Below are 72,089 nucleotides of genomic sequence, written 5' to 3'. Positions count from 1 at the left end.
TCTTATTGGATATATGATTTGTAAATATTTTTGCATTCTTTAGGTGTGTTCTTACTTTCTTGATAGTGTCCTTTGATCACAAAAGATTGTAATTTTGATGAAATCAAATAATTAATTTTTTTCTTTTGTTGTTTGTGTGTTTGGTGTCTTATTTAAAAAACCATTGCTTTTAAAAAAAGTTCTGAATTCCTTCTTTATTATGTGAATATCAATTGAAGACTAGTTTTATTTTTATACCTGAAGCCTTGCTTTTTGTCTGAGTAGGCTACATAATATCATTATTAATTCATGTATTTCATTTATTTTATTTTTTATTGTTTTTCAGTTACAGTTGTCTCCATTTTCCCCTCATTACTGTCCCCTGCCATACCCACCCGCCACCTCCTACATTGGGTTTAGGATACTAAGAAAACATTGCAAATTTTTGGGTTTTGAAAAATATATTAGAATAAAGTGAATGTTAAAACTATGAATTAGAAAAGCATCTTAAAATGTCTATTTTTTTCTATGTTCCACATTTTACTTTTTTTCCTCTTTGCATTAAGAATTCTATTGGACAAAAAGAACAATGTTTTGTTCTACATACTTTATCTTAGCCAAGACAAATAACTTAGAATGCTATTTATCTCATTAATCTAAATAGCATTACAGAAGTGAGAGAAATGAATGGAAGTACAATTCTGATTTCTGAGACTGCAAATGGAAATACTTATCAAAGAACATAGTCTAAACATGTAATTCTCTGAATAAAAATAAAGGAAAAATGTACATGATTTGTTAATGAAGTTTTTCATATGTAATGCAGTGACGTAATTATCTGCTACATCAGAAAAATAGAAGTATGCTGATTCATTCACTTAGTTACATCTGTGTAATGTTCTAATTCTCATTTTTATATTTTGTTTTATTTTGATGATGGCAGTTCATAGTCCAAAGTAAGAAAAGTAAAAGAAGTTAATTTTTTGCAAATGATTTAAAAATTACATTTTGAACTTTAAAAATGTGTTATAAGTTAGTTCCAATAAGAACTATAAAAAAAAACATTGCTTAATTCACAATTACAAAGGTTTATTCCAAAAGTTTATTCTAAAACATATATCTATAGCATTAGCACATATATTAAGGTTTTTAATTTCCTTTGAATTGATTTTTGTATATGTTGTGGGATAGAGATAGAAGTTTCTTTTGCATATAGCTATGTAATTATCCCAGAATGATTTGTTGAAAAGATTATTACTTCCCCATTGAATAATCTTGGCACCATCGTTTAAAAAAAATCAATTGACTACAAATGTAAGGTTCTATTACAGGATTCTCAGTTCTATTTCATTGATTTGCATGTTTATTATTATGCCACAATCACACTGTTTTGATTTGTACTTTAATAGAACATTTTGAAATTGCAAAGTATGACTCTTGTTCGTTTGTTTCTCTTTTACAGTATTGTTTTGGCTTTTCAGTGTCCCTTGCAATTTAAGATACATTTTAGGATTAGCTTGCTTATTTATACAAAAAGAACAGTTGGAGTTTATAAGAATTACATTGAACCTGTAAATCAGCCTGGGAGTTGTCACTATCTTAGCAATGTAAGTCCACTATCCATGAATAGAGATGTCTTTTCATTTATTTAGTTCTTCTTTGATGTCTCTTTAGAAAAGTTTTGTTATTTTCTTTGTACAAGTATTGCACTTTCTTGGTCAAATTTATATAAAATGAATCTTCCTAGTGACTAATAAACAGACCAAAAACTCAACAAAAAATAGGCAAATAGATTAAATAGATGAGGCAGTATGGTACATTTGTTAAGAGAACTATCTGTGGAGTCATTCTGACTTTTCCACTTAAAAGCCCTGGTAATTCTGGAACAATTCTTAAGTTATCTGTGCCTCTTTTTCTTCATTTCTGTAATGGGAATGAATGCTAAAATTATCTAGTTCATGGGTTTTGTTCATATAACTCAGAATACTGTCTAGCACATGTAAATATGAAAAACTATATAGGATATAAATGTAGTTATCACAATGCTCTTGGCTCATTGTGAGTGGTTACTACATGGGAGAAATTTATGTTGTAATTTATCTCTTTCAGAATTGATGTAGCTCTTAAATTTTTCTTTCTCATGAAGAAAATAGCAGTTCAAAAATAATTTTTGTAGGACTATTTTCAATTTCTACTTCATGATGCAATCATTCCCTAAAATAATTGTATGTATAAGAACACTAAGTGTTGGGTTTTCTCTTGAAAATAGCACTCGAAAGAGGTTTTTTTTCCTGGAATATAGTTTACTATGGTTTCACTCTGGTAGATTCTTATTATTGTTTTAAGGCTGCAGCTATATCCTCAGAGAAGGAATAAATTCTTTCTGTGGAGTCCAGTGAATTCATGTCTATATATAAAAGTGACATTCCAATTATTTATTTATGTTATTATAAAACTAAGTGACCTATTAAATTATTCAGGTTATGGATTGTACCTTCTTTCTTGCATTAACCCAGTGTACTCTCTGGCACCCAGCAGAGTATATCTACTCCTTATAATGACAATTAAGTGCAATTTATTATCAGATTAATAAAGTAATACATATTTGGTATAACATCATATGAGTATCAAACCCAGCACTGTCAACACGACTCATGAACATTATCTAAAACCCAGTTCACATTAAAATGTCCTGGCTGTATCTATTATGTACATGTTTACCTGTGTATTATAAGTGTGTAGACTGGCTATTTGTCTTTGATAATATCCCACATTCTGAATTTGATTTATTGCTTTCTCTCTATGTAAATCCTATTGCATCACATCTTAAGGCACACATTACTGATGCCCTAATTATAATTGGCTTTATGCAGTAGTTTCTGCTCATTTTCCCTCTATAAATAGTTAACATTTTTTATGAATGTTGTCATTTGTTTTTTTCCTTAACTGTTTTGTTATTTCATTAGGTGTTGAAAAATGTTTATTTTTCTAATTTAATTTTTTATTCTATATATTAGCCAGAATTATTTTATTCAAGAAACTTATTTAATTTATTTAAATTATCTAAAGCTATTTGTGTAAGAAAGAAAAAATATACATGCCTTTCTTTGTTTTTGTGTGGTACCTTAGTAACCACAAATATTTACAATATGTTTTCTTTTTTCATGAATTTATAGATTTCCATATATTTCAGTTGTGCATCTGGGACTGAAGTCTAATTTATGGCTTGTAAATATCTGATTGTTTTGGAACCATTTGCTGAGTACTGTTCTGGGTCCACTAACTCACAAGAGCAGAGCTTTTGATATGGCAAACAATAAAAAACAATGAAGACAAAAACCAAATATTTGAGAAGATAAATATAATTAATATCTCTAGTTAGAATCATCAGAGAAGAAAATGACAGGGCACAAATTACTGATTTTAAAGTTTAGAAATGTGATATTGAGGAGGAAATTTTTATCCTCTCCTTTTCTATGTTCTTTTGGCTGGTCTAAGAATTACATTGACATAAGACAGATCAACAGGATAAAATAAAATTTAATTTTATATGTACCCACAGGGGTCCATAAGAATGGTAGCCTGTCCTGTCTGGGTGGCTAAGTTGATTGGAACCTCATCCCGTATACCAAAAGACTGTGGGTTCCATCCCCACCTGGAGTGCATTTGGAAGGCAACTGATCTGTTTCTCTCTCACATCCATGTTTCTCTGTCTCTATTCTTCTCTCTCTAAAATCAATAAGAAGACATATCTCTGGGTGAAGATTTAAAAGAAAAAGAATATGAGACCTATATGCAGTCAGGCAATTGACGTTTATATGTTATTCTGAGATAAGGAGGAAGGGATTGGAGTCTTGGACTTCAAAGAGGAGGAAGATAATTCACAAGGAGATGAGACGCACAAAACTTTGGTAAACAAATGTTTGTTCTGCCATGTGGAGAAGTTGTGTAAAAAAAAATTATCTTTGGTCATAGCTGCTTTCCTGGTGCAGGATTTCTATTTAAATTATTTTAGGTAGTTAAAGAGAAGGAAAAAAGCTCTTCTTGAGTCTGTTGGGCCTTGATCATCTTCAGCTCAAAATAATTCACAGCCCAAATTGGCACATTCTGAGGTGAACTGCTCGGAACCCCATCAATACTATGAACACTTTTATGCCAGAAAAATGAGCAATTTATTTGAAATGAACAAAATCCTTATAAGATATAAACTGCCAAAGCTCTCAATAAAAAAATAAAAATTGTATAGCCCTATATTTAACGTAACTGATTTGTAATTAAAAAGTCCCTACAAAAAAAAATGAAGAATAAAAGAGGGAAATCTAGGCTTAGCTGGCTTCACTGGTGATTTCTACCAAAATTTTTCATACCTAATTTTTAATTTGGAATGTATAGCTCTTTTAAATTAAAACACAGTTGACATACAATGTTATATTAGTTTCAGGTGTATAACATAATGAGATTTCACATTTATATACCTTAAAAAGTGATCACCACAAAATGTTCACTATCCATCTGTCACTGTACAAAATTATTGTATTATTATTGATGTTCCCAATGCTGTACTTTATATCCCTGTGACTTATTTATATTATAAGTTTGTACCCGTTGATCCCCTTCACTCTTTTACCCCTATCCTCACCACTTACCCCTCTGGCAATTATCAGTTTTTCTGTATCTATGAGTCTGTTTTGTTTGTTCATTTCTTTAGTTTTTTTTTAGGTTCTATACATAAATGGAATGATGCAGCGTTTGTCTTTCTCTGACTTATTTCACTGAGCATATTACCCTTTAGATCTATTCATGTTGTCACAAATGGCAAGATTTTATTCTTTTTCATGGCTGAGTAATATTTCAGTGTATATGTGTGTGTGCATGTATCCAATTGTTTATCCATTCATCTATTGATGAACACCTAAGTTGCTTCAATAACTTGAATATTGTAAATAATGCTGCAATGAACATAGAACCCAGCAATTTTAATTTGGGGGGCTTATCTGAAGAAAATGAAACATTAATTCCACCAAAAAGTTTAAAAATAATAATTATATACACAGGCTCTTCAAAAATGGAATAGGATGGAACTCTTTCAAGTTAATGTTTATCCAGCAGTACCATGATACCCAAAACAAAGACATTAAAATAAAATACAACTACAGAAGATATTCCTGATGAATATCCTAGCATAAAAACAGACACCTAAATAGGAGAGAGCCCAGAAATAAACTTACACATATATGGTCAATTAATTTTTGAGAAAAGAGGCAAGAAAATTCCCTTTAATAGATAGTGTTGGGATAATGGGGAAAGGACAATATCTTCAATAAATAGTGTTAGGAAAACAGCCACATGCAAAAATTAACTCAAGATGGCTTAATTAACACTTAATCAGCACAAAAATTAACACAACTGTAAGACCTAGAATGTATAAACTCATACAAGAAAACATAGGGAAAAGCTGCCTGATATTGGCCTTGTCAATGCTATTTTGCATATGACACCAAAAGCACAAGCAAAAAAGCAAAACCCAGCAATTCGAACTAATCAAAATAAAAATATTCTGCACAAAAAAAGAAACAATCAATAAAATGGAAAGATGGCCTACAAAATAAGAGATAATATTTGAAAACTACACATCTGATAAAGGGTTAATATCCCCCATAATATAAGGAACTCATATAATTCAATAGCAAACAAAAAACAAAAACAAAAACACAAAAAAATAAAACTAAATAATCTGACTAATAAGTAGGAAAATTACCTAACTAGACATTTGCTAAAGAATATATTAAAAATGGCAATCAGGAATGGAAGTGTGTTTAATATCATTAACCTTTAAAGCAATGCAAAACAAAATGACAATGAGATGTTGCTTCATGCCTGTAAGAATGGCTGTTATCAAAAAGACAAGGGATCAGTTCTGGTGAGGATGTGGAGAAAAAGAAACCCTTGAATATTGTTGGTAGATATGTATGTTGGTGCAGACAACTATGGAAAACAGTCTGGAGGTTCTTTGAAAAATTAAAAATTGAACTAGCATATGATTCACCATTTCTACTTCTGGGTAAAAGGTCTATCCAGAAAGTATCCAGCCACATAATATAATAAATAGAGACATTTATTGAAGAAGATACAAGATACAATAAATATTGTACACAAGACAATGATGCCTCAGTCCCCTTCAAAGTAGGCACCTGGGGACCTCCCAAGGTTCTCCCAAATGCCATAAACTGTCCCATCGTATTTTCCTGAATCTTATCAATAGTCAGAAGTCTTCCCTTTCAGAGGTGGGGTTTTTTGTTGTTTTTTTTGTTGTTTTTTTGGGTTTTTTTTTTAGTTTTGGGAAAAGCCGGAAGTCACAGGGTGCCAAATCTGGGCTGTAGGGGGGCTGAGCCACCTGGGTGATTTGATGTTTTGCCAAAAAACTCGGCACGAGACATGATGCATGAATATGCGTGTTGTTATGATCAAGTGGCCAGTCCGCAGTTGCCCATAGCTGCAGACTTCTGAATCATCCAAGTATTTCTATGGAGGAATGTTCAAGCTTAATGCAAAATTTGATGCTGATCTGTTGTTTTACTCATTCAGTCATTTTGAATGCAATGACCACACAGTTTGCATGTTTGCTCAATAGCATCTACTCCTTGCAGGCAGAGCACTCCTCTCTGAATAGAATCAGCTGAAGAGGAAGCAATTGACCCACCCACAGGAATTACTCTGCCCCACCCTGTGGTGCTTAAACCTGAGATCTGATCACAGATTGAGTAGGTGAACAACTGACCAGATTAATGGTTGATTATTTTAACATCTAAGGCAGAAAATACAAAGAAGCAGTCAAAATGGGAAGATAAAGAAATAGATCCTGTAGGGTACAATGGAGGAAGTCTGGCTTCCTCACCCAGATGTCTGTAGGACTAAGATAAGTAGTGTTCTCATAGCCTCGGGACTAGGCCCTATAAGTATTCCCATAGCCTTGAGTCTGGGCCCAATAAACTGTATTCCCATAACACTGAGCTCACTCGCATGTCCAGAATCATGCTAAGCATACAATTTTCTGGCTTCCTGCCAGTTTTTCTATCTTCAGTATATAAGGGGCTATGGACTTCCCTGCTAGGACATGCAGCTTGCAGCATGCATGTATCACCCACCTCTGAATAAAGGCATGAAGTATCCCTATGGCTCCATGGCTTTTCTTCTGTCTGCCCAAATTTCAAGTAAACTTGCCTGGCCTTGACAGACCCCAAATGAAAGAACAACAAAGTGTTCTAGAAGAACGAGATGAAATGGAGGTAAGGAATTTATCAGACAGAGATGTTAAAGTAATGTTACTCAACAGCATGAAAAAGAACATAGAAATGATAAAAAAGGATTAGTCAGAAATAAAAAATGTGATATCTGAGATAAATAATACACTGGAAAGAATAAACAGTAGGTTAGATGAAGCAGAGGATCAAATTAGTATTTTGGAAGACAATGGGAAAAAAAATAATCAGACAGAGCAGCAAAAAAAAAAAAGAATAAAAAAATTAAGACAGCTTAAGAAACATCTTGGACAACATGAAGCATAATAACATCCACTATACAGGAATACCAGAAGGAGAAGAGAGTGAGCAAGGGACTGAGAAACTATCTAAAGAAATAATAACTAAAAACTTCCCTAATCTGATAAAGGAAAAAGTCCCACAAGCCCAGGTAGCTCAGAGAATCCCAAAAAAGTTGGACCCAAAGAGGTCTACTCTGAGACATATCATACCTAAAAAGACAAAGCTTAAACATAAGGAGAGAATCTTAATAGCCAAAAGAGAAAATCAGGTAGTTACCTATAAGGCAGTACCAATTAGACTGTAATCTGATTACTCATCAGAAACATTTCAGGCCAGATGGAATTGGTGTGAAAAATTTAAGGTGATGAAAAGCAAGGACCTACAACCAAGGCTATTTTACCCTACAAGGCTATCATTGAAAATTGAAGCAGAAATAAGGAGCTTCCCAGACAAGAAAAAGCTAAAGGAGTTTGTTAACACCAAACCAGTACTGCAACAAATCTTAAAGGGCTTTCTTTAAGAAAAGGAAGAAGTAAAAGAGAAAGGGGGGCGGGGGAGAAGAAAACAGTCTAGCAATAAAATGGCACTATATATGTATCTATCGATAATCATCTTAAATGTAAATGTCTTAAATGCTTCAACCAAAAGACAGAGGGTAGCTGAATGGATAAGAAAAAAAGACTATATATATATATATATATATATATATATATATATCCTTCAAGAGACCCATCTCAGATAGAAAGATACACACAGGGTAAAAGTAAAGGGTTGGAAAAAGATATTTCATGCAAATGGAAAAGAAAAAAAAGTTGCTATAGCATTACTGATAGCTAACAAAAACCAAGGCTATAGTAAGAGGCAAAGAATGACAGTACATCATTATAAAGGGAACCATACAAGAAGATATAACCCCAGTAAACATTTACACACCCAGCATAGGAGCACCTAAATATGTAAAGCAAACCTTGATGGACACAAAAGGAGAGACCGACACAAATATAGTTATAGTTGGAGACTTTAACACCCCATTGACTTCAGCAGATAGATCTTCCAGGAAGAAAGTCAACAAGGAAACAGTGGCCTTAAACAACACACAAGATCAAGTGTATTTAATTGGTATCTTCAGACCATTTGACCCAAAAGCAGCAGAATATACATACTTTTCAAGTGCATATGGAATGTTTTTTAGGATGGACCACATGCTAAGACGCAAAACAAGTCTCAACAAATTCAAGAAGACTGAAATCATATCAAGCATCTTCTCTGACTACAATTCTATGAAACTAGAAATCTGTGGGACAAGAGAAAGGAATCCTAAGAGGGAAATTAATAACATTACAGGTATATCAAAAAAACAAGAAAAAGCTCAAATAAACAATCTAACTTCACACTTAAAGAACTTGAAAAAGAACTACAAACAAAGCCCAATGTTAGGAGAAGGAAGGAAGCAATTAAGATCAGAGCAGAAATAAATGAAATACAGCCTAAAAAAGATACAAAAGATCAATAAATCCAAGAGCCTGTTCTTTGAAAGGATAAAAAGATTGACAAACCTTTAACCAGACTCATCAAGAAAAAAAGAGAAAGGACACAAATAAATAAACTCAGAAATGAAAGCAAAATAACAACTGACACCAAAGAAATACAAAGGATTGTAGGAAAATATGAACAATTATATGCCAACAAACTGGACCACCTGGATGAAATGGATAAAATCATAGAATCATAGAATCTTCCAAATATAAATCAGGAAAAATCAGAGAATCTGAGTAGACAGATCATACCTAAGGAAATTGAAGCAATAATAAAAAAAAAAAAAACTCACAACAAAAAAACCCCTGGATCAGACAGGTTCACAGGTGAATTTTATAAAACATTCCAAGAAGAACACCTCTCCTTCTCAAACTATTTCATAAAATTCAAGAGGAGGGAAGGCTCCCAAACTCCCAAAATGCTGACATTTTACAAGGCCAGCATTATCCTAGTTCCAGATAAAGACACTACAAAAAAAGAAAATTATTGGCCAATATCCCTGATGAACATAGATGCTAAAATCCTCAACAAAATATTAGCAAACCAAGTAGAGCAATGCATAAAAAACATACCATACACCATGATAAAATGGGATTTATTCTGGGAATGCAAGGTTGGTACGATATTCACAAATCAATAAGTGTGATTCACCATGTAAACAAAATGAAGGATACTAACCACATGATCATATCAATAGATTGCAGAAAAAAACATTTGACAAAATACAGCACCCATTTATGATAAAAACTCTCAGCAAAATGGGATTAAAGGAAAAATACATATACATAATAAAAGCCATATATGACAAACCCACTGCCAGCATCATACTCAACGGGCAAAAACTACAAGTGTTCCACTTAAGATCAGAAACAAGACAGGGATGTCCGGTTTCACCTCTCTTATTCCATACAGTACTGGAAGTCCAAGCCATAGCAATCAGACAAGAAAAAGAAATAAAAGGCAACCAAATTGGAAAGGAATAAGCAAAACTATCTTTATTTGCAGATGACATGATACTGTACATAGAGAGCCCTAAAGATTCCACCAAGAAACTACTAGAACTGATAAATGAATTCAGCAAAGAAGCAGGATACAAAATTAATATCCAGAAATTAGTTTCTTTTTAATATGCTAATAATGAACTAACAGAAAGGGAAATTAAGAAAACAATCCCATTCACAATTCCTTCAAAAGGAATGAAATACATCATAATAAATCTAACCAAGGATGTAAAAGACCTGTACTTGGAAAATTATAAGACACTGAGGAAAGAAATTGAAGAAAATACAAATAAGTGGAAGCACATACTGTGTTCATGGGTAGAAAGAATTAACATCATTAAATGTCCATACTACCCAACACAATCTATAGTTTCAATGTAATTCCTATCAATATTCCAATGACGTATTTTACAGAACTAGAACAAATGCTTCAAAAATTTATATAGAACCACTAAAGGCCCTGAATAGCAACAGCAATCTTGAGAAAGAACAAAGTTGGAAGAATCATGTTACCTAAAACAGACTATTCTATAAGTCCATAGTAATCAAAACAGCAAGGCATTATCATAAAAACATACACATAGATCAATGGAACAGATTAGAGAATCCATAAATAATCCCATGACTTTATAGTCAGTTCATATTTGATAGAGGAAGCAAGCACATATCATAGGCTAAAGACAGTGTATTCAATAAATAGTGTGAAAATTGGACAAATACATACAGAAAAAAATGAAACTAGACCACTTTTTTACACCACACACAAGAACAAATTCAAAATGGATTAAAGACTTAACTGTTAGACCTGAAGCTATAAAAATTCTAGAATAAAACCTAGGCAGTAAAATCTCAGACATTGCTCATAACAATATTTTATCTGATATATCTGTTGCCTCAAGCAGGGAAACAAAAGAAAAAAAACATAAACAAATGGGACTACATCAAACTAAAAAGTTTTTGCACAGCAAAGGAAACCACTAACAAAATAAAAAGACAACTCACAGAATGGGAGAACATCTGTTAGGGGTTAATATCCAAAATTTATAAAGATCTTATAAAACTCAACACCAACTCCCCACAAAAAAAAAAAACAATTAAAAAATGGGAAAAGAGCAAGTAAAGCTGTCACTGTTTGCAGATAACATGATAGTACACATAGAAATCCCTATAGACTCAACCAAAAAACTACTCAACCTAATAAATTAATTTGGCAAAATGGCAGGATACAAAGTCAACATTCAGAAATCAAAGGCATTTTTTCTATACATGAACAATGAAATATCAGAAACAGAAATTAGGGGGAAAATCCCATTTACTATAGCAAGAAGAAATAAAGTTAACCAAGAAGGTAAAAGACCTGTACTCAGAAAACTACACAACACTGAAGAAAGGAATTAAGGAAGATACAAATAAGTGGAAGCATATACCGTGTTCATGGATTAGAATAATTAATATCATTAAAATGTCCATACTACTGAAAGCAATTTAAGATTCAACCCAATCCCTATCAAAATACCAATGTCATATTTCACAGATATAGAACAAATATTTCAAATATGTATATGGAACCATAAAAGACGCTAAATAACAATTTTGAGAAAAAAACAAAATAGGAGGGATCACAATACCTGATATTACACTATATTACAAGGCCACTGTAATCAAAACAGTCTAGTCTGGCTTAAGAACAGAATAGACTAATGGAACGGAATAGAGAACCCAGAAATAAACCATGTCAATACAGCTAGTTATGTTGGGAACCATCCTGCCTGGTTTCGGGGAAGGTAGTCTTGCTGACTGGTGAGAGGGGCCCAAGGCTGGAGCTAAATAGGCCACTGAGGAGACAAAACCTGTCCACCTGGCTGCACCCCTGCCTCCCTCACATCACCCTCCTTGACTCCGGAGGATGGCTGGTTAGTCAATGATGGGTAAAACCCTCGATGGCCGTGGCAACCTAAATCAGGCAGAGTCGCATAGGGTCCATCAGGGAAGGACTTGGAAGGACAGGGAAGGAAGGAGCAAAAGACCCTCACCCCTCAGCTTTGTGATGGCCAAAGTCCTCATGCTATCTAAAAGTAGTCTCCTTATCTCTTGGCTGCTCTGGTCCCCCAGCCTGACTCAGGCTTGAAACAAATACGAGAGGCAGGTACAGCCCTAAACTGGATGGTTTAGGTGGTTCCCAAGGGCAATTATGCCTGGAAAAGGAATGCATTATATCCTATGAAACTTACTTTGCTAAGAATGCCCTCAAGTTATTGAGTACTGATGTTTGAAGTTGAGCATATAATATGATCAGTTTCCCAGGTTTCAGGGCTGAGTGAGCACCACCTTGTCCTGAGGCAAACCTCTTGTGTTCCTTCAATTGTTATCTATGACCTTTATTTGCTTTTTGTAAACATAGCCTTTTGACATTGATTGATGACCTTTAAATCCATGCTGTATACCCCTGGACATATGGTTCTCAATAAAAGCCACTTCAAGTGAAGGGCTGGGGGACCTTCTCCACTAGAGGGAAGTGTCACCCCTTTCCCTGGGATGGAGAGAGAAGTATCTGGGACAACTTATTTTATTTCGCCATCCATGATGACCCAGAGTGTACTCTGCAGGACAGAGTCTGCTCTCCACCTCACAGTTACATTTGACAAAGGGGGCAAGAACATAAAATGGAGTAAAAATAGCCTCTTCAACAAATGGTATTGAGAGATCTGGACAAGTACATGAAAAAAAAAAAAATGAAACTCAACCGCCAACTTACACTGTACACCAAAATAAAATCAAGATGGATAAAAGACTTAAATATAAGTCATGATACCATGAAAGTCCTAGAGGAAAATATAGGCAGGAAAATTTCAGATATCCCATGCAGCAATATTTTCACCAATATGTCCTCTAAAGTAAGGGACATAAATGAAAGAATAAACAAATGGGATTATATCAAACTAAAAAGCTTCTGCACAGCTAAAGAAAACATCAACAAAATGAAAAGGGAATCAGCTGTGTGGAAAAACATAGTTGCCAATGATACAACAGTTTGGACAACAGTTTGATCTCCAAAATATATAAAGAACACACACGACTCCATACCAAGAAGACAAACAGTCCAATAAAAAGTGAGCAAAGGACCTGAACAGACACTTCTCCAAGGGGAACATACAGAAGGCCCATAGACACATGAAAAAATGTTCAACATCACTAGCCATTAGATAGATGGAAATCAAAACTACAATGAGATACCACTTCATACCAGTCCTAATGCGACCATTGATTTATCATTAATAAATCAATGAAGAAGTGCTGGTAAGGTTGTGGAGAAAAGGGAACGCTAGTACACTGTTGGTGGGAATGCAGACTGGTGCAGCCACTGTGGAAAACAGTATGGAATTTCCTCAAAAAACTAAAGATGGAACTGCCTTTCATTGCAGCAATCCCACTGCTGGGACTATACCATAAGAATTCTGAATCACCAATTCAAAAGAACTTATGCACTTCAGTGTTCATAGCAGCATTATTTACAATAGCCAATGGCTGGAACAGCCTAAGTGTGCATCAGTAAACAAGTGGATCAAAAAACTGTGGTACATTTACACAATGGAATATTGCACAGCAGAAAGAAAGAAGGAACTCCTACCCTCCGCTACAGCATGTATGGAACTGGGGAGCATGATGCTAAGTGAAATAAGCCAGGAGGTGAAAGACAAACCGTATGATCTCACCCATTATTGTAACCTAATCAACAAAACAAATGAGCAAAATAAAAAAAAAATCAGAGACTTGGAAATAAAGAACAAACTGGCAGTGATCAGAGGGGTAAAGAGGGGGTTAACCAGGGAAAGGAGAAGAGGCAAGCACCAAACATGAATAGAGGACTCATGGGCATGGACAACAGAAGGGGATTGACTGTGGTTGTTGGGTCGACGAGGTAGAGAGCAATGGAGAAAAAGACAGGGCAACTGTAACTGAACAACAATAAATTTTTTTAAATAGGCAAAATACCTGAATAGACACTTCTCCAAAGACATACAGTTGGCCAATAGACATATGAAGAAATGTTCAATGTCGCTAATCATCAGAGAAAAGCAAATTAAAATGAAAATGTGATACCTCCTCACACCATTCAGAATAGCTACCATCAATAAGTCAACAAACAGCAAGGGCTGATGAGGATATGGAGAAAAGGAAATACTCATGTGCTGTTGGGAGGAATGCAGATTGGTACAGCCACTGTGGAAAGCAGTATGGAGATACCTCAAAAACTTAAAAACAGAACTGCCCTGTGACTCAGCAATTCCACTTCTGGGAATTAATCCGAAGAAATCTGAAACACTAATTTGAAAGAACATAAGCACCCCTATGTTCATTGCAGTATTATTTACAATCTCCAAGACATGGAAATTAGCTCAAGTGTCCATCAGAAGATGACTAGATAAAGTAACTGTGGGACACTTCCACAGTGGAATTCTGCCTGGCTATGAAAAAGAATATTTTACCCTTTGCAACAGCATGAATGGACCTGGAGAACATTATGCTAAGTGAAATAAGTGAGTCAGAGAAAGAAAAACATATGATTTCACTCATGTGTGAAATCTAATGAACAAACTGAACTAACAATAACAAGAAAAACTGACAAACTAAAAGATAAAGAGCAAAATAAAGATAAAAATAAATTTAAAAAAATAGTAGTTTCTTGAAGTTCAGGTCAGAACAATGTTCATGTCATATTGAAAGATCAAAGAGATAAAGAGAAACTTATTTTACTTATAGCAGAGGCTGTAGAAAACTTGCATGCAACCAAGCTTGTACTTTCTCTATGAGAGAGGCTTTTATGTAGTAGATAGAGGCATATAGTAGCAGTAGATAAGGGTAAACTAATGACAAAAATGTCTCCTGAAGTATATTATGAATACCTCACAACTCGTATTTTAAGTAAATTGAGAAAAATCTGGGATTACATTTCTGATTGGAATCGTTAAAAGTATCAGAAAGTAAATATCTTCCCTATTTGTCAATAAATGTATTTTTATATTTCTCCCATCCAAAATTTTATTTTGTTGGAATAAATTGCAGGGTTCCCAAAATTATCACTTTATCATATTTATATTATTACTAATTTTATATTTTAATATTTCAGTCATTTAAAACACAGTAATAGTTTCTGCTTTTTGATTTGCCAGTTTTGCTGATATATTGTGACCAAAAAAAGTGTCTATTCTTAAAGGAAGAGAATGCTCATTATCCAAAAAAAACAAAAGAAAAAATAAGATGTAATGCAGTTTTGATTCTTATCATCTATTGGCCCAATTCTTGCTATCGAAAGAAAATAATACAATAAATATTGAAATCTTATAGCACAGATAAAATGTTGGTTGCTAAGAATAAAGAGAGAACAAGCAAATAAAAGTCATATAGTTTACATTTTAGCTATTTGTGATTTCTAAAAGTTAAATCTTAAAGAGAATTCTATTTATTCTAATTATTTAGTGTTCTAGAAGGAAGGCAATGAGATATTGCAGCATAAAAATCTGCCTTATAAGTTCCTTCTTGTCCTCAGTCAAGTTTAAGAGTAAAAAGCCAATGTGAACACAGTAAAAAAAGTCAATTGTTAATTCAATTCAGGAACATAAAAATGATATAAATGAGTCATGATGTTGGAGAACTATATATTAATAGCTATATCTATGTGAATATTAGTATCACTGGCTTCTGCCTTCTTTCCCATAAATTGAAAACTTTACTCTTGTTTACAACCAAGGCAATTCTAGTCCTATATGTCTGTTATTGCAAACACATTTATTTATGTTGGTCATAATTAAAAATAAAAATAACCATATTATTATTAAGCTCAGGAATTGCAATTGGGTTATCACTTTCCTCCAGTTCTTTTTTTTTAATTTTTATTTTTAAATCATGTTTATTCTATTACAGTTGTCTCAATTTTTCCCCCTTTGCCCTCCACCACCCATCCCACCCCCCACATCCACAGTCAATTTCCATCTGTTGTCCATGTCCATGGGTCATTCATACATGTTCTTTGTTTAGTCCCTTCTCCTTTCCACCACTGTCCTCCTTCCCCATCCCCTCTGGTCATTTTAAATCTGCTCCATGTTTCCTTGCATGTGGTTTATTTTGTTCATTACTTTATTTTGTTAAATAGATTCCACTTACAGGTGAGATCATATGGTATTTGTCTTTCACTGACTGGCTTATTTCACTTCGCATAATATTCTCCATTTCCATCCATGATATCACAAAAGGTAAGAGATCCTTTCTTTCTTTTATTTTTTAAAATGCAGATTGATTCTATTTATTTACTGTTTTAAATGACAAGATTCATTATAAAATATCTAAAAAATTAAAACATTATAAAGTCTCACCAATTAAAACAACATGACACCAGCAGGGAAATAATCAAGTGGATCAATGAAATAAAATGAGCATTCTAGAAACAAATGTTCTTTATGAGACAGTAAAGTTTGTAAATGGCATCTGACTTAAAACTCAAAATTAGACATTTCAGTTCTAAAAGTATGTAATCCTGGAAACTTGAATACAATATCTAAACCATGGGCATAATTAATGAATATTGTTATAGAAACATAACTGAAAGATATGTTGCACACATAGAAAATTTGGTTACATGTAAAGGTTTTCTGTAAAGGAACTGATGAGGGGAATTTTAACATAAATTTCTGAATACATGTTTCTTTTTCAATAGAGGATGTGTAAAATTTCCCTGTCTTAATAAGAGTGAGTGGATAGTGTAAAAGTGCTTATGGGAAAAAAAGTTCATTGCTTCATTTTATTGGAGTTATACCAATATTTAAATCTTCACAGTATTTCTACTGTTCACTTATTTTTTTCTTTTTGTTTTGTTTTTGTGAATAAGTTTTTCTTAAAGAAAATAAAAATCAGCATAAGAAATCACACAATGATAACAGAGTTTGTACTTGTGTGCATATCAGATAACTCAGCTTCAGGTCGTAATTTCTTTCTTTTTATTTATAACTTTGTATTCAGTGTGACTGGAAACTTGACCATCATCATCCTCACCTTCATAGGCTGCCATCTAAGTATTACTTCCTCTGAAATTTCTTTGTCTTAGAAATTACATTCACAAATGTTTCTATCCCTAGATTTGAGGGGGCAATCATTACTAATGTCAAGACCACTTACTATAACAATTGTTTAGTTCAATTATTTTTCTTCATCTTCATGGTTGGGTCTAATTTTTTTCTCTTAACTGCCATTCTTTTGACCATTATGTTGACATCTTCAAGCATCTTCATTATACCACCATCATGGTCAAGAAACTCTGCACCCTGCTTGTGTTTCCTTCATAGCTAAGAGGATTTCTTACCATCTTCCCACCATTCACATTGTCCAGTTAGATTTCTGTGCTTCCAATGTAACATAATTTCTCTTAGGACTGTTTCCCCATTTTACAACTCTCATGATCTATTATAAGAAATCTATTTTCTTAGTCATGCTGAAGGCATGTATGTCTCATTTTATAAACTCTCCTTGTTTAAAATGTGTAAAATAAAAATAGACAGCCATCATTACTCTTATGTCTGCTGGGAGTTTGATAGAAATTTCATAAATACTATCTCTTCTATAAAGAACATTTATTTTGTATCATATGCTGAGCCAGATATATTATATATTATTTAATCTTCACAGCTCTCTGGCAAATTAGATAAGATGGTGATGGTGATTATTGTTGTTATTTTAATTTTACAAAACTTTAAATTGATGCTCAGAAAAGTTGAATAATTTGTTGGAGGTCCTGAACTGTAACAGCCAATAAGATAGCCTGATTTGAAAAAACAAAACACAAAATTCTCAAGAACCTACAAATTTTACTTAGCTTTTACTAATGACCTGCATAATTTTACTGGCTTTTTAAACTGACTTTATCTCATTAAGATGTTATTATGTTATAATAAGTCTAGTCACAGAAGCTAATAACCCCTAATATTATACTTCGCATATAAATTCCAAAATGAATCAATCAAAATAAGAAATTCTTCAACTGACATTGCTGGTGAACCAGACTGAGCAGGAAAAGAAAAGGCATAAAATATTAGCAGTATTTTAGCACCAAATATTTTTATTGGAAGCCAGATTAAAAATAATAGAGTTAATAAACATACTTAGTGCAATGTGATAGATTACCAGATTTTTTAACTGGAAGGGAGTATTAGGTAGAAATCTGTATTGGAAAATAAGATATTTGGTTGCTAATCTCTGTCTGACAAGTAATGTAGAGGAAAACAAACTTCGCATTTAGTGTTGTGGTTTGCTTGTTGCTATTTTTTCTGTCTCCTTGGACACTGACCCCCAAGCTTCCTTTTCAAATTTCAATACTAGTGTGTATTACCCTTTCTATTCCTTAGTGTGTTGTGCATATTTCTGTTTTGGCGACTTCAATTCACTGAATTAGTCCCCTTGAGGCAGTGTCAGAGAGACTAGATAAAAGATGAAGTACCTTGTACAAGAAAAAGCTATATAGAAAACAACACTAGAGAGTTTTAAAATATTTGATATTTTTTCAGTTTTATATATTTGTTCTTTTCTCACTCTTTATGTCAAAGAAATATATTCCCTCTGGATAAAATGGGAAATTTAATACAAAAATATTGGCAATAGAAAGCAAATTTTTTAAATGAGAGGAAACATTTTCAGAAATGTTGGTTTCCGTGGAATACAACAATGACAGCTGCCAATATTTTTCATATTCCAGCCATTCTGACTGTTAGTGAGCCTTTCTGAAAATTAGAGGTAAGTTGGGCATAAAGAAGGCAATGGGGGAAATTTTGGACAACTATAATAGCATAAACAATAAAATATAATTTATAAATAAATAAATAAAAGTATTTTACTCATCAAAAAATTCCTTTGAGCTCTTAGAAGGAAAGGAAATATGAGCATATATTAATGTGAGGTACTACTTTTATTTCAACAAGTCAACTAAAGGCAAATCCCTTGACATATTTACTATGTAGACAGCTTAAAATCTTAAATTGTCATATCCTGGCTAAAAATATCATATACTCAAGTTATATAGTCAACAGTATATCTAACTATCCATTTATAGAAATGAACCATCTTTTAATGGAAGTCTTATAACTAGATGTCTTTTTTACTCTCTCAGCTCAACCAGAACCAAAAATTGCCTGGTATTCCAGCTAGTTACAAAAACAAAACAAAAACAAAAAACCCTCACTTTCAGTTGAAGATCCTATATAGATTAAAAAGAGAAAAAGAAACAAATGTTACTTTTGTAATTAGTTTGAAACAGCAATGGAATTATCCCAGTCATTCTCCAAAGAATGGCTTTGACCTGAGATCATAAATCTGGGAATGCCTCTAGAACTCACCTGCACAGACCTTTCTGCTTCCACATAAGTGCTGGTGACAATGTCCTACTCACTGCTCTTGGCTAAAAAATAACCAGACCCTTCCACGAGGTTAAATATTTTCTATGGAAAAATCAAAGAATATTCCATTTCCTTTGGTTTATAAATATTTCAAAGAAAATAACTTCTATCTACCAAGAAACTAGAATAATGTCATTTAAAGATTAAGGCAAGGGGGAAGAACTGAGGGAGGGAAGGAGGGATGGGGCAAGGGAAAGTGGTGAGGGGGAGGCAGAGACAAATGTATTTGAAAAAATAAATTAAAATAAAATTTTTAAAAAAATAATAAAATTAAAAAAAAAGATTAAGGTCAATGGACCAAAACCAAAATATGATTATTAAAGTATAACTTGTCAACAGTGTCATAATTGCAGAGGAAGGGGGATATAAGGGAAATAAATGATAATGGAAAAATGTAATAAAATAATTTTGAAAAAAGTATAACTTGTAAGGATATTGTATCTACTTATTATCTATGCCTATGTAGAATGATACTGTGACTTTAGACATATAAGAATGAGAAGCTCTGGCCAGGTAGCTCAGTTGGTTAGAGTGTCATTCCAATACACCAAGGTTACAGGTTCAATCTCTGGCCAGGGCACATACAAGAAGCAACCAATGAGTGCATAAATAAGTGGAACAATAAATAAATCTCTCTCTCTCTCTCTTAGATCAATAAGAAATATTTTTAAAAAGAAGATAATGAAAATCTCCCAAATCTTATCATTGATTCATCCCTTACTAGATCAACTTTTAATTAAATTAAGTTAAATAATATACATTTGGAGTTAAATTTTGTAGCTGTATATATTAAAAAGTGTAAAAAGAGCTAAGTATATTTTGTTTTATTATACAATTTAGTAATTCTCTATTAAATAAAGGCAGGAAATTATGATTTCTCTGTGTGTTTCTAATTGAACATAAACTGTGAAGTACTTTATTTAAGAGAATAGATTTGAATTTCAGATAGTTGGTGATTATATTTGACATTTACCAGTTATGTGAGTATATCTAAGGTACATACCTCTCTGAGCTTCAATTCTTTATTAGGGAATAAAAATAGTTTCATGGGTGTGTTATAAGGACTAAATGAGAGAATACATAAAAGTCCTTAATATTTCACTAAGATAAAAACTGCTTTTGCTAAGACACAACTACTATCCTTCCCAAAATTGGGAATTAACTCCAAGTAAAAGAAAAATAAAGTAAATAAAAAGGCTCTTCATAAAGTATATTACACACCATATGATTTATAGAGCATTTTCATTTATATTATTTAAATTATTGAGCAAAAAAAAAAAAAAGAGAGACCTAGCTGGTGTGGCTCATTGAATTGATTGAGCACTGGCCTGTGAACCAAAGGGTTGCCAGATCAATTCACAGTGCAGAGCACATGCCTAGGTTGCAGGCCAGATCTCCAGTAGGGGGTACACAAGATCCAACTGCACATTGATGTTTCTTTCCCTCTCTTTCTCACTCCCTTCTCTTCTCTAAAAATAAATAAATAAAATCTTTAAAAAAAAAGAAAAAAGAGAAAGAACTCATGGACACTGACAAAAATGTGGTGATTGTGGGGAGGAGGGAGGATGGTTGGAGGCGAAAGAGGATATAGAGGGGATAAACAGTAATAGAAACAATAAAATTAAGAAGAAACACCCTTGAAATTTCAATCGCATTTTTTTAAAATTAAGTTTATTGGGGTAACATTGGTTGACAAAATTATATAAATTTCAATTGCTGGTAGGGATGTAAATTGGTACAGCCACTATGGAAAACAGTATGGAAGTTTCTCAAAGCATTAAGAATAGAGCTATCATAGGACCCAGCAATCTCTCTTCTTAATATCTACCCAGAAAATTCAAAAACATTTAGTCATAAAGATATATGCACTCCTGTTGGTAGAAATGCATACTGGTGCAGCCACTGTGGAAAACAATATGGAACTTCCCCGAAAAACTAAAAATGGAACTGCCTTTTGACCTAGCAATTCCACTGCTGGGATTATACACTAAGAATCCTGAAACACCAATTCAAAAGAATCTATGCACCCCAATGTTCATGACAGCACAATTTACAATAGTCAAGTGCTGGAAGCAACCTAAATGCCCATCAATAAATGAGTGGATGAAAAAACTATGGTACATTTACACAATGGAATACTATGCAGAAGAAAGAAAGAACTTCTGCCCTTCAGGATAGCATGGATGGAACTAGAGAGAATTATACTAAATGAAATAAGCTAGAGGGTGAAAGACAAATACCATATGACCTCACCTATAAGTGGAACCTAATCAACAAAACAAACAAGCAAGACAAATATAACCAGCAACATTGAAAGAAAAATCAAACCAACAGTAACCAGAGAGGAGGAAGAAGGAGGTTAACAGGGAAAAGTGGGGAAGGGTCAAGTCAAAGTACATGTATAAAGGACCCATGGAAAAAGCCACAGTGGGAAAGGGTTGAAGGTGGGAGGTCAGGGTGGATTGGGCAGGGGAAAGTGGTGGCAGGAAAATGGAGACAACTGTACTTGAACAATAAAAAAATAAATTTAGAAGTAAAAAAAAATTACCTTAGAATGTAATAAATAATAAATTAATAATGCTTTAATTCCATATTTTTTATTAATTTTCTTTCTAGTTCAAATTGTAGATAGCCAGTTAATGAATTGAAAGTGTGAAGTTATTAGTTGATATTCATCATAGACCCCTGCAGACAGTTACTATTTCTAAAATTATTATTGAATGTGATTGATGATATCCCCTTTCTCTTGATTTATTTCTATGAACACTGGTATGAATGCTGGGAATTGAATTAGCCCATCATTATTGAAATGATAAAATATAAATTATTCAGATTTCTCCAGGAAAATAGTCATCTAAAATAATTGCAAAAAAAGTAAAAGGTATCTAATAAAATAATCCTTTCAAACACTTGATGGGTCTTCTTGAGGAGTCTTTGTTTCATTCAATCCAAGAGAAGTTACTTTTTTATTAATTAAATTTACTGGGGGTGACATTGGTTAATAAGATTATATAGGTTTCAATATACATTTCCATGATATATGATCTGTACATTGCATTGTGTGCTCACTACCCAAAGTCAAATCATCCTCTGTCACCATATATTTGACCCCCTTTATTACCCCTTCCAACTCCCTTCCTTCTCTAATTACCACCATACTGTTGTCTGTATGTAAAAGGGAAGAAACCAAAGGACCATTGCTATTACTAGTTCACTTTGAATTTCCCCTGATGGTGAAATAACATGCTGTTTCAGCTAAATTCTTGTTCCGCACTTGAATAGTTGTTAATTCACAATTCATGGTATGTTTCTTGTGCTTTCTCCTATAGATACGGCAGGAGAAAAACAAAAAAGCAACTGAAGAATGAGAAACCATACAGAAGTAACAGAATTTATCCTCCTGGGACTGTCAGATGACCCAAAGCTTCAGGTGGTGATCTTTACCTTTCTGCTCATCACCTACATGCTCAGCATCACTGGAAATCTGACCATTATAACACTTACCCTGCTGGATTCCCACCTCCAGACCCCCATGTATTTCTTCCTCAGAAATTTCTCCTTATTAGAGATTTCATTCACAACTGTCAGTATACCTAAATTCTTGGGCACCATTATTTCAGGTGATAAAACCATTTCCTTTAATAATTGCATTGCTCAGTTATTTTTTTTCATTCTCTTGGGAGTCACTGAATTTTACCTTCTGGCTGCCATGTCCTATGATCGTTATATTGCCATTTGCAAACCTCTGCATTACATGACCATCATGAATCGAAGAATCTGTATACTCCTTGTCTTCTGTTCATGGCTAGTTTCATTCTTAATCATATTCCCTGCACTCATGTTGCTCTTGAACCTCGATTACTGCAGATCAAATATTATTGACCATTTTACCTGTGATTATTTTCCCCTCCTACAACTTTCTTGTTCAGAAACAAAATTTCTAGAAATAATGGGGTTTTCCTGTGCTGTGTTTACTCTAATGTTCACTTTGGCATTGATATTTCTGTCCTATATATATATCATCAGAACAATTTTAAGAATTCCTTCCACTAGTCAGAGGACAAAGGCCTTTTCTACATGTTCATCTCACATGATTGTCATCTCCATCTCTTATGGCAGTTGCATTTTTATGTATATTAAACCTTCAGCAAAAGATAGGGTGTCCTTGAGCAAGGGAGTTGCTGTGCTGAACACCTCTGTAGCTCCCATGCTGAACCCCTTTATTTACAGCTTAAGGAATCAGCAAGTCAAGGAAGCGTTCATGAACATGGCAAGGAAGGCTATTTTTCACAAGCAAATGAAATAATATGGTGAAATGAATTAGAGACACATGCAGGAAAATTTAAAACTATAAACATGAAATTTCAGTAGCTTTTTCAAGTCACAATGAACTCCCTGTCATCCTTGTTCATTCTTTTTGTTTTTTCTGTTTGTTTTATATATTTCCCATTTAATTTAAATTATTTTATTTATGTCTTTCCGACTGTCACTCTTCTGAACATGTCACAATTTTTAAATTTATTTTTTGAGTTATGTATAGTTGGTATAAGTCTTATAATGATCATTAATTTCAGGTGTACAATAAAACAACTTCTTAAACAATAATTATTTTTAAAAGTGAAATTATATTTTGAGTTTTGTTTAGGAAAAAATAATCATCAGAAATGAAAAAGACACTTTTAAAATATGACATTTTACTTACTGAACACAGAATATACAATTTTATGATTTTCATTTATATTTGACAGATATCTTTTCACTGTCTTTTTTCTCTAGGAAAAAAATTTTAAATGCCTTACAATTTACTGCAAAATGTAAGTGCTTTCATTTAAAAGCCAAGACATACTACTTTTTTCTCACTTTAATATGGTCTGTCCATATAAGGCAACTATCAGAAATAGTATCCATTAGATATGTAGAATAAGATCATTCCCTCTAATTCTATAGAAAGTAAGTTCCACTTCTGACTGGATTTGTTTGAAATAGTGCATATATCCAAATTATTTTATTCTAAATTTTAAATCATTTTTATTGTTTTCTACTACACTTGATTCAATTTTTTCCCCTTTGCCCTCCTCTGTCCATCCCACCTCCATCCCTGCTCCCACAGGCAATCCCCACCCTGTTGTCCAAGGCCATGGGTAATTCATACATATTCTTTGCTAGCCCTTTCTCCTTCTTTCCACCATTCCTTTCTCTCTATTTTTTTTTCTGGGGAAAATATTGATTTTTTTAAATGTCAAAATCCATTATAAAATATTTAAAAAATTAAAACCATTATAAAGAGTCAGCAATTAAAACAAAATGACAACAGCACAGAAATAATCAAGTAGATCAATGAAATAAACTGAGCATTCTAGAAACAAATGTATATATGTGTCTAACAATATAATATATGATTAAATTGATATTTCAGATGAAAGGGAAAAATAAGGCTTATTCAACAAATAAAGTACATGGACCACTATTACTTGAAATAAAACAAATATAGAACCCTACTTCACATATTATACAAAAATATTCAGGTGAGTTAAAAATCAATATGTACAATCTAAGGAGTTTTAGAAGAAAGTACAAAATAATATTTTTCTTACCCCAAAGTAAAATATTCAAACCCAGAAGCTATAAAGTAAAATATTAAAAATATGATGATATTAAACATTTAAGATTATACAGTCATATACATACAAAAAAGTTAAAGGATAAGTAATAGAATAAGAAAGTATTTGCAGCACATCTAAAATAGAGTTAAAAGAGTTTTTTAGGGAAAACATTCTACAAACTTTTAATCAAAAATGGATAAAAATACCAAAAAGTCATTTAAAGCTTTTTAAAAATAATAGAAATGGGCAAATATACAAAAATAGGTTTAGTTTCAACAAATAATAAAGGAACAATTAAAATAACACATCATTGTCACAATCATATTATTAAGTATGAAAAATATTGATAATATCAAGTATTGGTGACTGTGAAAGGAACTGGGTATTCATAGACCCCTTTTCTTCATCTTCTTAAAGCAGTCCCTTTAGCATATGTTGCAATGCTGGTTTGGTGGAAGTGTATTCTTTTAGCCTTCTTTTGTCTGGGAAGCTCCGTATCTTGCCTTCCCTTTTAATTGAGAGCCTTGCTGGGTAAAGCCGTCTTAGTTGCAGGCCTTTGCTTTTCATGACTTGGAATATTTCTTGCCATTCCCTTCTTGTTTGTAGTGTTTCTGTTGAGAAGTCAGCTGCTAGTCGTATTGGGGCTCCCACATATGTTACTGCCTGTTTCTCCCTTGCTGCCTTTAGGATTCTCTGTTTGTCTTTAATATTTGCCATTTTAATGATGATATGTCTTGGAGTGAGCCTCAATGGGTTCCTTTTGAATGGGACCCTCTGCATTTTCTGGACTTGTGTGACTTTTTCTCTCCTCTAATTAGGGAAGTTTCCATCATTACTTTTTCAAACAGGTTCTCTATCCCTTGCTACTCTTCTTCTCCTTTTGGTCCCTATTATAAGGACATTATTATGTTTCAGGTTGTCCTGCATGTCCCTAAATGCCCCTTCATTCTTTTTTATTCTTTTTTCATTTTCTTGCTCTTTCTGGGAGCTTTTTCCTACCTTGTCCTCCAGCTAGCCTGCTTTTGATTTCTTATACTGTGTTCCTCAATTCAGAAATTGTATTCTTCATTGCCTCTTGTCTCTTACTGATAGCTTCTATGTCCTTTTCCATGCTGATATAGTTTGTGATAAGTTCTGTAGAGTTTCTCTGTAGTTTTTTTGTAATTCTGTCTGAGCTCACTAAGCTCATTGAGGTTCCTTAGAACCGTTGTTCTGAACTCAATATCTGATAGTTTACTTGCCTCTATTTCATTTAGTTCTCTTTCTGGGGATTCCTTCTTTCCCTTCGAGTGGGAGGTATTTCCTTGTCTTTCCATTATTTATGAGACCTTCATTTTTTACTTCTGCTTCTAAGATTGATCTGTCTTGACTTTCTGACTTTGTGGTGTGAACTTCTATAGTAGGAGAATGCTGTTTTTTTTCTTTCTGGATCTGCCTTTGATGATGTCAGATGTTGCCCCTGTCTGACCTTAGGCAGTCTGTTTGAGACTTCCAGGAATCTACTGTCTGTGGCTGTCTCTTCAGCTCTTAATCTAGTCACTCTGCACTCAGCAGCCAGGCTAGACAGCTCAGGGTGAGACAGAGTCCCTTCTGGGGGGTGGGGTTATTGGGTATTCTCACGCTGCTGCTGCTCAGGAGAGTGGTCTCTGCCTGAGCATGATGGCTGCTGCTGCATAGGGGGTGAGGCAGCACCTGGGTCCTGCCAGCTGCTCTCTCTGTTCTCTCCCCAAAGCCTCCTTTCCCAGTCTCTCCTCAGGCATCTCTAGCCCACTCTGCCACCCCCCTCCTCCTTTGCCAGAGTCCTGGGTAAGTGACTGCAAATAAAAATTTATGTGTTTTGGCCCTTTAAATTGCTCTTTGCCTCTCCAGACACCTGTCTTTGGCAGAGAGCAACCCTGCCACTTTTTGCAGCTGGCTGTTATTGTGTACTTTTTGGGCTTGGTACTATAGGCTGGAGATCCCTGTTTTTGGTTTAGATCCCAGTCTTCTCACAGGGATCCAACGGGCCCTTTCAATATTCTGGTGCTGCCACCCATGGGCACCCCACCTGACTTCTTGAATCTCTACTGCACTCTTTACCAGTTAGATCATGCTAAAGCTGATTCTTCTGTCTCCAAGGTTATAAGACTACTCTTGCGCTATTATTCAGTTGTTTGTTCCAGGTGATTGCTCCACAATTTAGTTGTAATTCCAGGTTGGTCCTAGGAGGAGATCAGTGTGACTTCCACTCACTTCTCCACTATCTTGATTTTCCAAATGTTAGTCACATGTTCTACTCTACTTTTTTCCTTCTGAGGGAGGGGCCAAACAGCGGTATTGGCTTCAATCTGCTGCTGTAAATAAGTGAAGCATAAAATACTCAAAAAATACTTTTACAGTGTCACACTTTTTTTGCATTAAATCCTTCTAAATTAGTCGAATCTCCCTTTATGGCCTAGAATATGATCAGTTTTGTAATCATTTCTTGACCATTTGAAAATTATATATAATGATAGTTGAGTGCAGTGTTCTGTATAAGTCAAATTTATTAATCACATGATTTAAATATGTACTTTTACTGTTTGTGTTAGTACTGAGCTATTTAAATCTCCTTATACAGCTATACGGTTGCTTCTTTCCCTTTGTAGTTATATCAATTTTTATTTTTTTAAGTATTAACACTGTGATTTTGTACAGACAGAAATTTGAAACTGTCATATCTTCACAGTGAACATAACTTTCCTTATCATTACAAAAAACCACAAATCCCCTTTTTATGCAGTACATTTTTTTCAGTAACATCTACATGAACTAATATTGATACAGCCATACCAGCATTTTAAAAAATATTGTTTACATCACACATATTTTATTTATCAATCATTCTCTTTTGAGCAGATGCTAGTATATTGTACAAAACATCTGTAACTAAATATATATTTTTATTTCTTGGTTAACTAGACTAGGTACCCCAATAAGGCCATATATGTGTATAGAGGAAGACAATGAAAATGCAGGAGAAATTTGTTTCAAAGGAATCTAAGACATCTGTTCATAAGCCTTATTTGTGCCTTCTGGACCTGCTCAAGTCTGATCTCCTAAGTACTATCTCCCTTTGATCATAGATTGCTGCTGTGAATGACCAGCATTATAACTCAGAGTCCAGTAACACTTAGCCCAATTATAGCAACTCAAATCTAATTGTCAATTGATGATGTCCTACAGTTTGATCTATAGTCTCTACCAGGTCCCAGTAGCAAGCCAAGAAGTGATCTTCATAAGGAAAATGCATATCTGCAATACATTGCTCCATAAGGACACATGTTAGTAACCTTCCTCTTGTGGCAAAGCAGAAGTGCCATGTAGCATTCCCATTTGTCATTGACACTTCAAATAACATTAGAATTTCTTGATCATTTGACCCAAATAGAAGAGCACTAATTCTAAAATCAATACTAAATTTTATGTGGAAAATCAAACATGCAGTAATAACTAAGAAATCTTGGGAAACAAGCAATATGAGAAGATTAATCATAGAAATATTTAAGTATGATATAAAGTTTCTATAATCAAAACATACACTGGGGCATGAAGGCAGAAAGAGTAATGTAGTAAAAATATAAGTGATACATTTTGAATATTCCTATTTGAATAGTTTTAACTTTTAAAATATTCTTTTTGTTTGTAAAACAATTCCAAAGACAAAATTAAATGAGCAAGAATGGGAAAAACTCTATACAAATGAACATAATTGTAAAATAAATCAACAACCATGTTATGGGAAGGATAAATAATTGATACAAATAATTTTTCAAGATCATATTTTGACAACAGCCCATCGGTAAGACAAGACACTGCAAAAAAATTTTTAACTGTATTTAAATGAAAAAATATAAGTATAATAATTCAAAAACTATTTTGTGTGTGTGGTGTAGAATTGAGTAATTGGTGAGTATGTAGATTGTTGGAGCTAGGTTTCTCACTGTGGAGGAAAAGAGATACAAATGTGGTATAAGAAAAGTAGAAAAATCCTATGCTGATGGGCTGGATTAAGAAATGTCAGTGTGAGACTATTATTTTTGTAAATGTATTTCCTTTATCTATTCTATGAAAGTTCCAAAGAATGACAACAGAATAGCAAGGAGCCAACAAAGCATCCAGATCCTGGGCTCTCAGTAACATTTCTTGCTAAAAATTACCTCTGAGAATGAGAGAAATGACCAATAGACATATGAAAAGATGGTGAATATCTCTAATCATCAGGGAAATGTAAATAAAAAGCCTAATGAGATACCCCCTCACATAGTCAGAATTGCTATTATTAAAAAGTCATGAAAAAGTGACTTGGCAAGAATGTAGAGAAAAGAGTACACTTGTGTACTGTTGGTGGGATTGAAAATTGGGGTAGCCAACATGGAAAACAGTATGGAGATTTCTCAAAAAACTAAAAATAGATCTATCATATGACCCAGGAAAATCACTTCTGGGTATTTATCCAAAGAAAACAAGAACACTAATTTGAGAAGATATATGTAACCTCTGTATTCATTGCAGCATTATTTACAATAGCCAATGTACGAAAGCAGCCTAGGTATCTATTGATAGATGAATGGATAAATAACATACTACATGGTTTTACTAATATGTGGAATCTAAAAACAAGTGAATAAAACAAAACAAAATCACGTTCACAGAAACAGAGACCAACGGGGATGTTTCTGAGATGGGTGGGTGGGTGTGGAAAAGGTGAAGGGGGATATAGTCAATAATATTGTTACGTTTGCATGTTTTTCAGAGAAGTATAAAAATATTTGGATCTTTTAACCTCTCTAATTTGATAAATTTTACTTTTGGATTTTGAACAAGTTACAACAAAATATTATTTGTAATTGAATTTCTTCTTCTACATTCAATGGAGAGTGAAACCTGGTAGTTGAACTATATATTTCATTACCTTAAAACTTAGTCACTGTTCAACCTCATAATTCCATGGATATAATTGGATATAATATTTAAAAGCAGAAGTCCTACTTGCTTGCGGATAAAAGTGTAATAGGTGTAAATCAGTCTAAATTAAAAGTAAATTATTAGGAGGCCTAGATAAATATAGGAAGCTATTAGGGACTAGGAATAAACAAGTAAAAATAGAAAGAGAGAGCACGATCAAGGAAGAGAGACAAGGAATTCAACATCTAAGAATCTGAGAAAAGAAATGGAAAAGAAACATGTCTAACACAATTTTCAAATAAAATGCAGTGTTTCATGGGCTAGGAACTCACTACCATTTTATCTAAGGAATAAAATGCTCACAAATACATATGTGATGAAGACAAGATATGTAACCAACATCTTTCTGTGTCACATTCTTTATATTAATAATAATAATACATACCTCAAAGGGTTTTTTTGTTTGTTGGGGGGGATGACATGATTTAAGTGTATAGTCAAAGCCTGATAATCAATAAAATATCAAAAATTATTGCTACATGGGACTCTCAGCCAAGAAGGAGGCATAGGTAGGCACACCTCACCTCTTTGCACAACTATAAGAAGGACCACAACTAATCTCAAAACAAAATACAACCAGAACTGCCAGAAAATTGAACTGTATGTTAGTCCAACAACCAGGGATTTAAAGGAGAAGTATTCATCCAGATGGGTAGAAGGGGTGGATACAAGGATTGGGGTTGGAGAGGACATGGTGTGACAGTGGCATCAAGGCAGCATCAGGCAGAACAGGCAGTCCCATATTCACCTGTGGCAGATAAAAACTGGGAGATACACCTGGGGAACAAGATGCCCCAGCCCCAGGCCAGACTGTGCAGCCCAGGATTCCAGTCCTGGGAATATAAAGCCTCATAACTTATGGCTGTCAAAAGCAGTGAGAATAGGGGTGGTGGAAGAAACTGCCAGTCTCTCAGAAGAGTCTGTTTAAAGGACCCACACAACCCTAGAACATAAGCAAGCCCACCCACTCTGGGATTCAGCACCAGAGAAGTTAGAAAAGTGCCAGTCACATACAGGAAATGGGGAAAGTGACTGGAAATGGGGCAAGAGCCCAGCAAGTGGCATTGTTCCCTCACAGACACCTCCCCCACAAACAGTGCCACAAAGGAGTGAAGCAGGTTGCCCCACCCTGGCAAATACCTGAGGATCTGTCCCTTACGACTTAACAGATACACCAAGATGGAGTCAAAGAAGCTCTACCCAATACACAGAAACAAACACAGGGAGGCTGCCAAATTGAAGAGACAAAAAAATATGGCCCAAATGAAAGAATAGATCAAAACTCCAGAAAAAGAACTAAGTGAAACAGAGATAGCCAATCTACCAGATGCAGAGTTCAAAACACTGATGATAAGGATGCTTGGCGATCTCATTGAGTATGGCAAATGCATAAGGGAAAAAATGAAGGCTACACTAAGTGAAATAAAGAAAAATCCACAGGGAACCAACAGTGAAGGGAAGGAAGCCGGGGTTCAAATCAACAGTTTAGAACATAAGGAAGAAATAGTCAACCAGTACAGAATGAAGAGACAAGAATTCGAAAAAGCAAGTAGAGAATAAGAAGACTCTGGGACATCTCCAAATGTTGACAACATTTGGATGCCAACATCCAAATCATAGGTGTGTCAGAAGGAGAAAAAGATCAAGAAATAGAAAACTTTTTTGAAAAAAATTATGGAAAAAAGTGTCTAATTGGGTAAAAGAAATAGACATACAAGTTCAGAAAGCACAGAATCTCAAGCAAGTTGGACCCAAAGAAGGCAAAATGAAGACACATCCTAATTAAAATGCCAAGGTTAAAAATAAGGAGAGAATCTTAAAAGCAGCAGGAGAAAAGTTTACCTACAGAGGAGTTTACATAAGACTGTCAGCTGATTTCTCAAAAGAAACTTTGCAGGCAAGAAGTATTCAAAGTGATGGAAAGCAAGGACCTACAACCTAGATTACTCTATCCAGCAAAGCTATCATCTAGAATGGAAGGGCAGATAAAGTGCTCCCCATACAAGGTAAAACGAAAGGAGTTCATCCTCACCAAGCCCTTATTATGTGAAATGTTAAAGGGACTTAAGAAAAAGAAAAAGGTCAAAACTATGATCAGTAAAATAACAAATTCACAACTATCAGTAACTGAATCTAAAACAAACTAAATAAACACCTTGAAGAGAAACAGAATGATAGAAATGAAGATCATCTGGAGGGTTATCAGTGGGTATGGGGAAGGGAGAGAATGGGGAAAATGTATAGAGATTTAGAAGCATAATTGGTAGGTACAAAATAAACAGGGGGGTGTTAAGAACAGTACAGGTAATTGGGAAGCCAAAGAACTTATATGCACAGTCCATGGACATAAAATAAGGTGGGCATTGTTGGGGGTAAGGAGGGTACCATGTGGATGGGAACAAAGGGGAAAAAATTGGGACAGCTGTAATAGCATAATCAATAAAATATACTTTAAAAAATTATCACTACAGATCATTTATTGAGAATTGAGATGGCAGAGAAGTGACTGGAAGTCACACTGACTTCCTCCCAGGACCAATCTGGAATAACAACTAAATTGTGGAGAAATCACCTGGAACAAACAACTGAACAATAGTGAGAGAGGAGCCTTATAATCTTGGACAGACAGAAGAGTGAGTTTTAGCACAACCTAACTGGTAAGGAGTGCGATAGAGACTCGAGAAGGCAGGCAAGGCACCCACAGGTGGAAGCACTAGAAGTATATTGAAAGGACCAGTTGGATCCCTCTGAGAAGAGCAGGGTCTAAACCATAAGCAGGGATTTCCAGCCTGTAGCACCAGAGCCCAAAAAATACACAGATAACAACCAGCTGCAAAAAGTGGCAGGGTTGCTCTCTGTCACAGACAGGGAGCTAGAGACGCAAAGAGCCATTTAAAGGTCCGACTCATAAATTTTTACTTGCAGTCACTTACCCTGGTCTCCAGCAGACTCGGGGGCAGAATGGGCTGGAGCTGCCGGAAGAGAAACTAGGGAAGGAGGCTTTGGGGAGAGAACTGAGTAAGTAGCTGGTGGGATGCCGGTGCTGCCTCATCCCCCATACAGCAGCAGCCATCTTGCTCAGGCAGACTACTCCCCTGAGTGGCAACAGCATGATAGGACACAATAGCCCCGCCCGCAGGAGGGACTCTGCTCTGGCCCCGTAGTGCTAAAGTCTGACAGCTGAGTATAGAGTGACAGCCACAGATAGTAGATCCCTGGCTAAAGAGGGCTCACAGTGGTCTAGGGATACTTCAGGAGAGACTGAAGATGGAGGCTTTGGGTAGAGAACTGGGATAGCCGGTGGGATCCCAGTGCTCACTCCTCCCCCATACAACATCAGCCATATGGCTCAGGAAGACCACTCCCTTGAGTGGCAGCAGAATGAGGGAACCCAAATAACCCCACCCTGAAGAGGGACTCTGTCCCTCCCTGTGGTATCTAAGCTGGCCTGCTGAGTGTGGAGGAATGAGATTAACAGCTGAAAGAGACAGCCACAGACATTAGACTCCTGGAAGTCTCAAACAGTCTGACTAAGGTCAGACAGTGTCAACATCTGACATCATCAGAGGCAGATCCAGAAAGAAAAAAACAGCAGTCTCCTACTATAGAAGTTCACACCACAAAGTCAGGAAGTCAAGACAGATCAATTGAAGAAGCAGAAACAAACAAACAAAAAAAAAGAGTCTCACAAATAATGGGAAGACAAAGAAACACACCCCAATTGAAGAGAAAGAAGGAATCCCCAGAAAGAGAACTAAAGGAAATAGAGGCAAGTAAATGATCAGATACTGAGTTCAAAACAACAGTCCTAAGGAAGCTCAATGAGTTCAGTGAGCTCAGACAGAATTACAAAAAACTACAGGGAAATGATGAGGAACTTACTGCAAACTATATCAGCATGAAAAAGGACATAGAAACTATGAATAAGAGACAAGAGGCAATGAAGAATACAATTTCTGAATTGAAGAACACAGTAGAAGGAATCAAAAACAGGCTAGATGAAGCTAAGGATCGAATAAGTGAGCTGGAGGACAAGGTAGGAAAAAGCTCCCAGAAAGAGCAAGAAAATAAAAAAAGAATAAAAAAAAATGAAGAGGCATTCAGGGAAATGCAGGACAACTTGAAACATAATCATATCCGTATGATAGGGATACCAGAAGGAGAAGAAGAGCAAATAGAGAACCTGTTTGAAAAAGTAATAATGGAAACTTCCCTAATTAAAGGAGAGAAAAAGTCACATGAGTCCAGGGTCCCATACAAGTGAAACCCAATGAGGCCCACTCCAAGACACATCATCATTAAAATGGCAAATATCAAAAGCAAACAGAGAATCCTAAAGGAAGCAAGGGACAAACAGGTAATAACATACAAGGGAGTCCCAGTACAGCTAGTAGCTGACTTCTCAACAGAAACACTGCAAGCCAGAAGGGAGTAGCAAGAAATATTCCAAGTCATGAAAAGCAAAGGTCCACAACTAAGGCTACACTACCCAGCAAGGCTCTCAATTATATGTATAGTCTTAAATGTTTAATATAGTCATATTGTCAATATTTTACTTTATAGCTTCTGGGTTTGAATATTTGCCTCAGGGTAAGAAGAGTATTTTATATTTCCTCCTAAAACCTCTTCAATTTTACATATTGATTTTTAATTCACCTGTATATATTTTGTATAATGTGTGAAATAGGGCTCTATATTTGTTTTATTTCAAGTAATAGTGGTTTATGCACCTCATTTGTTGAATAAGCATCATTTTCCCCATTGATTTGAAATATCAAATTAGTCATATATTGCATTGTTAGATATATACATTTGTTTCTAGAATGCTCATTATCTTTCATTGATCTACTTGATTATTTCTGTTCTGGTTTCATTTTGTTTTAACTGCTGAGACTTTATAATGGATTTAAATTTTTTAATATTTTGTAACGGTTTTGACTTTTATAAATAACTAAATAAAAGCAATCTGCATTTAAAAAAATGAAAGAAGGAACTGCTACCTTTTGCGACAATATGGATGGAACTGGAGAATATTACCCTAAATGAAATAAGCCAGTCAGTGAAAGACAAATACCATATGATCTCACCTATAAGTGGAATCTATTCAACAAAATAAACTAATGGGTAGTCCCCATTTGGTGAGGGCAAGCAACGCACCCAAAGAGCCAAAAGCGGGGAAAACACACAATAGAAGTCCCTAAACTGACCAGTGCCGGGGAGCTTGCCAGCCAGGGGGCCAGATGAGTACAAGAGGTCGCGAGTAAGCCCCCTGGTCTGGGGCAAGCACATGCGAGCCCAGGCAGGCGGGGGATCCTGCCATGCTGGGAGCGCGCTCAAGGAGCCAGGGTGAGAGTGCAGAGAGAACCCAAAAAATAGCCCAGACCTGACCAAAGGGGTCACAGAGCTGCCCCAATCAGGAGTCAGACAGTAGACTCCTAGAAGGCTCAATCAAACAACCCAAGGTCCTATAGGGTCAACAACTGACATCATCAGAGGCAGGCCCAGAATGAAAAGTAAAGGACAAAAATACTTAACAGACACTCACAAAAATGGGAAGAAGAAAAGTTCCCCCCAAATGAGTGGAAAAGGGGACTCCCCACAGAGAGAGCTAAATGAAATAGAGGCAAGGGAATTTTCAGATATTGAATTCAAAATAATGGTTCTAAGGAAGATCAATGAGCTCAGCCAGCTCAAAGATAACTATGAGAAACTGCAGAGAAATTATCAGGATCTTACAGCAAACTATATCAGCCTGGAAAAGGACATAGAAACTATCAAGAAGACACAAGAGGCTATGAAGAATACCATTTCTGAATTGAAGAACACAGTAGAAGGAATCCAAAGCAGGCTGGATGAAGCCGAGGATCGAATCAGTGAGATGGAGGCTAAGGTAGAAAAAAGCTCCCAGGAAGAACAAGAAATGGAAAAAAGACTCCCGAAGAATGAAGAGGCATTTAGGGAAATGCAGGACAACCTGAAACGCAATAATATCTGTATAACAGGGATACCAGAAGGAGAAGAAGAGGAGCAAGGGATAGAGAAGCTCCTCGACCGGCAACACTGAAAGGAAAAGAAATCAACAGAGACAAGAGGGAAGGGGGGGCAGGGAAAGAGAAGGGAAGGGGAAAGTCAAGGAACATATAGCAAGGACTCATGGACAAAACCAAAGGGGAAGAGCTGAGGGAGGGAAGGTGGGAGGGGGCAAGGGAAAGAGGTGGGGGGAAGGCAGAGACAAATGTATTTAAAAAGTAAGTAAATTAAAAAAAAATAAGTAAAAAAAAAAAGAGAAGCTCCTCAAAAAAGTAGTGATGGAAAATTTCCCTAATTTGAGGAGAGAAAGGCTCTCATGGATCCAGGAGGCACAGAGCACCCCACTCAAGAGGGACTCAAAGAGGTCCACTCCAAGACACATCATCATTAAAATGGCAAATGTCAAAGACAAAGAGAGAATTCTCAAGGCAGCAAGGGAGAAGGAGAAAGTAACATACAAGGGGGCCCCGATACACCTAGGAGCTGACTTCTCAACAGAAACACTACAAGCCAGAAGGGAATGGTAATAAATATTCCAAGTCATGAAAAGCAAGGGCCTACAGCCAAGGCTGGTCTACCCAGCAAGGCTCTCAATTAAAATAGAAAGGAAAATATGGAGTTTCCCAGACAAGAGAAGACTAAAAGAATACATCTCTACCAAACCAGCACTCCAAGATATGCTCAAGGGACTGGTTTAAGAAGATGAAGGAAAATAATGAGAGAGAGAGGAACACAGGTACAAAGAGAAAAGATGAGTAAGTTTCTTTCAGTAATATCTCTCAATGTGAATGGACTAAATGCCCCAATCGAAAGACACAGGGTAGCTGAATGGATAAGAAAACATGACCCACACATATGCTGTCTACAAGAGACCCACCTCAGAGCAAGAGACCTACACAGATTGAAAGTAAAGGGATGGAAAAAAATATTCCAAGCAAATGGGCATGAGAAAAAGGCCAGGGTTGCCATGCTTGTATCAGACAAAGTAGATTTCAAACCAAAGGCCATAAAGAGAGACCCAGAGGTGCACTTTATAATACTTAAAGGAAGAATCTCTCAAGAAAACATCAACATTGTAAACTTATATTCTCCCAATATAGGAGCTCCCAAGTTTATAAAGAAATTGTTGGATGACTTCAAAAAAGATATAGACAGCAACACACTGATAGTAGGGGATTTCAACACTCCACTGTCAAAAATGGACAGATCTTCCAAACAAAACATTAATAAACATATTGTGGCGCTGAATGACACACTGAATCAAAGAGACTTAACTGACGTATATAGAACCTTACATCCCAAAGAAGAAAAATACACATTCTTTTCAAATGCTCATGGCAGTTTTTCAAAGATAGACCACATGATAGGACACAAAGCAAACCTCAGCAAATTCAGGAGAATTGAAATAATACCAAACTTTTTCTCAGACCACAAGGGCTTGAAACTGGAAATCAACCTCAAAGAGAAACTTCAAAAACTTGCAAACTCATGGAGACTGAACAGTAGACTATTAAACAATGAATGGGTCAACAATGAGATAAGAGAAGAAATCAAAAAATTTCTGGAAACAAATGAAAATGAACAGACAACAGTCTAAAACCTATGGGACACAGCAAAGGCAGTCCTGAGAGGGAAGTTCATAGCAATACAGGCTTACCTAAAAAAGACAGAAACATTTCAAATAAAAGACCTAACACTACAACTTATATAATAGCCTCTCAGCAAATGGTGTTGGGAGAGCTGGACGGCTACATGCAAAAAATTGAAATTGGATCATCAGCTGACACCATACACAGAAATAAACTCAAGATGGATAAAAGACTTAAATATAAGTCTCAACATCATCAAAGTCCTAGAGGAGAACATTGGCAGGAAACTCTCAGATATCCCACGCAGCAATTTTTTCACTGATATGTCTCCTAAAGCAAGAGACATAAAGGAAAAAATAAACAAGTGGGACCTCATCAAAATAAGAAGCTTCTGCATGTCAAAAGAAAACATTAGCAAAATGAAAAGGGAGCCAACCCTATGGGAAAATATATTTGCTAATGATACATCAGATAGAGGTTTGATCTCCAAGATATATAAAGAACTCACTCGACTCCACTCCAAGAAGACAAACGATCCAATCAAAAAATGGGCCAAGGACCTGGGCGGACGCTTTTCCAAGGAGGAGATACAGAGGGCCCAGAGGCATTTGAAAGGATGCTCTGCATCACTAGCCATCAGAGAAATGCAGATCAAAACCACCATGAGGTACCACCTCACACCGGTCAGAATGGCCTTCATAAACAGATCCACAAACAACAGGTGCTGGCGAGGCTGTGGAGAAAAGGGAACCCTAGTCCACTGTTGGTGGGAATGCAGACTGGTGCAGCCACTATGGAAAGCAGTGTGGAATTTCCTCAGAAAGCTGAAAATGGAACTGCCTTTTGATCCAGCGATTCCCCTGCTGGGACTATACCCTGAGAACACCAAAACGCCAATACAAAAGAACCTATGCACTCCAATGTTCATAGCAGCACAATTTACAATAGCCAAGTGTTGGAAGCAACCTAGATGCCCATCAGTAGATGACTGGATCAAAAAATTATGGTACATATACACAATGGAATACTACGCAGCAGAAAGAAAAAAAGAAGTACTAAACTTTGCGACAGCATGGATGGAACTGGAGAGCATCATGCTAAGCGAAATAAGCCAGGGGGCGAAAGACAAATACCATATGATCTCACCTATAAGCGGAACCTAACCAACAATGCAAAGAAGCAAGGAAAATATGACCAGCAACACTGAAAGGAAAAGAAATCAACAGAGACAAGAGGGAAGGGGCGGGCAGGGAAAGGGAAGGGAAGGGGAAAGTCAAGGAACATATAGCAAGGACTCATGGACAAAACCAAAGGGGAAGAGCTGAGGGAGGGAGGGTGGGAGGGGGCAAGGGAAAGAGGTGGGGGGAAAGCAGAGACAAATGTATTTAAAAAGTAAATAAATTAATTTTAAAAAAATAAATAAAAAAAAAACAAATACATAGGGGAACATTCGACCTCCCTAATGAATGCAAATAAAATAAAATCCCATTTTTCATAAAAAAAAAGAAAACATTAGCAAAATGAAAAGGGAGCCAACCCTATGGGAAAATATATTCGCTAATGATACATCAGATAGAGGTTTGATCTCCAAGATATATAAAGAACTCACTCGACTCCACTCCAAGAAGACAAACGATCCAATCAAAAAATGGGCCAAGGACCTGGGCGGATGCTTTTCCAAGGAGGAGATACAGAGGGCCCAGAGGCATTTGAAAGGATGCTCTGCATCACTAGCCATCAGAGAAATGCAGATCAAAACCACCATGAGGTACCACCTCACACCGGTCAGAATGGCCATCATAAACAAATCCACAAACAACAGGTGCTGGCGAGGCTGTGGAGAAAAGGGAACCCTAGTACACTGTTGGTGGAAATGCAGACTGGTGTAGCCACTGTGGAAAGCAGTGTGGAATTTCCTCAAAAGTTGAAAATGGAACTGCCTTATAATCCTGTGATTCCCCTGCTGGGACTATACCCTAAGAACACCATAACGCCAATACAAAAGAACCTATGCACCTCAATGTTCATCGCAGCACAATTTACAATAGCCAAGTGTTGGAAGCAACCTAGATGCCCATCAGTAGATGATTGGATCAAAAAGGCATGGTACATATACACAATGGAATATACGCAGCAGAAAGAAAAAAAGAAGTACTAAACTTTGCGACAGCATGGATGGAACTGGAGAGCATCATGCTAAGCGAAATAAGCCAGGGGGCGAAAGACAAATACCATATGATCTCACCTACAAGTGGAACTTAACCAACAATACAAAGATGCAAGGAAAATAAGACGAGCAACACTGAAAGGAAAAGAAATCAACAGAGACAAGGGGGAAGGAGGGAGGGGGACAAGGAAGGGAAGGGGAAAGTCAAGGAACATATAGGAAGGACTCATGGACATAACCAAAGGGGAAGAGTTGAGGGAGGGAAGGAGGGAGGGGGTAAGAGAAAGTGGTGGGTGGTTGGCAGAGACAAATGTATTTGAAAAAATAAAATAAATTAAAATAAAATTTAAAAAAAACATGAAAAAACCCCCCACAAAATAAACTAATGAACAAAATAAACCACAAGCATGTTCAATAAATACTTTTATTGCCTATTTTAATGTGTATCAATTATAAATTCAACACATTTTTTAGTTTATTGATTTTATTTTCATTTTTTCCACATTATTTATTTACTTTTTGTTTTTCAAGTACAGTTATCTCCATTTTGTCCCCCCACTCCCCTCCTCCCTGCCCATCCCCACCTCCAACCCTCAATCCTATCCTCTTTTTGGCTTCATCCATGTGTCCTTTATACATGTTCCTTGATGACCCCTCCCCTTCTTTCCTGCACTATCCCCCGTCCCGTCCCCTCTGGTTACTATCAGTTTGTTTTTTATTTCAATGTATCTGGTTATATTTTGCTTTCTTGTTTGTTAAGTGCCTATCAGTAAATGAATTTATCAAAAAACTATGGTACATTTACACAATGGAATACTATGGAACAGAAAGAAAGAAGGAGCTCATACCCTTCACAACAACATGGATGACTGGGAAGAGGCTTATGCAAAGTGAAATAAGCCAGGCAGTGAAAGAAAAATACCATATTATCTTAACTATAAGTGGAACCTAATCAATAAAGCAAACAAATAAATTATAAATTCAAAACATCTTGATTTCTATGTATTTTCTTATGTGCTACCTGGTGCTTTGTTCATCTTTTCTTATTTGTTCCTTTTGTCCCAATTTCACATATGCTCATCTTTTGGATCTATAAATAATTTTCATTCCTGGCATTAAATGCACACATGGTTTATGTTCATATTTATAATGTGAAGAAAATAAGGCTAAATTGCCAAATGTAAAGTTCATATTACACACGTATATATATTGTATATGAGTATTACATTCTAGTTATAAAATTTGTATCTTTCATTGCAGAAAATGTGAAAATAAACAAGTTAAAAATATTGAATGCCTGATTTCCAAATATTTATTTTGTTGGTTTACAAATATTCTCACAATGAAATGTCACATTCACAAATATAGGCAAAGCAATTTAATATTAGGATTTAATGAAAGTAAATGATATAGTGAACGAGAGTAGTCAACAGCTCATAGCAATTATTGCTATGATATTAGTCATAGGCCATGGGGAAGGTTTCCTTGAATTCAGGGTCAATATTGATATAAACTCCCTATCAGTTTTTAATATGTTTTCTATTTCAGAAGATGATGAAGTATGAAGTCATACTGCAAATTCAAAACTGTTTTTTCTCATTTCATTCTGGTATAGTAAAGAACTCTTGAGGTTAAGTGCAGAATTTCTGAGAAAAATATGGACTCCTTGTACAATCATAGACAAGTTATATTCTAAATCAAACTTTCACACACTCAATATCACATCTTGTTTATATATTTGCCTCATTTAACTCATTCATTTTATTAAGCTTTATCAATATTTATAAAAATGATTCATCCCTATCTTTTAATGATGCCTTTCTTTGGCACTCTGTTTACTTAATGAACTCCCCTGAGCCAACCAAAAAGAAAGATAAAATAAATGCTGCTCTACCTGTATGACATGTTTAGAGGACATTTATATTTTTTATTTTTAAAACAGCACTTGCAGGAAAATATCGCAGTCTCTGACATGTAAGGAAAATATTACTTAGATTTTATAGATGTATAATCATAGAATTACAAAATATTCATTTGCAATATTTACATAAATACAAAGAAAATCTTTAATAAATGTTTTTTATTCTCTTGTCCAAGCAGGTGTAACTGAGTTAGTGCATGGATCTTTGGTGAGAGACAAAAAACAGGAATGAGTTGTACAATAATAATATGTTCTAAAATATTTACAATACCAGGAATGAAGAATATTGTCAAATATTACTCTAGTCTACAAATAAACAGAACTATGAACCCTGAGAGCCATGAAAAATTTAAATTACCACACTTGTTTTGAAAGAACAATGAAGATCAAATAAATTTCTAACTCAATTTATCAGCTCTGAAATTATGTAAATATTAAGCCAATCAGACAATTAAATTTGAGGCTAAATCATCAAGAAGAAGCAAGAAGTAAGTAAATATGTTATTCTTCAACATAATATTCCATTTTATTCAAATGTTTAAAAATTTATTTGCATATGTATTTGTGGATTTACCTATCTTTCAATATTAAAAGTTAAATAATTATTTACTACCAAGAAAACTATTAATGGATTCCTAAAGCAAGAACCCAGAAATAAGTTTTGGGTTGTTTAGTTATATTTTTCTAAGTTTAATGGTATTCTGTTATAGAAATAGGATTCTAACAGGATTATTCCCTATTAGAAAGAATATCTCCTTCTCAGTAAATGTTATTTTGGCCATTTGTTTCTTTGTTATAGCAATAATGAAAAAAAAGAATTGGGCATTGTATAAATTAAACTATTTCTAGGCAATTATTTATTTCAATAACAGAAGTTTACCTTTCTTGTTTTTCTGACCTTTTTATCAGGAAAGGGAAAAAAATGATGCAGAGAGAGTAATAGCATCAACCAAACCCTTAAGAAAGTAATGTAGAAATGAATGCCAGCAAACATTCCCATGGATAAACATGTATGCTCTAGGGTGAGATGATTACTGTGTTGACTAGTTGTTTCACTTTGTAAAAGTCTTCTAAACTAGGTAATCCTCAAAATATAAAATGTGATGATTGGCCAAACTAAGTTCTGTGAACTTTTAAACTCTGTTATTTAAATTATCCACAATTTAGACTATTTTTTTATAATATTGAGGAAAAGAAAAAGATCAATTAGAATATTTTTATATTTTTAGAAGGAGCTAAATATTTTAAAGAATAATTAAAAGCATAATTTTAAAGAAACATTAGAAGAAATAGCTTTTGCTTAAATGTTAGCAGAATATTTTTTCCATGGTATGTGTATTTTCAAACAAAAGAGGTTATATTTAACTTCAGCTAATATTCATTATTTGAATGTAAGGTAGAAAGGAAATTGGAGAGAGTGGCTGATGGGGGATGTGTTTGGAATTTCATAGATTATTCATCATCATAGATATTGAAAAATTTTTATACTCTATCATCAGTTTAGTTTTAACTTTTTTATGTTCTGGAAGGGAAACATATATTTTCTGTTCTGAAGGCAGGGAAAGGATCGGCAATGGGAAACCATACAGTACCCACAGAATTCATTCTTCTGGGACTATCAGATGATCCAGGACTTCAGACTGTTATTTTTCTCTTTTTAATCATCACATATATATTAAGTGTCTCTGGAAATCTGACCATTGTCATACTCACCTTGGTGGATTCTCATCTACAGACCCCTATGTATTTCTTCCTCAGGAACTTCTCTGTATTAGAAATATCCTTTACAACTGTCTGTATTCCTAGATTTTTGGGCACAATTATCACCAAAGACAACACAATTTCATACAATAATTGCATGGCTCAACTGTTTTTCTTCATCTTCATGGGTACAACTGAATTTTATCTTCTAACCGCTATGTCTTATGATCGCTATGTAGCCATCTGCAAACCCCTGCATTACACAACCATCATGAATAAAAGAGTCTGCATATTGCTTGTCCTTTGTTCTTGGGTGACAGGCTTCTTAAATATTTTCCCACCAGTTATTCTTTTTCTCCAATTAGATTACTGTGGCTCCATTGTCATTGATCACTTTGCCTGTGACTATTTTCCCCTCTTGCAATTGTCCTGCTCAGACACCTGGCTTCTGGAAGTGATTGGTTTTTATTCTGCAACAGTGATTCTGCTTTTCACTTTGGCATTAATAATTCTATCCTACATGTTCATCATTAGGACAATTCTAAAACTGCCTTCTGCCAGCCAGAGAAAGAAGGCACTTTCTACATGCTCCTCTCACATGATTGTCATTTCCATCTCCTATGGAAGCTGCATATTCATGTATGCCAACCCTTCAGCAAAAGAAAAGGCATCATTGACCAAAGGAGTAGCTATTCTGAATACTTCTGTTGCTCCTATGATGAATCCATTTATATATACCTTGAGGAACCAGCAAGTGAAGCAAGCTTTTCAGGATGCTATTCAAAAGGTTACCTTTTTCTCTGGTAAATGAAAGTACTAATCGCATTAAAAGAATAAAATTCTTATCAATGCTTTCTATTATTCATACCCTCTCAAAACATGCTTTCCTTCATTACAATTATTTTTACTTTATATTATCATATTAAAATTTCCTAAATGTTAAGCTCAAAAAATTTGAAAAAGCTGAATATTGCTTGAAAATATTCTGCAAGTTCAAATATTTTATTCAAATGCAGTTGGGTGAAGCAAAAAAACCTGGCTAAATGATTATGATTTTGAGTAGAAGGTATTTACTTTTGAAGAGACAGAGCATTTAGTTTGACGAAAGATGTCAGGATAGACTTGAAATTCTGAACTTTTCATTCTTACCAGGTAATAGAAATAAATGTTATTAGAAAATTTTGATTTTATTTGGCATTTGAATGAAATCATAGTCACTACCACCAGGGGTTGGTGAACAAAATCTAAACATTTACATAAATATATTAAGTGATTATAAACTCACATATGTTAAAATTATTTATGATGTTAATAATAATTATAATGAGAAGGAAAAGAAGGATGAGGAGGAAGGGCAGAAAATAAATTCAGCAATTACTAAATGCTAGTTATTGTTTGCTTTGTATTGGCTCATTGAGTCCTGCAAATAACTTTATGAGGTATCTACAATTATTATCCTCTTTTAGTCAGAGGTATTTTTCTTTAGTTAGATTAACTATCTCCAAAACTTATAGGCAGAGAACAGACAATGTAAAATATATCAAGTAAAATGCATGAAGCTATGATAAACTGGCAAGAGTTCAACTTTCTGGAGAACTGAGCTTTAACTGGAGGACTTTGACTTTAGGGATCTGTGAAGTAGGGAAGAGAAATAACATCTGTTGATAATATTCTACACACTATTTTTTATTGGAAATATTAGATGAAATATTTATTTTACAAAACCTCTTAGAAAGTGAGCATTATTATTTCTAATTTATAGGTAAATGAACATAAGGAAATTGAGGTTGAGAGTTCATTGTTACACAGATTGTAACATCCAAATTGGTAATTAAATCAATTTTCTTTAATCTCAAAATCCATAACAGGATTACTTTCACTTTTACACTGGTTTTCACTAGTAATAATTATGAGTGGTTTATGTTAAATATTAGAATCATCAAAGGGCTTTCTAATGTGTGATTAACTCATACAGGTTTTACTTACTTATGATAGGTGCTGGGGATATAGCGATGAAAAATAGTGTGATTCTTGTCCTAAGTTATCTGATGATCTAACAGGAAGAAAAACTAATATAATTAAAATTTGATAAGTGCAACAATTTAGGTATAATTTGCCTATAGAACAGGTAATGTTGACAAAATAAATGTCAATTTTTTTGCCTCTTCTAGAAGAATTATGGCCAATTGCACAATAATTGATTGTAAGTCTTCATTTTAACCCTTGAGTCACAAGTGTTTGATAAACCTTGACTGCCATCACAGTTTTTACTTTTATTTTCTTTCTTGGTCATTATCTTGTGTATTATAAAAATTACATATATTTACTGAGTAAAAAAAAGTTACTGAGAATAGAATTATGATGGTCATAAAAGTTGTCTCCAATACTATTCCCTCGAGCCCCAACTTGTATTGTGAGTCATGGATTGATTATCATTTCAGTTTTACCTGTGTACTACTTACCTGTTGAAAGAATTTATACTAACGACCACAGTCTAGATTTCTAGGAGATGTTAAACTATTTCAAACACTTATTATTCTATATCTGGGAAAGAGTGATGCATATTTCTCAAATTAAGTCCATGCACAAAACAAAACAAAAAAAATGATACTATATATTGAATACACTAAGATGATACCTTATAAATAATAAAATAAATGTTTTCATACAATATTCTTTCTTAAATTAATATCTATATGTGGATATTAACAGCTTCATATAAGCAGAATAAAGATCTTGCAAACAATTTCTAATTCTCACATGATTGTGAATATTGTATTTTTTCCCATTACCATGTAGACCCCTTATTACTACAATTACCATACTGTTGTCCATTAAAGCAACTGGGTTGCAAGCATGCGCTAGCTATTTGGATTAATATAATATACCATCTTCACCCTGTAAGATTTCAGGTAATAGATAGAAAGGTAAACATGTATGAGTTAATCTTTTATAAATATACCAAATGCTATATCAATATAAAATATTTTTTGCTCACAACATTTGCAGTAATTCAGTAAGAAATTCCAGGTAAAATAGTAAATATAATCAAATGAATATTCTGGACAAAGACAATTATTATTGCAAATAACAGTTGTAAAAGTTAGAGAAGTGTATAGTGAATCATATGAAAAGACAGAAAATCAGTAATAATTCCTTTCTATAAGCTGTTTTATGATTCAATTTATTATGCACAAAATAGTAACTCTATAAACCAATACTAGCTTTTATCATGTTAATATTGTTTTAAAGTATGGTAAATGTCTTACTTATCCATCTAAGATTTTGTCTCTTTAAGTGAATATATTTTTTCTTTCTTTTAAAGAATGAACCATAAAAATTCATAGGAACTTTTATGTGGCTGATAAACATCAGAACAGTGACTCAAATCAGAGTTATGTTCCCCAAGTAAACCATTGTGCCAATTCTCTGGTAAGGAGAGAAACCTTGCAATATAAACATATACAAGGGAATCTTAGAATTTTAGAACCAAATGTTATTTAAATAATTTGTTCTTTCACAAAAATACTAAATGAGTCTTTCCAAAAATGCCAGGTTTGGCTTATGAGGATTTTATATTCCAGAAAATTAAACATTCAGAAGACAACTACTCTTTTGGAATTAAAGCTAACAGATACAGACAACAGTATGGTGGTTACCGGAGGGAAAGGGGTTTAGGGGAATAGTAAAAGGTAAAGGGGTTCAAATATGTGGTGAAGGAAGATTTGACTTTGGTGGTGGCCACACAGTGCAATATACAGATGAAATATCATAGAACTGTACACTTGAATCCTATAGAATCTTATTAACCAATGTCACTCCAATAAATTTAACTTTAAAAACTTAAATTTCTAAATTTAAATACAGAAATCACTTTAGCATATAAACTCAGAATTGCCCAACTCTTCTATTGGTAATTTCAGATGTAATATATACCTGCATGATAATTTAGTCTCTTATGGGCAAGATTCTCTGTAATTTCTGAATTGTGCACTGACTTATCCACAACACTAATTTCAGTCATAGCTATAGAATATGTGGTAGGTAACTCACTATCTCACTAACAGATATTATTTAGTCATTCTTCATCAGTCTGATTTGAGTCACAGTAAACCTTTGTATTCTTAGTTATTAAAGCTCTTTCATGTTAATCAGCCCTACATCTTTCTGATGTTAGGTCTCCTGTGCTGAAGTTCTCAAGCTCATGTTGCTTTTTTTGCTTCATCTATATAATTGAACCAGTATTCCTGTATTTTGCAGAATAAAGGATCACATGAACCTCTGGGAACGATGCAGTATGCTTACCAATATGATAGAAATTTTCACAATTTACTGAAATTTCATTTATCTTGACTATATTAATGGAGTATGAGCATTTCTCAACCAAAGGGGACAGTTTGTTCATCATTGCCTACCAAAGGATTATTGTATGGAAGTATTGACTAAAAATATTTGTTAAATTAATTAACAAATATATAGAAGTCTCTAAATGCCTACTTCCTATTTAAACTATTAAGATCTCTTGCTCTGACATCTTATTTGAACAAGTTTATATGTCTGGGTTTTCTAGGACTTCTTGTTTTTCAGAAACATAGACAGAAATTGCTGTAACCCTTCAACAATATTAGCCACCACTTAAACTCCTTATTCTACAAATGATACCTCTCTTGTTTTTTCAGGTCTACCTTTCAAGACCTCCCCTTGGACATTTAGGGCAAAATCTTATTTTAACCATTGATGTAAGCACTAGGGAGAAAGGATTTGGTTATAAAGATTCCTGATTTCACAGAATTGTTCTGGGATTTATGTGCCAGGGTGGTGACTTCACATGCCATAATGGCACAGGCAGCAACTCCATCTATGGGGAAAAATTTGATGATGAGAATTTCAGCCTGAAGCACACAGGTCCTGGCATCTTGTCCATGGAAAATGCTGGACCCAACACAAATGGTTCCCAGTTTTTCATCTGCACTGCCAAAACTGAGTGGCTGGATGGCAAGCATGTGGTCTTCAACCAGGTGAAAGACGGCATGGATATTGTGACAGTCATGGAGCACTATGGGTCTAGGAATGGCAAGACCAGCAAGATCACCATTACTGACTGTGGACTACTCTAATCGGTTTGACTCATGGTTTATCTTAACCATCAGACCATTCCTTCTGTAGCTTAGGAGAACACTCCTTCTCCCTCATCTGCTTGGAATATTCTATTATCTTCATGCTCTCACCACAGTTTATTGGGTTCCATATTTCCCTTACCCCTTCCAAGTCTAGCTGGATTGCAGAGTTAAGTTTATGATCATGAGATAAAAACTAAACAACAACAAAAACAAACAAACAACAAAAAAGAGTGGCTGGAAGTCACCAGATACACCCTTATGATTACATTCCTATGGATATACACTTTTAATGTTACCCTGAGATGTTTTCATATCCAGGGGTGTCCAATCTTTTGGCATCTCTGGGCCACACTGGAAGAAGAGGAGTTATCTTGGGTCACACATTAAAAACATTGCAACACACACACACACACACACACACACACACACACACACACGTACCTCATAAGGTTTTATGTAAATTTACAGTTCTGCTGAGCTGCATTCATAGCCACCCTGAGCTGCATGTAGCCCATCAGCAACAGGTTGGACACCCCTGAGATAACAGAGAAATATCACAATGATTCCAACAATTTATTAACTTAGGAAAGTTATCCTGCCATTACTCTTCAGACATCAGGGCTTCCCTGAGGTGAATTTCTTTCAGTCTGAATAGCGGCTCATCTACTCCCTCATTCACTCTGTACTTTTATAACCTCCAGAAGCACAAATCCATCTGTGTGATCTTTGGAAAAATTTTCTAATATGAAAATTAGGGAGATCATAGTAGTTTCCTCAAGGGATAGTTGTCAATATTGATTTAGATAATGCATAAAAGGGGCTTACAAACATGTGTGGTAACTTCCAAGTGCTTAAAAATTACAACTATTACTATTATCTTAAACAGTACTAATTTTAATGTAATGGTATATAGCCTTCCACATACAATTCACTCAAAATAATTCAGCTTTAGGCATCACAATAATATCTGGAAAACTGTCCTTGTGTAGTATATTATGAGGTACTGCTTCATCTGTACGGGGATTATAATAATCTTTACTTAATTTATTGATAAGAATAATTTAGACTTCTCTTTTGGACTTTGAAAACATTTTATTATGAATGTACTTATTTTCCATCTTTCAAATTTCTTCAAATGTCTATCTATATGCAGAGACTGCAAAGGCAATATTTTCAGTTGTCTTTGAAGGTAGGATTCTGTTTTAAATTTTTATTTATTGATTTTTAGAGAGAGAGAAATATTGATTTGTTGTTCCACCCATTTATGCATTTATTGGTTGATTCTTTTACATGCCCTGCCTTAAGATTGAACTTGCAACCGTGGCATATGCAGATGACACTCTAACCAACTGAGCTACCCAGCCAGGGCTGATGGCAGGATTCTAAATGTGATTTTAGTCCTTGCCAGGTGGTTCAGTTGGTTGGAGAGTTGTCTCATACACCTGAAGTTGTGGGTACAATCCCCAGTTGGGCACAGGTGTGAGGCAGCTGATTGATGTTTCTCTTGCACATTGATGTCTCTCCAATTCCCACCAACTTCCTCCATCTCTAAAATCAATAAAAACATATCCTAGGGTGAAAATTAAAAATAAATAAATATATTTTTACATATTTTAAAGTATATTTTAAATAAATAAATATTATTCTGCCAACTAGGTACATTCATATAATATATGAACTTTAAACTTGGTTATCATTGAGTATCTATATTGCTGGTGTAGATTATAGCAGATTCAGATGACCCTAAATCTTGTGGCAATAGTACTAGGTTCCTGAGCACTAGTACAAACAATAGTACTGGGTTTCTTTTCTCACAATAATGAAAACCCACTTGGGAAGAGAGTTTGAAATCATTCTATGAAACTCATCCTAAAATATGCCTTCAGCTCTCTTGATAATTCCTTTAGCTGTTCCTTACTCTATATTAAATAGGTTTATGTTTAAGTTGCTAGGGTGGATTCTGCTCTCTGAAACTGCACTTTATATATAAGAGCTAATCCAGGTAACAGATTCTGAAAGCAGTAACAATCTGGGATGAATATACTAACTTAGTTAGGTCCAAAGTCAGCAAAGATTCCATCAGGCAATTAAATACTGGTAGTCTACATTTACACACTAGCAAAGCAGAGCTCACCTAGAATTAAATGCCTACTAAAAGCAAAGTTGAATAAACTTGAATAATAAATGCAAAGCTTATGCAGTAGGTTGACTGTTTCCACATGCAGTAGAGAGCTTGAAGAAAGAAAATGCAACTTTAATGTTTCAATCATCTCATAACTGAAGAGGTGACTTATTCAAAATTAAATTCTGATCCTACAGACTCCTTAATTATAAAGTTGGTTTAATTCACAACTTTTCCACTTGTCTCATGTGAATGAATGTTAGGATGTTGGTTGGGAAAGAGTGAGGATTGAGAATTGGAATGAATCTTGAATTCAAAACCACAATCTAGACTGTCTTACAAACAGAAGGATCCATCTTCTGTTTCATGAAGTAGTCCAGGTATTGTTTAGAAACTCTTAATTACCTCACATGAAGGAATTAGCTTTAAATGTCTCCCTATCTTTGCTTTTACTGTTACTAGACTATTTTCAGACCTATGGTATGTATCAGAGTCAGGCATTATCCAGAAGATGATAAACACGTATAAACTCAGAAGCAAAAGGTTTACATATTAAAGTATTACAAGTGTGTGCTAATTTACTTTAACACAAATATGAAAACTTATATGCAGATAGAGTCTCATAAACCATGTCCAGGGAAGAAGAAAAATAATTATAAATTGTGCTGAATTTATTGAATATAGTGAATGTATCAGGAATTGTGGATTCCCTATGCCACCTTGAGTAGATGGGAGATGATCTGCTAGGTCCTCAGGTGATTAATAAATTAATGATTGAAAACTACCATATTTTTTGCCATATATAATGTGCACCTTTTTGCCCAAATTTTTGAGGGAAAAATAAGGATCCAAGTTATACATGGGTATAATGATTACATACCATGGGTATAATAACGGGTATAATAATCCCATGTATAATGTGCACAAAAACATGGGTGTACATTATCCATGGCAAAATGAGGTAGCCCATAACAAAAAAGTTGAAATAGTACTTAATATAGAGTTTTATATCAATACATTGATGTGATAGGCAGGTTACAATGCATTCAACACCTTCAAGCTATTTCTTAATCTCCAAACTCTATTCACTAAAACACATAGAGTTGAAACAAATACATTGTATTTTATTTTAACTGCAGACAAGGTTAAGTGGGGTTGATGATGAAAGTGGGAGTGCTGCTACTGAAGCACCCCTGAAGCATCCTGCTAATGCATTCCTTAAGTCTTGGAATGATGTAATCAAGTTATTGATCAATTTACAAAAGCATATGTAAAGTGGTAATGAAAATAATAATTCACAGAGATGTACCTACCTTTGTTATAAGAAATTAATCATGAAAATGTAGGACAAAAATAAATGGGCAACCTACTAAGGTAATTTTTATTCAACAATAATAGTGAAAGCAATAATAATAACAGTAAATCTTATTAATGGAAGCCTTATTTGAATTATCATGATGAATGACAAACTTTCATCCAATCCAGATTTAAATCAGTTTCCAGAAAAAGAACATCTATGAAGCGGAAAGTAACCTGTTGCAATTTATGAAAGACCCCACAGTTTCACCCCTCACATGCAGTAAATCTCTTGGACAGTTTAGAGTGGCTACTTACCTGAAAGAGCAGCCAATAATCACTTTAAATTTAAATGGCTTAAACGCTCTAATCAAAAGACATAGGGTGGGTGAATGCATAAGAAAACAAGACCCATATTCACTGAGGCCTGTCCAGAAAAAGTCCAACCACTGTTAATATGAGAATGGTTTCTGTGACATCGATGTAACCTGGAAGCCAAGAAGAGTGGACTGGAATGCGCATGTGTGAAAAATGACAACTTCACTGTACTAGTCAGTGGGGGTGGTAGGTAGATGCCACTTAGTGAACATGTGTACTGTGTGGCTATCACTTTCAAAGTGACTAGGTGAGTAGAACAATGAATCTGCATCATATTTTGCATTAAGCTTGAACATTCCTCTGTGGAAACTATTTGGATGATTTAGGAGTCCACAGCTATGGGTAACTGGTGATTGGCAGTTTCATCATGACAACATGCCTGCTCTTGCAACACATCTTGTGTGGAGTTTTTTTGCAAAACATCAACTCACCCAGGTGTCTCAGCCCCACTACAGCTCAGATATGGTGCCCTGTGACTTCTGGTTGTTCTCAAAATTAAAATCACCTTTGAAAGGGAAGAGAATTCAAACCATCAGTGAGATTCAGGAAACTATAATGGGGCAGCTGATGGTGATTGAGAGAACTGTGTGAGGTCCCAAGGTGCCTACTTTGTAAGGGACTGAGGCATCATTGTCCTATGTACAATATTTCATGGCCAGATACCTTCTAGAAAGACTGACTGTCTATAAGAGACTTACCTCAGAACAAAGATACCAACAGACTAAAAGTAAAAAGATGGAGATATATATTTTGAGCAAAATGAAATTTTAGAAAAGCTGGGGCAGCAATACTTATGACAGATAAAATAGACTTTACAACAAGCTATAATAAAAGACAAAGAAAAAAACAAAATGATCTTGGGAACAATCTAACAAGAAGATATAACCCCTGTAAAAATTACACACCCAACATTGGAGCACCTAAATACATAAAGCAAATCTTGATGGGAAAAACAGTCCTAGTAGGAGATTTTATCACCCCATTGACATCAATTGATAGATCTTCAAGACAGAAACTTAACAAGGAAACAGTGGCCTTAAATGATACACTATATTAAATGTATTTATTTGATATCTACAGAGCATTTAACCTCAAAGCAGCAAAATATGCATTCTTTTCAAGTGCACATGGAACATTTTCTAAGATAAACCATATGTTAGGACACAGAACAAGTCTCAAGAAATTCAAGGTTGAAATCATATTAACCATATTCTCTGACCACAATGGTATGAAAGTATAAATAAATCACAAGAAAAAAACATGGAGTCTAAATAACATGTTACTAAAAATAAGTAAGTTCACAAAGAGATTGAAAAAATCAAAAGATACTTTGAAACAAATTAAAATGAGAACCATACAAATCAAAATCTATAAGACATAGGGAAAGAAGTCTTAAGAAAGAAATTAATAGCATTACAGGCCTACCTCAAGAAACAAGAGAAATCTAAAATAAACAATCTAGCTTTACTTAAAGGAGCTAGAAAAAGACAACAACAACAACAAAAAAAAACAACCCTAAATTAGTAGAAGAAAAAACAATTAAAAATTCCTGAAACACATTTAAAAGAATATATGCACCCCTATATTCATAGCACCATTATTTATGATAGCTAAGATCTGGAAACAACCTAAACACCCATTAGTAGATGAGTGGATAAAAAAGCTGTAGTACACTTACACAATGGAATACTATGCAGCCATAAAAAGAAGGAAATCTTACTTTTTGTGACAGCATGAGTAGACCTGGAGATTATTATGCTAAGTGAAATAAGCCAGTCAGAGAAAGACATATACCATGTGATCTCACTTGTATGTGAATCTAATGAGCAAAATAAACTTAAAAACAAAATAGAAACAAAGGCATGGACACATGGAACAGACTGACAGCTGTCAGAGAGGAGCAGGGTGGGAGGGTCTCATTGAAAGAAACTAAAAGGATTAGCCAAGGGACATATATGCATTTTTTGTGGACAGAGACAGCAGTGTGCAGAGAGGAAAAGGGAGGGGGGATGAGGGCTGGGTGGAGGCCAGTGAAGGGGAGTATATGGGGACATATGTAATAGTGTCAAGAATAAAACTAAATTTCCTCAGAAAACTAAAAATAGAACTGCCTTTTGACCCAGCAATTCTGTTGCTGGGATTATACCCTAAGAATCCTGAAACATCAATTCAAAAGAACCTATGCACTTCAATGTTCATAGCACCACAATTTACAATAGCCAAGTGCTAGAAGCAACCAAAATGCCCATCACTTTGTAAATGAGTGGATGAAAAAACTATGGTACATTTACATGATGGAATACTACATTGCAGTAAGAAGAAAGGAGCTCCCACACTTTGTGACAGTATGAATGAATCTGGAGAGCATTATGCTAAGTGAAATAAGCCAGGTGGTGAAAGACAAATACCATATGATCTCGCCTATAAGTGGAAACTAATCAACAAAAAAAAAAAAACAAGCAAGCAAAATATAACCAGAGACAATGAAATAAAGAACTAACTGACAGTAACCAGAAGAGAGTGGGGAGAGGGATAATAGGGGAAAATAGGAGAAAGGTCATCAAGAAACATGTATAAAGGACACATCGATGAAGCCAAAGTGCGGTAGGATTGAGGGGAAAATGGAGACAACTGTACTTGAACAATAAAGAATAAAATAAAATTCAGAGTTGAAATGAATTACATAGAACAAAAGATCAATAAAACAAAGAAATGATTCTTTGAAATGATAAACAAGATTGACAAAACTCTAAAAAGACTCATCAACAAAAAAAGAGAGAGAACACAAATAAAATCAGAAATGAAAGAGAAGACATAACAACTGACACCACAGAAATACAAATGTTGTAAGAATATATTATGTATGAACAATTATATGCCAATAAATTGCAAAGCTGGGCAAAATGAATAAATTCCTAGAAACATACAATCATTCAAAAATGAATCAGGAAGAATCACACATCTGAATTGATTGATGACAACTAATGAAATTGAAGCAGTAATCCAAAAACCAACAAACAAAAGTCCTGGACCGAATTACTTCACAGGTAAATTTTACCAAACATTTAAAGAAGAACTAAAACTTACCCTTCTCAAGAGGAGGGAAAACACCCAAGCTCAATTTACAAGGCCAACATTGTCCTAATTCCAAAATCAGATAAATATACAACAGAAAAAGAAAATTGCAGGCCAATATCCCTGATGAACATAGATGCCAAAATCCACAACAAAATATTAGCAAACCTAATTCAGCAATACCTTAAGAAGATCACACACCATGATCAACTGGCACTTATTCCTGTTATGCATGGTTGGGACAACACTTGAAGATTAATAAATGTGATACACAACATAAAATGAGGGACAGAAACCACATGATCATATAAATAGATGTAGAAAAAGCATTTGATAAAATCTATTTATGATAAAAACTCTCAGCAAAGTGGGAATAGAGGGATCATACCTCAGCATAATAAAGACCATATATAACAAATCCATAGCCAACATCATACTCAATGAGTGAAAAATACAGGCATTTCCCTTAAGATTGGGAACGAGTCAGGGATATCCACTTCCACCACTCTTATTCAACATAATTCTGGTTGTCCTAGACACAGCAATCAGAAAAAAAGAAATAAAAAGCATTCAATTTGGAAAGGAAGAAGTAAAACTGTCATTATTTTCAGATCACATAATACTGTATATAGATAAACCTAAATATTTCACCTAAAAACTGCTAGAAATGGTAAATGAATTCAGAAAAGTTGTAGGATACAAACTAAATATTGAGTAATCAGTTGCATTTTATACACCAATAATGAAATATATGAAAGGAAAACTAAGATAACAATTCTATTTACAATTGCATTATAAAATACCTAAGAATAAATTTGACCAAGGATGTAATAGACCTGTACTCAAAAAATTATGACACTGAAGAAAGAGATTGAAAAAGATACAAATAAGTGGAAGCACATACCATGTTCATGGAAAGAAAGAATTAACATCATTAAAATATCCATACTATCTAAAGCAATCTATAGATTCAACACAATTCCTACCAAGATGCCAATGGTGTTTTTCACAGAACTAAAACAAATATTCCAAAAATTTATATGAAACCAAAAAAGGACCTGAATAGCCACAGCAATCTTGAGGAAGAAGAACAAAGTTGGAGAAATTATGCTACCTGCTATCAAATTGTGTTACAAGGCTATAGTAGTCAAAACAAGATGGTATTGGCATATATATAATCATATAGGTCAATGGAACAACTAGAGAGTTCTGAAATAAATACATACCTTTATGGTCAATTAATACTTGACAAAGGGGGCAAGAACATACAATGGGGTAAACACAGTCTATTTGATAGATGTTGTTAAGAAAATTGGACAAATATGTGCAAAACATATGAAAGTAGACCACCTTTATACTCTATACACAAGAATAAACTTAAAATGGACAAAAGGGTGGGGGGAAGGAAGGCAGAGACAAATGTATTTGAAAAAATAAATTAATTAATTAAAACATTTTTAAAATGGATAAAAGACTTATAGGTAAAACTGAAAACAACAAAATACTAACAGAAATCATTTGTCTTAGCAATATTCTTTCTGATGTATCTCCTCATGCAAGGGAAACAAAAAGATAAAATAGACAAATGGGACTACAGCAAACTAAAGAGATTTTGCACAGCAAAGGAAACCATCAACAAAATGAAAAGACAACCCATTAAATGGGAAAACATATTTGTCAATGATACGTCTGCTAATGTGTCTCCAAAGAGGACATACAGGTGACCAATAGACATATGAAAAGATGTTTGACATCACTAATCATCAGAGAAATGCAAATTAAAACCACAATGAGATACCATCTCACACCTGTGAGAACGGCTATCATCAATAAATCAAAAAACAAGTGCTGGTGAGGGCGAAGAAAGAGGACTTTTTGCACTCTTGCTGGGAATGCAGACTGGTGCAGCCACTGTGGAAAGCAGTATAGAAATACTTCAAAAAATTAAAAATGTATCTTCCTTTTGACCCAGGAATCCCACTTCTGGAATACATCCAAAGGAACCCAAAACACTAATTTGAAAGAACAGAAGTAACCCTGTGTTCATTGCAGCATTTACAATCACCAAGATATGGAAGCAGCCCAAGTGTCCATCAATAGATGAGTAGATAAAACAGCTATGGTACATTTATACAATGAAACATTATTCAGCCATAAAAATGAAGAAAATTTTACCCTTTGTAACAGTATGGATGGAGCTGGAGAACATTATGGTAGGTGAAATAAGGCAGTCAGAGAAAGACAAATACCATTTGATTTCACTCATATGTGGAATCTAATGATGGAATCTAATGAACAAACTGAACTAACAAGCAAAATAGAGACAGACTCATAGAGAACAGGATGACAGCCAAGGTGGGGAGATTGGAGGGCAGAGGGATTGAGCAACAAGGAAAAAGGACTCGTGGGCGTGGGTGACAGTGTGGTGATTGCGGGATGGAGAGGGGGTATAAGTGTACTAAATGGTAATGGGAAAAATACAGTAGAAGATTATTAAAAAGAGGAAGTATAATTATATGGAAAGGGAGCAGGACAGTGAAATGACTAAATTGGATAAGCAGGGGAGGGACTAAATGATTGAAAAATGAATTTAATAAAAGCTCTGAGAGGAATTCATAAGCTGTATATTCTGAAATGCTCTGCCATCAATAAAATATATGATTTTGGCAAAATGTAAAAATTCCACGTGTCTTATTTTTTCAATATGTTAGAAAGTACCTAATATGTGCTTTTTGTGTATATATTTTTATGTATTTTGTGTGAGACACTGAAGTTCTAAAGAGATAATATTTATTTTAAATTAAGTAATTAATTTTATTTAAATTAATGTGATTAATTTAATTGAATTTTGGCATTATATTTCTACATTCTATAAAATAAGTCAAATAAAGTAATAAAACAGGAAAGGAAATAAGATAGAAAAAGAAGCATAAAAGTGAAGAAAAGAAAGAAAAATATAGAAAGGGGAAAGGAAAAGAATGAAGAAAGATACAGAATGGTAAGGAAAAATCAGGTATGAAGAAAGTAGGAAAAATAAATGAGAAAGACAGAAAAAAGTACAAGAAGGACAAAGGGAAGGGAAGCAACAATGCAGGGTTATGAAAGCCGCATTTTCACTAGTGAACACTACACAGCTAGAAAGTGTAGAGTAGAGGAGGAAAGGAAGTATCTCCGGAGCTCACTTTATTGGCGGTGATAGGGTCTTGTAATATGAAGCATATTTCACCAAAAAAAAGCATATTTTTTAGAACCAATAACTTCTAAAGTGGAAAGAAAAGATAAATACACCTGAAAGAATTTCCAAATGTTAAAGAATTACATTTTCATTCAGAAATGATTCTACTGTAATCCATTGCCTAGGTAATGAGGGCCTCAAAAAAAATATGAGTTGTGATCTTGGCTCTATCATTATTTGACTACAGGAAACTATTCTTTTGGACCCTCAGTTTCCTAATCTATAAAATAAGCAATTTGAATTACATAATTCCTAAAGCCCCCTTCAGTTCTGACATCATAAGATTTTACATAAGCTAGCAAAATAAAAACTTATTTAAGGGATGAATACTGTAAGCTGCCAAAAAATTAATAGAAGAAAGAGAATATGATTCAAAGGAAAAAATATCAACTCAAACATAAGAAAAATTTTAGAAAATAAAATCCCCACTTGAAGTGGCTATTACTCTTAGGTGGTAAATGCATTAAAAAAATGAGAATCTTTTCCCAGTTGTAACATTTATTGGAGAAGATTAGTGTGTTGCAGCCTCCCTAGGCTGGGCAGGTCCACTACAGACTCAGGGAGATGGAAGAATATGTGTGGAGCTCTGGGGATGCTTGACATGCCTTTATTTGGGAGTCACACAGGCCACAAGCCCATGACTATGTCAGCACCCCAGCTCCCTCACTCACCCTACTGTGAGAAGTCTCTACCTCCTAAAGTATTAGAAGGAACAGAGCTGACCTCAGGGCAAAAAGTGAGGTAACTTAGCATGAGCTGCACACGCGAGCAGACTCAAGGCCAAGGGGCAGTTTATCACACCCAGACTCAAGGCTATGAGGACACTGCTTTATCAAACTCCCTTTCAAGGTTGTAAGAAGCTGCACTCCTAGTTATACAAGCATCTGAGTGAGGAAGCCAGACTGCCTCCACTTACCCTACAAGTAGAAATTTATTTTTTAAGAGTGATAAAAAATGGAAAAAAAGAAAAAAAAAAGAAAAAAAGGAGTGAGACTGTGATATCTAGAAAACAGACCAGCAGGAAGACTAAGACACTTGCTCATCCATTTTTCTGTGACTTGTCTCACCTGGTTTATTTGCAACTGTACCTTTATGTCTGACAGCAGTGCCCAGTTCAGTACAAATGATATATTATTTTTATCATGTTGATTACATATATTGACTAGTTTAGTTGTCCATATATGTTTGGTGTGCTTTGCAAATACTTGGTGACAAAATCCAGAGCATGGCACAGAAGGTATAAACTGTGAAATTTCTCCTTAGAAGTTCGCTTTTCTTTACAGCTTTGATCCATATGACACCCATAGTCCTACATTTCAAATAATGGCTTATAGTTAAATTAAAAAATGCTTCAACTTGATACAACATGACTACAGTAGGATGTAGTAATTCTAGAGAGGACTTCATTTTCTCATGTGATTAGAGATTTGGTCAAATTAAAGAGTCTGCTAAAATTTTCCAAACTGTGCTTCTTCAGTTTTATGATGACTTGGTACTTACATTCCATTATTCATTAACATTTCACAGAAATACTTGATTTGTGTGAATGACTTTGAAAACCCACAACTGAAGAAAATCAGAAACACCTGGTTTTAAGTATCAAAAGATCCCAAATGAAAAGTATTTCTACAGGCCACACTAAGCAAGTTATATTGATCAGTGTACTTCTTTGCAGGATGAAATTGTTGCAAGATTGACCATAAGAAAATAAACTTTTTTGCCCAAATTTTTGAGGGAAAAAAAGGATACACTTTATACTTGGGTAGTACTAATTCTGTATCTATGTGTTTTTAGTTCTTTTATTTATGCTTGTGTGTTAAAACTGTAACTTTAGAAAGCAGTAATAATATCCATATGTTCAAAAATAAATGCTGTAATTACATTCTAATATAAAAAACAAGTATCTAAATATAAAAAAATAATTGAATTAAAAAAATTAAAACAAAAGATTTTTTTTCCCAATAGTGTGGGCCAAAAACTTGCATTCACATTATATACAACAAAATACCATCCTGAGGACAGATTTGCCAAGGGGTTTGTCATCCTGGAGAGCCATAGCAACAGAGCTGGTCTTCGAAACCAAGGTGTCTTGCTGCCTGATTAACTGTAACAAAAGAAACAGGGGGAAATGGTGGGGGGAAGGCAGAGACAAACATCTTTGAAATAATTAATTAATTATTAATTAATTAATTAATTAAAAATTTAAAAAGGCAAAAAAGAAACAAATTTATGATGTATACAATGAATCTGTGCATAAGGAGGAATTTTGAATAAATGTGTAGAAACATGAATATAAAAACAAATGAGGGTAAGAAAAAATATGTTTAAAATAGAAGTATTTGATGTTTCCTAGCTATTTCTTTTACATACCATTAAGTAGTTATCTGTTACACACAATTAAAATGAAGATGGATAAAACAACTCCAACCCAACATTAAAACATATGATATTAAACATATATAAATAGTAAAAAAAGAAAGCTGATTCTGTAAAAATTTTGAAAGCACATCAATTGCTATGCTCAATGGAGATGTATATTTTCGTCTAAAATTGCTATTGGAAGTAATCGTCAAAGATATGGTGGCAGAAGGAGACTAGCTTTTGGGTAGTGAGCACACAATGCAATATACAGATGATGTATTATAAAATTGTACACCTGAAACTTATATGATGTTATTAATTAATAATACACTGGTACATTTAATTTAAAAAGAAATTTTTGTTTTGGGTACTGGGTAAGTTTGCATAGTTCCTTTCAAAAATTCATGTTCCCATGAAGTCTGTATTTATGACATTTGGAAATAAGGTCTTTGCAGATGTAATCATGATGAGGCCACATATATTAAAGCAATTTCCACGTATTCTTATTTAATAACAGGTTCTCCATAATGTAAACTTTTAAATAATATTAAAGTCTACAGGTTAACATCATACAAATACTATTATGACAATGTTAGCAATTTGCAATTCAACATCATGCTTATGGCACATTATTCAAATTCTTCATATTGATCATTAATAAAATAATCTACTTTGAGTTTAAACAGCTATTATGCTTCAATAGTCTCTACTTCAGTAGGCATTCTGTATTGCTTAACAATATACATTGAATAACTTCATTTGTTCTCCCAAAGAAACAGTAAAAATAATCTTAAAATATTTGTTCAGATAATGTCTAGCATTTAAGATCATGAAATAATCATAATTTCTATCTAATTTAAATCATTTTATGGAACAAAATGTTTTATGAAACTCATGGATTAAATAAAAATTAAATATGTCTCAAATACTGAATGTAATTGGGATGTTACAAATGTCTTCTCAGATCAAAGCAATGAGTAGTAAGATTATTCTGAAGGAGAACATTGATTGCATTACATATGAGAAAGGAAATCTGAGATTTCAAAAGTAATGTAGAATTCTCACACTGTTCTGTAATAATTAAAAATTATGCAAAAAGCTGTCTTTATCGTCTCTGCATTCCCAGAAACTAAGCTGAAGGCAACACATAAAAGATCCAACAAGCAATTATTGAGTGAATAAATGGTAGTGATTCTAATCACGATCAGTTTTTCTATGTCATCATTCAGTGGAAAGATATAAAACATTAAAGACCATCCCAACACCTCTGATGGTGTAGAATAATAGAAACCTCAGCCCCAGTCTAAAATATCACAATGAATTCTTAATATTTTCCCTAAGATTAGAGAAAACCCGATTTATTCACAATTTAGGTTTTGCCATTAAAAACTGCTGTTTGTTTCTCTTTTATTGTTTCTTCTTTTGAAATTATTGATTATTATAAAAGTGCAAATCATTATATATATTTTTTGCTCTGATTTGAAGCCACTATCACTTAAATATTCTATTCTAAATTATGTACTAATTCCGACTACTGTTTAATACTGGGTGTCTTGAGAGCACCATCTCTGTGGTGCCTTTTGTTTATTCATCAACTGATTCCCATGAGTCCATTGTAAAAGGAGAAGATAAAATTATGGTTAGCCTGAAAAACATTACTTCTGCACAAAAGATCTCATCATCTTGCCCACCAAGCTTGGAAAGATATGACATAATTTTTCATTTCAACTATAGCTTAATTCAAGTATCAAGATAATACATCCTGAAATTGCATAAGTAGGATATTCTGGCACCCCAGATCCTGAGAGATATTTGGATTTACATATAGAAATGGGGTTATTCATGCCCTTTTTTGTTAATATTGTTGAGGACCTCTTGGGATTATTTCTATTATCAATATTTTGGATATTTGATTATAAACATAAAATGACAGAGGAGAAGCATGGCAAAGGCTTTTGAAAAATTCCAAAGCACTTATGCTAAATAAATCAAAGAAACCATTTTAAGTGGCATTGGTACAAACCAGTCATGTTTACCAAAAATGTAAGTACATCTTTAATAGTTTCTTTCAGGAATATATTTTTGCTTTAAAAGTGTATATTTATGCTTTATATAAGTAATCTAAGATATATGCAACACTATGTATAAATGAAATTCAACACACAATTTTTACAAAATATGTAAACAAAGTCAATTTTAAAACTACTATAATTTACTTGTTTCATGAAATGTTCATTTTGACATAAATACTTTGTGATTAATAACACTACATGATTTTTTGTGTTCTCATCTAGATATCGCTAATATCATTTTTAAAATAATTATTTCAAAACACCATGTAATCATTTTTATTAAATGTATTTGGGGATGATACTGGTTAATAAGATCACATTGGTTTCAAGTGTACATTTCTATGATACATGATCTGTATATTGCATTGTGTGCCCACCACCTAAAGTAAAATCATCTTCCATCACCATATATTTGGCCCCATTTACTATCTCCCCTAACTCGCTTCCTTCTCTGGTTACCACCATACTGTTTTCTGTGTCTATGAGTTTGTTTTATGTCCCACATGAGTCATTTTTATACAAGAGCTGAAAATTTTTAATTGGTCTGCTTAACACTAAACAGATATATTTTATGTTTTAGTTATTCACAATGTAAATTTTATACATAGTAAGGGCTAGCACCCAACATATAAAGAGAAAGGATAGAAACAATGCATATCTTATGACCACAAAGAGACCGAATGATTGAATGTGGGAATGCATCTATCCATAAATTTTATAGATGAAAATTTTGAGTAAGTTCATTAACATATTATTAATTGGCTAGTCCTGAGACTGTATTATTCCTTCCTGAAAGGAAACTCTGAAACCTCTGAAGAGTAAGAAAACAAACAACACATTACAGACTTAGGCAGGCTATCTGACTATTTGAGTAATTTTTAAAATGATCTCAGATGACAACACATCTAAAGCTTTTATGGAAAATAACAATTTTAAACAGGAAAATAACTAGTCAAATCTTGTATGACATCAAGAATTTTCACATGTGTTCCACTCTCTCTCAACTGCCTATAAATCACCCATTCTCACTTCTGAAATTGAATACCCCATTCTCCACCTCCATTCTCCACCTCCATTCTCCTTTGTCCAAAAATGTTACATATACCTATTGGTGCTTCATTGTCATGGGAATTTTCATGGGTTTATCATGTCTATGTGAATACCAAACACACATTTTAAAATTTATCTTTCTCCTGTTTTTTAAAAAATAATTATCTTGAGCCTTTTCACGAAGATGGCACCAAAAGCTAAGAAGGAAGCCCCTGCCCCTCCCAAAGCCAAAGCCAAGGCAAAGGCTTTGAAAGCAAAGAAAGCAGTGCTAAAAGGCATCCACAGCCACAAAAAAAGAAGATCCACACGTCTCCCACCTTCTGGAGGCCTAAGACACTGCGGCTCCGAAGGCAGCCTAAGTATCCTCGGAAGAGCGCTCCCAGAAGAAACAAGCTTGACTACTATGCCATCATCAAGTTCCCCCTGACTATGGAGTCAGCCACGAACAAGATAGAAGACAATAATACACTTTTGTTCATTGTGGATGTCAAGGCCAACAAGTACCAGATCAAACAGGCTGTGAAGAAGCTGTATGACATTGATGTGGCCAAGGTCAATACCTTGATCAGGCTTGATGGGGAGAAGAAGGCGTATGTTCGACTGGCTCCAGACTATGATGCTTTGGATGTTGCCAGCAAAATTGGGATCATCTAAACTGAGTTCAGCTGGTTAATTCTAAATATAAAAATTTTATATTATAAAAAAAATAATTATCTTGGAAGCCTTAAGTGGAAAAGAAAAAGAAAAAGCCATAATATTTACCTCCCCAAAACTTAACTTTAATGTTAAACTATTTCCTTTTATCATTTCTTAAGAAAAGCATAGACAATATTGTGGGAGAGTGATATATCATTTTAGAAATAAGAACACTCGCAGTTTACAAAAATAAAATTAGGACTTATGTGAAAGTTCTGCTTTAATATCAGGAGCAGACTCATGATAAGTAAGCAGTAAATAAAAATACACTCAAGAATATATTTACAATCTTACAAAAGACCATTATAACAGATTATTAATTAAAGTTAGAATGCTTTGCAGTGCCGATATTGGAATAAGATTGGGTACCTTCCCATAATTACAGTGCCGATATTGGAATAAGATTGGGTACCTTCCCATTAATTACATACTTCTGTATATTATTATTAGAAATAGATCACTATACCAGATGAGCAACTGAGTTGTCTTCATAGATTGTAAAAGTTTAAATGGGGGAAAAGAAAGAAATGTTTATTCAAAATAGCAAAATTAAAAAAGTGTATAGAGAGCAACAAAAAAAATGTGTATCTTCAAAGACTATTGTGGTATGCTGGAAAAGCTCTCAGAGTTTTAATTGAGAGGGTAATAACCTCCTTTTTTCTTGCTTTCAGGAATATATCCAATGGTTCAGAGAATAGATAGTTATACAGAAACATGTGAAAATACAATGAAGAAAATATAGGAATAATGAATTAATATATGCCATAATACAAAACAGAACTTTGAAAAGTGTTTTATTTCTATGTACTACAAAGTCATCTTTCTCTAAAAGAAAAAGACATTGATGATTTTTTTATTTATTTATTTTTAGAGTGAAAAGGAGGGAGAAAGAGAGGAAGAGAAACATTGATGTGTGAAATATCAATTGGTCAACTTTTATGTACACCTCAACTGGGGACTGGACCACAACCCAGGCATGAGCCCTGACCAGAATCAAACCCTCAACCTTTCAGTTAGTGGGACTACATCCAACCAATTGACCCACACCAGCCAGCACAGCAATGATTTTTTTTTTAAAGTGTGTGTGTATATGTGTGTTTCTTTGTTGGTGTTTTAGCTTTCTTATTTCTTCATCTACTTTACAGCTAAAATAATGTATATTACTGAAGAAAAAGGAAAATAATGGGAAATTACACAGAAGTAACAGAATTTATTCTTCTTGGACTAACTAATGACCCACAGTGGCAGGTTGTACTTTTCATATTTCTTCTCCTTAACTACGTGCTAAGTGTGACCGGGAACCTCATCATTATCCTCCTCACTCTTTTAGATCCCCATCTACAGACTCCAATGTATTACTTCCTTCGAAATTTCTCAGTCCTAGAAATATTATTCACATCAGTCTGCATTCCCAGATTCCTTGTCACTATCGTGACAGGGGACAGAACAATTTCTTATAATGGTTGTGTGGCTCAGCTATTTTTTTTCATTTTCTTTGGGGTGGCAGAATTTTACTTTCTGGCTGCCATGTCCTATGATCGCTACGTGGCCATCTGCAAACCTCTACATTACACCACCATCATGAGCAGCAGGGTCTGTACCCTTCTTGTCTTTAGCTCCTGGTTTATAGGATTGCTAATCATCTGTCCACCAACAATTCTGCTACTGCAATTGGATTTCTGTGCCTCCAACATAATTGATCATTTTTTCTGTGACTCTTCTCCAATTCTGCAGCTTTCTTGCACAAACACACACTTTCTGGAACTCATGGCATTTTTTTTAGCTGTTTTAACAATCATGGTCTCCTTAACACTAGTTACTTTTTCCTACGTATTTATTATCCGGACAATTATGAAAATTCCTTCCATGACTCAAAGGAAAAAAGCTTTTTCCACTTGTTCCTCTCATATGATAGTTGTCTCCCTCTCTTACGGTAGTTGCATTTTCATGTACATTAAGCCTTCTGCAAGGGAGAGGGTAACTTTGAGCAAAGGAGTAGCCGTGCTCAATACCTCAGTGACTCCTCTCTTGAATCCTTTCATATATACACTAAGAAATAAGCAAGTGAAGCAAGCCTTCAAGAACATGGTTCAGAGAATGGTCTTATTTTCAAATAAATGAAAGTGATTATAATGAAATAGGTACTTCTGACAGCACAGCTGAATTAAAACTTTCTGCTCTTCTCCAGATAAATTCTTTAAACACATCATTTCTTCTTTTCAGTCAGATATGTTTATATATCAATGCCTGTTTTTCTTATTAGCCTAAAAACTGGGTCTTAAGTATTTAAAGTTATAGTAGATGATGGTAAATTTCTCACCTGTGTAACTAAATATTAGGTAAATCAATAACCTCTCCTATCACAGCAAGGTAAATTATGAATTAATTCAAAACATTAGAATATTGTTATGATATGACACTAAAAACCTCAAATATAAAATGTATGTAAAATGAATAAAATATACCTATTAATTGATATCTCTCAAATGCATTCTTCTGTGTCACCAAAAAATTGTTATATAATTTTAAAATTAAAATGTATACTTGAATGTACCGATAAAACGTAGTTAAAACATTAGAGAAATGAAATAGAAATTAAATAAATGTACTGTCAAAAATATTATATTTGCAATTGGAAATGAGGTTATATTGAGTTTTGTATTGATTTTTCTTTTAAAAAATAGAAAATTTTCAGTGCAATAGGGAAGACAAAATTTACCTTATTTTTTCTTTGATAACATTTCCTAAAGTAATAGATTTGTTTAACTGAAGATTTCCCTGGATCTGCCAATCATGATTGAAAAGAAAAACTATGGTCTACAAAGGCAAATCAAGTTACTTTAATAAAATTCACTTTGTATTCAGACCCTTTGAAATGATCCCCAAAACATGGTCTTTTCTACCGACATGAAGAAAACTACAAACTCAGAACCTAGAATTGTGTAAGATACTGATTCCAGAGAGTATCGTAGACATGATAATATGTAAATTACTTATGCCTTAGTTTTCTTTTGTTAGAAAATCTTCCTGCTGTCTCTTTCACAGATGGTTCTAGCTCCCTCATTTAAGTTCAAGTCTAGTTCCTGTAGTTAATGAGTCCCCCAACTCTAATGAATAACTGGGGGAAAAAAAGGTTGTCTTGGCACAGTAGGTAGAATTCTAATGATACAGGGTAACTGGATTTGACTTTGTTTCTTGATTTTTCAGTTTGGTCTGCTGATAAACAGCTTAATATAAAGAGCTCTACATATTTTCCAATCCACAATAGAAATACCTTCTCTTATTGCTCATAGACAAGCATGCCCTTAAGCATTCACCTCTTTCTTACCATTGTACTTTCAAGGAATGGGTTAAATATTTTTCAAATATAATATAATACTATCACAAAATGAAAATTAAAAACAATTTTATTTTATTATGAATTGTTTATGGGAGTTATTTATAAATAAATGAAACAATACACGTTTTCTTTTATAAGACTATAACAAGTAGCAAATACAAAGTGAAAATCAAGAATGTGGGAAAGCAACATGCAAATGTTAAATAAATTAATGTGCACTACATGTATGATATGTATGATAAATGTATATGTAAGAGGAAGAGAGAGGCAAATAACAGGATAAGAGAAAGTTGATCTTGTTGATTAATAGAAACTTATTTAAAGAAGTTAATTCTCATATTCTAAGTCAATATGTGTAAACATATGAAAATTACTATAAATCTTTCTAAAAGGAATATTATGTTTTGAAGTGAAATACTATTTTAAAGCATTGTGAAACAATGAAGCTTTGATTGCAAATATGAGGTTTGGTGAGAAACAGATAAATGAATATGTTGGAGGTCATGTTTTTTCAAAAAGTATACTCATGTTAAATATCACATAGTAATATTTCAAAAATACTTTTAACAACAAGGAAGATTACAAGTACTTAATGATTACACAAAATACATTTGTTCCATAACCTTTTTTAATTACGTGGCAATTACTGCCACATTATATTGTGATTGTAGAAAACATAGTCATTGGTGAATAATCATCTTTAAAGTTGTTTCTGACAAAGTTAAATGTTCAGAATAAAAGTTTCTTAATAGTATTAGTAAATATCAAATTTGAATGTTATTAACTCATATAACCACGGGGTATTCCTCAAATTCTGGATATTACAGAATGCTCTCAACAGGACAATAATCATTTGTGGACAATTGAGTATCTTGATATCATAACAAACGATGATTGGCTGAAGGAAAAGTTATAATCATGAAGAGTTATTGATCATAAAATCTTAGTAACAATCATAAGAAGGCAGAGGAGTGAATGGGAGTCACGCTGACCTCCTCCCAAGACCAAACTGGAATTGTGACTAAATAGTGGAATAATCACCTGCAAAACAGAATGATAGAGGGAGAGGAGCCTTGGAGCCGCGGACAGACAGTGGATTCAACTCTCACACATCCCAAAGGGTGAGAAGTGCGGTGGAGGCTCGAGAGGGTGGGCTGGGTGCCCACAGGCACCAGCACCAGAGGGACATTGAAATGGCCAGTTGGATCCCCCTGAGAAGAACAGAGTCTGAACCATAAACAGGGACCCCTAGACTACAGCAGCTGAAACCAGGAAAATGCACAGACAAAACGCAACCCCAAAAAGCTGAGGGGCGCTCTCTGTCAGAGACAGGCTGCTAGGGATGCAAAGAGACATTTAAAGGGCCAACACAAAAATTTGCAGTGGCAGCCACCCTCCTTGATCTCTGGGTAGAGGCGGCAGCAGGGTGGGCTGGTGCCTGGGAAAAGACTGGTGAGGAAAACTTTGTGAAGAGAACTGACACGGCGGCCAGTGGAGCCCCCGGTGATAATGCACCTCCCACTCTGCAGCTACCATCTCGCTCAGGCATAAGGGAATCAATTACCCTGCCTTTTGTGCACTCCGAACATAGTTTGTGTGTGTGTGAGCTGGGGGGCTAAGTGCAGACAAGCTGGAAGAAATAGAGGATCCCTGGCCAAAGGGGTCACACAGCTGCATAGAGAGCCTTGAGAAGAGACTAGAGACGGTGGCATTGGGGAAAGAATGGGAGGAGGAACCAGAGTGTCCCGACTCTCTCCCCATTCAGTAGTCTCCATTTTGTGCTGGAGGAAGCGCCCCGCAAAGAGGCAGAAGCAGGGCGCGGATGAGCCAGATGGCCCGCAATTACAATGCGGTCCACAGAAATAGTGGATCCCTGGCCGAAGGGGTCACAGAACTGCCCAGAGAACCTTGAGGAGAGACTGGAGACAGAGGTGTTGGGGAAAGAATGGGAAGAGGAACTGGGGAGTCTGGACTCTTCGTATCTGTAGTCTCCACTGTGTGGGAACAGGCCACACCCCCAAAGAGCCAAAAGCTGAAAAGCACACAATAGAGAGCCCAAAACCACTCAGTACAGGCGCGCACACTCCTACCAAGTGACTGGTGAGGGTTGGTGAGCATGTGTGTGGTCCCCATGGGCTGGCAGGACTCCGGCAGGTTGGTGCCAAAGGGGTCTGCGAGAGAGTGCGCAGATCGGCGGGGACAGGCGTAAACCGACCCTTGAGGGTCCCCGAGGGCAGAGTGGTCCGCAGAAATAGTGGATCCTGGGCCGAAGGGGTCACAGAGCTGCCCAGAGTCCCTGGAGGAGAGACTGGAGACAGGATTAACCAGAGAGTCCTGGAGCTGACTTCCTCTCATTTCTGTAGTCTCCATTTGGCGAGAGCAGGCAACGGCACCCAAAGAGCCAAAAGTGGGGAAAGCACACAATAGAAGACCCTAAACTGACCAGTGCCGGGGTGCCCGCCGGCCTTGGGGGCCAGACGAGTGCACGAGGTCATGAATAAGCCCCCTGGGCTGGGGCAAGCACCAGCGAGGCCAGGCGGGCAGGGGATCCTGCGGGCCGGGGAGTGGGCTCAAGGAGCCGGGGTGAGAGTGCAGACCGATCCACAGAAATAGCGGATCCGGGGCTGAAAGGGTCACGGAGCTACCCAAAGCAGGAGTCAGACACAGACAGTAAACTCCTGGAAGGCTCAAACAAATGACCCAAGGTCATATAGGGTCAACAACGGACATCTTAAGAAGCAGGCCCAGAAAGAAAAGGGAAAAAAATAATAAACAAACAAACAAACAAAAAGACCTGCCTACTACCATAGAAGTTTAATCCACAAAGTCAGGAAATTTAGACAGATCAATTGAGGCAGAAGCAAAAATAAATAAATAAACTAATTAATTAATTACTTAGTAGACTCTCAGAAAAATGGGAAGAAAAAGAAGTTCCCCCCAAGTACAAAAGGGGAATCCACACAGAGAGAGCTAAATGAAATAGAGGCAAGGGAATTTTCAGATATTGAATTCAAAACAATGGTTCTAAGGAAGCTCAATGAGCTCAGCCAGCTCAAAGATAACTATGAGAAACTGCAGAGAAACTATCAGGATCTTACAGCAAACTATATCAGCCTGGAAAAGGACATACAAACTATCAAGAAGACACAAGAGGCTATGAAGAATACCATTTCTGAATTGAAGAACACAGTAGAAGGAATCCAAAGCAGGCTGGATGAAGCCGAGGATCGAATCAGTGAGATGGAGGCTAGGGTAGAAAGAAGCTCCCAGAAAGAACAAGAAATGGAAAAAAGACTCAAAAAGAATGAAGAAGCATTAGGAGAAATGCAGGACAACCTGAAACACAATAATATCCTTATAACAGGGATACCAGAAAGAGAAGAAGAGGAGCAGGGATAGAGAACCTCCTCAAAAAAGTAATGATGGAAAATTTCCCTAATTTGAGGAGAGAAAGGGTCTCATGGATCCAGGAGGCACAGAGGACCCTACTCAAGAGGGACCCAAGGAGGTCCACTCCAAGACATACCATCATTAAAATGGCAACTATCAAAGACAAAGAGAGAATCCTCAAGGCAGCAAGGGAGAAGGAGAAAGTAACATACAAGGGGGCGCTGATATGCCTAGGAGCTGACTTCTCAACAGAAACACTACAAGCCAGAAGGGAATGGCAACAAATATTCCAAGTCATGAAAAGCAAGGGCCTACAACCTAGGCTGGTCTACCCAGCAAGGCTCTCAATTAAAATAGAAGGAGAAATAAGGAGTTTCCCAGACAAAAGAAGGCTAAAAGAATACATCTCTACCAAACCAGCACTCCAAGATATGCTCAAGGGACTGGTTTAAGAAGATGAAGG

At 34.9% G+C, this 72,089-nt stretch overlaps 4 protein-coding genes and 1 pseudogene across 4 annotated transcripts; all 5 read left to right on the top strand.

Annotated features, from left to right (window-relative positions):
• Window positions 1-14,143: 14,143 nt before the first annotated feature.
• LOC129084530 (olfactory receptor 6C1) lies at window positions 14,144-23,800 on the top strand. Its single transcript, XM_054590723.1, has 2 exons — window positions 14,144-14,151; window positions 22,858-23,800. Exons 1-2 carry the CDS (start codon window positions 14,144-14,146, stop codon window positions 23,798-23,800), a joined length of 951 nt encoding a protein of 316 aa, XP_054446698.1.
• A 19,563-nt stretch (window positions 23,801-43,363) lies between these two features.
• Window positions 43,364-44,302, top strand: LOC129084529 (olfactory receptor 6C3). The gene has a single exon (XM_054590722.1). It carries the CDS (start codon window positions 43,364-43,366, stop codon window positions 44,300-44,302), a length of 939 nt encoding a protein of 312 aa, XP_054446697.1.
• Window positions 44,303-48,296: 3,994 nt separating this feature from the next.
• LOC129085081 (peptidyl-prolyl cis-trans isomerase A-like) lies at window positions 48,297-48,608 on the top strand. Its single transcript, XM_054591496.1, has one exon. The coding sequence runs from the start codon at window positions 48,297-48,299 to the stop codon at window positions 48,606-48,608; it is 312 nt and encodes a 103-aa protein (XP_054447471.1).
• A 15,776-nt stretch (window positions 48,609-64,384) lies between these two features.
• LOC129084528 (60S ribosomal protein L23a-like) lies at window positions 64,385-64,854 on the top strand (annotated as a pseudogene).
• A 1,224-nt stretch (window positions 64,855-66,078) lies between these two features.
• On the top strand, window positions 66,079-67,017 carry LOC129084527 (olfactory receptor 6C75). The gene has a single exon (XM_054590721.1). The coding sequence runs from the start codon at window positions 66,079-66,081 to the stop codon at window positions 67,015-67,017; it is 939 nt and encodes a 312-aa protein (XP_054446696.1).
• Window positions 67,018-72,089: the final 5,072 nt, after the last annotated feature.

This window comes from Pteronotus mesoamericanus, unplaced genomic scaffold (genome assembly GCF_021234165.1).
Source record: "Pteronotus mesoamericanus isolate MK-2021 breed Mesoamerican mustached bat unplaced genomic scaffold, CSHL_Meso_final scaffold_21, whole genome shotgun sequence".
NCBI lineage: Eukaryota > Metazoa > Chordata > Mammalia > Chiroptera > Mormoopidae > Pteronotus > Pteronotus mesoamericanus.
The sequence above is the reverse complement of the archived record's forward strand: the minus strand, read 5'-3'. Positions and strand labels throughout refer to the sequence as shown.

Excerpts from the sequence above, each read along its gene's own strand:
- LOC129084529 (XM_054590722.1), top strand. The coding sequence starts at position 43,364 with ATGGGAAACCATACAGTACCCACAGAATTCATTCTTCTGGGACTATCA.
- LOC129085081 (XM_054591496.1), top strand. The coding sequence starts at position 48,297 with ATGTGCCAGGGTGGTGACTTCACATGCCATAATGGCACAGGCAGCAAC.
- LOC129084527 (XM_054590721.1), top strand. The coding sequence starts at position 66,079 with ATGGGAAATTACACAGAAGTAACAGAATTTATTCTTCTTGGACTAACT.